General features: G+C 41.4%; 3 protein-coding genes and 3 non-coding genes across 7 annotated transcripts; all 6 read left to right on the forward strand.

The window, feature by feature from the left end:
• The first annotated feature begins 13,502 nt into the window (after positions 1-13,502).
• LOC131217247 (protein OXIDATIVE STRESS 3 LIKE 4-like) lies at positions 13,503-14,882 on the forward strand. Its single transcript, XM_058212103.1, has 2 exons — positions 13,503-14,166; positions 14,481-14,882. Exons 1-2 carry the CDS (start codon positions 13,820-13,822, stop codon positions 14,827-14,829), a joined length of 696 nt encoding a protein of 231 aa, XP_058068086.1. The 5' UTR covers positions 13,503-13,819; the 3' UTR covers positions 14,830-14,882.
• An 11,600-nt stretch (positions 14,883-26,482) lies between these two features.
• Positions 26,483-26,563, forward strand: TRNAL-AAG (transfer RNA leucine (anticodon AAG)). Its single transcript has one exon. It is a non-coding gene; the product is annotated as a tRNA-Leu (tRNA).
• A 128-nt stretch (positions 26,564-26,691) lies between these two features.
• Positions 26,692-26,772, forward strand: TRNAL-AAG (transfer RNA leucine (anticodon AAG)). The gene has a single exon. It is a non-coding gene; the product is annotated as a tRNA-Leu (tRNA).
• A 119-nt stretch (positions 26,773-26,891) lies between these two features.
• On the forward strand, positions 26,892-26,972 carry TRNAL-AAG (transfer RNA leucine (anticodon AAG)). Its single transcript has one exon. It is a non-coding gene; the product is annotated as a tRNA-Leu (tRNA).
• Positions 26,973-34,104: 7,132 nt separating this feature from the next.
• LOC131217248 (prefoldin subunit 1) lies at positions 34,105-54,176 on the forward strand. Of its 2 annotated transcripts, none has more exons than XM_058212104.1 (6): positions 34,105-34,247; positions 43,010-43,063; positions 47,019-47,124; positions 49,978-49,984; positions 50,127-50,211; positions 52,680-52,984. In XM_058212104.1, the coding sequence occupies exons 1-6, from the start codon at positions 34,224-34,226 to the stop codon at positions 52,791-52,793; spliced, it is 390 nt and encodes a 129-aa protein (XP_058068087.1). In that variant the 5' UTR covers positions 34,105-34,223; the 3' UTR covers positions 52,794-52,984. The 2 variants fall into 2 exon arrangements, 1 of the variants encoding a protein (XP_058068087.1); XR_009157238.1 differs by adding an exon at positions 53,623-54,176 and having other exon boundaries at positions 34,106-34,247; positions 49,978-50,211; positions 52,680-52,780.
• A 4,936-nt stretch (positions 54,177-59,112) lies between these two features.
• On the forward strand, positions 59,113-66,878 carry LOC131217249 (auxin efflux carrier component 2). Its single transcript, XM_058212105.1, has 6 exons — positions 59,113-60,583; positions 61,321-61,627; positions 64,482-64,567; positions 64,829-64,986; positions 65,787-65,863; positions 66,584-66,878. The coding sequence occupies exons 1-6, from the start codon at positions 59,362-59,364 to the stop codon at positions 66,648-66,650; spliced, it is 1,917 nt and encodes a 638-aa protein (XP_058068088.1). The 5' UTR covers positions 59,113-59,361; the 3' UTR covers positions 66,651-66,878.
• The last annotated feature ends 5,211 nt before the right edge of the window (positions 66,879-72,089 follow it).

Genomic DNA, 72,089 nt, shown 5'->3' on the forward strand with positions numbered 1-72,089 from the left:
CTAATCTTTGATAGGTTGCGCCGGCATTCTTCAGACCAAATGGCATCTTTGTCGGTGACAAAGGTAGTTTTTGATTTATCTGTCTTATGCATTACAATTTGATTATATCCTGAATAAGCATCCATGAAGCTAAGGAGCTCATGTCCGGCGGTGCTATCTACTAGCTGGTCTATCCTTGGAAGCGGAAAGCTATCCTTTGGGCAGGCTTTATTTAAGTCAGTATAGTCAATACAGACCCGCCACTTCCCGTTGGATTTCTTTACGAGCACGACATTCGCGACCCACTCTGGATAGTATACTTCTTCTATGAAATTAGCCTGGAGGAGTTTGTTGACTTCTTCTTCAATGATAGCGTATCGTTCAGGGCCGAGCGGTCGCCGCTTCTGTCGGATCGGTCGATACGACGGATCGATGTTGAGTCGGTGAGTCACCACAGAGGGGTCGATCCCGGGCATATCTTCATGACTCCAGGCAAAGACGTCGGCGTACCTACGGAGCAGGGCTATCAGCTTTTCTTTCAAAGGGGACTGCAGAGACGAGCCAATTCGTACCGTCTTGGATCCATCTGTCTCGACCAAGGGGACCGAGACAAGTTCCTCGACCGGCTGTCCTCATTCATAATTCTCGCCCCAAGGGTCCAATGATTCGATCGTTAATATGTTGGTCGGGCTTTTGTCGGCGGCTCCTTTTACGGCTATCATGTAACATCGCCTCGCATCCTGCTGGTCTCCTTTGACAATTCCGACTCCCGACTCGGTCGGGAATTTCATTGAAAGATGGTATGTGGATACCACGGCCTGGAGGAGACTCAATGAAGGTCGGCCGAGTATTGCGTTGTATACTGAGGGTTGATTGACGACCAAGAAGTCAACCATCATCGTCGTCTGACATGGGGCACTACCAGCAGTGAGTGGTAACGAGACAATCCCTTCAGGCAGTACCTGTCCTCCGGAAAAACTGATCAACGGGGTCCGAACTGGGCGTAGTGTGGACCGTTCGATCCCCATTTTGTCGAACGCCTGGGTAAATAACACGTCTGCAGATGACCCCGTATCGACGAGTATCCGAAACACTTTTCGGTTAGCGATAGCCAGGGTGACAATCAATGCGTCATCGTGGGGGTGATAGATGCCTTGGGCATCTTCCTCTGTGAACGAGATGCAATATCTTTCTCTTTTCTTCTCCTTTGGTGGCCGATCTATGATCATGAGCTCGGACTGAGGCTGACTAAGTTTTCTTGCATGATTCCTTCGTGCATTGTTTGAGTCGCCCCCACCTTGTGGACCGCCGATAATCGTCCGAATCTCTTCCATAGGCTGGCTCTCGGTCGGGCGTGCCTCAGCTGCCCCAGCTTTAACCATGTGTTCTCTGAGTCGGCCCTCTTTTATGAGTCGTTCGATCTCTTCTTTTAGGTGACGGCAATCACTTGTGTTATGCCCGTGATAATGGCAGTATTTATCCTTGTCCTGCCGATTAGGATTACTCTTGAGCTTACTGGGCCAGTTAACAAAGCCTTCATTTTTTATTTCCATCAATACCTCTTCCCGAGTCTTGTTCAGGGGAGTATATGTAGAAAATCTTCGATCCGGCCGTTTGCCTGACCTTCGCTCATCACGCGCTTGATCATCCTTGCGCTTCCTTCCTCCGGCCGAGTCGGCTTCCTTTTTGGCCGACTCTTTGGTCAAAGTTTTAGTTTCACGCAGGATTCGCGCTTCCTCGGCATTCGCATACTTATCCGACCGTGCCATAAATTCTGCCAGAGTATCGGGCAGAGTTTTGTCTAGAGATGCCAGGAATGGCATATCTCTAACTCCTTGCATGAGCGCATTGAGGGCCGTTTCTTCTGAATGTTTTCGAACCTGAAGGGATTCGAAATTAAAACGCTTGATATAATCTTTCAGTAGCTCTCCCTGCTTTTGAACTACGTTGTTCAGATGTGCAGGGGGCTTCAATTTCTTCTTTCCGCCGATGAAGTTGGTGAGGAAGGCGTCGCTCAGCTCAGCGAATGAACTAACGGACTTTGGTTTCAACTGTTTGAACCACAGTCGAGCTACATCGGTCAATGTAAGAGAAAAGGCCCGGCACATTACCGCATCCGAGGCATCGTGGAGCTCCATATAGGTTCTGAAGCATTCAATATACTCGGTCGGGTCGGTCTTGCCGGTGAAAGGAGTGATTTGAGGTAATCGAAACCTCTCGGGCAACCGAGCCTTCAGTACCGAGTCCACAAAGGGGGATGCCTTCGCTTCGGACCAGGTCGGATATACATTCCGGCCGTGCTTTATGTCCGCCATCTCTTTCACCATTTCTTCCCGCACTTCTCTTTTAAAATTTTGAATATCGGCTTTCCAAGGTTCACTGCTCTCTGCCGTGCCTTCCATGGATGGGAGATTGCGCCTTCTTCGCTCTATCTCGTGCCGAAGATCAGTCGGGGGGAGGGAAGCGTTGGCTGACTGCGCTGGAGATGGTTCTGATCCGCCTTGGGGTTGGCTCGGCCGAAAAGACTGCGGCGCGGAAGGTTGAGGATCAACCGCGCAGTCGGTCGTGCGCCGTCTCCCCTTGAGGATGCGGGAGTGGCTGCATTTGCTTCTGATACAGTTCCAATATCTGCTTCATCATATTCATATCGGAGCGGATTTCTTGAACCTCCTTGTCCAACGCCCATCGTCGCGACCCCGCTGGTTGTTGCTTGTTCTGGTCGCCCCTCGTTGGCGGTTGTTAGGTGGGTTCGGGTGCGGGAACCGCGATTGGACCCGGCCCTGTAATCGCATTCTCATTCAAATCTTCTTAGGACCGTCCTTCTAGTCATCACCATTGAAATCAGTATAGAGATACGAGATGGCTTTTTGTACGTTCCCACAGACGGCGCCAAGCTGTTGATGCAAATGTCCGGTTCCTCCTCTTGGACCTTCGTGTACCTGCACAAAAAGGGGACAAAGGAGACCCTGGCTTGAGCAGGGGACCCTCCGATGCCAAAGTCAGGCCTGGATTCTGGGTCTAAGAGTATTGAGGAGCTTTTTAGAGAGAATTTGTTTCGTACCTCTCAAGGTGACAGGGGTCCTTCTTTTATAGCTGCTGGGACATTTGTCGCACAAGGATTCTCTTCCCGATATTGAGCGCGGGATCTTCTCCTGGTATCACGGAAATAGGATCCCGCCCATCTTGAGCCTTCATCCGATTCCGTGAGCTTCGGGGTCGGAGATCTTATCCCAAGATATCCGGGATGAGGCCCGACCTAGCGATGGTCGGTCTGGCAAGGTGGTCCGCCCGACGCATGCCCGGAACGCTGATGAGTCGTCCGAACCGACTCAACCTTTGTCTCGGTTTAGCGAATCATGCCTCGGACTTGACACATCCTTTTGTGACCCGAGGCATTAAGTCTGAGTGTGCGGACTTGTATTTTTTATCCCCAACAGAATGTACTACTCTTACCTAAGCTTTTCTATCAACCTATACCCTATTTCAAGGACATCTGTGTTAGGTAGGCCCAAGGATCACTGATTAATCAAATGAGCCCCTCCCTTCGGCCTATCAACCAATACCCTATTTCAAGGACATCTGTGTTAGGTAGGCCCAAGCATCACTGATTAATCAAATGAGCCCCTCCCTTCGGCCTAAAGGGGCCCTTTGAAAAGTGCAACGGCTGAAAAGCCCCTATTACATAAGGTGTGCATTGGGCTCTTTTTAAACTTATAGGCAGTTGGAGCCGGTCAACCAACACCCGACGATAAGCCCCTTCGAGGGGGTGGGGTAGGATTTTATTTATTTATTTTTATTTTTATTTTTTGAGGAGGGGATTACTTCTGACCAAACTCTCTTGGATCACAAGAAATGATCCTATCTCGGATGGAAGTTCCTCCGCATTTGCCCCTCACACAGATCTGCCCACTCCTTAATACGTTTGGGTAGGGTCGAAGGCAATCCACTTCTGCCTTCAGGAAGCATTAAATGCAAGAATCATATGTGGTGTGGTCTACTTGAACGTTGGATCTACCTCATTTTGGTACTCATACCTTAAAATGACATAAGAAAATGGATGGATAACATGGATAAGCAGATACATCATGACCATTGCTACAAACCTGATATTCTCAAATTACATATTTATCATTTTAGTAAATAAAAAATAAAATAAAAAACTAAAAATATTAATGACATGTTGAAGCATGTGTGGTAATGTTATCTTTAAAGCGTCATTTGCCCCTTCTCAAAGAAATCGATGTTGCTGATATATTGCATGCAAATAGCTTATAGGATACGATGAGCTTATATGTAGTTTTGCATTCAGCGAGCACAAAGAAATTACTAATGGATCTCTGTGTACAAAGCTTGCTGGCATATTAAAAACTTAAGAAAAATCTCATATCATAGAGAAAGTCAAAAAATAAGTAATTGGCTTAGACCACTACACTAGTCTATTTGTTGAGGACTTATTAGCTAAGGTTCGTATTGAACCTTGTTGACTTGATCAAAGAGCACTTGAGCTTTTCTAATTGGTTCGTATGAGAGAGTGATTCGAGTGGTTGGTGATGGTCCAATGAATCACTTAAGCTTTGTTTATATGGGTTAGGGTTGCTGGACATTTTGGCCTGGGTCATAACTCCATATGATTGTTTTTGGTTGTTGGTGAGAAACTAGCCGTTATTTGGCAATTTCTGACCAATTTGCATGTGGAAAAATCAACTATATGCTAGCCATTTAGACTCAGTGGCTAGTCATTTATGATTGTTCGGCTAGCCATATGTAGCAGTTTCTATATAGTTTGGTTTAATATTGATGTAGAGCGGGATGCGGACAGTTTCATGGCCAAGATGGATCAGAAAATGCCCGGTCGACGACAGAAGTGATCCGGACCGTCGGACCTTAGATCGAGCGTATCTCGTAATCCGGAATGAGTTATCTGACGTAAAATATATGATTTTGGGGTAGAATGAGCTACTTTAGCCAACCAACCCCGCTATGCCGGGTTACGCAGCCCGGAATTGCGAAAAATCCCTGGATCGACAGTCGTTTCCCTGTTTTAATTTCGTTTTTACTATAAATAGTAAGTTTTAGTTTGATTATAACTCTTCATCTGTCGAGCTTTAGGAGTTGCGCCCAACGTGAAAAGAGCTTAGAATAATTAGGAGAACGGTTTGGTGAAGCCAAATAGGACACTTACTATTTTTGACCGAAAACCTTGCGCAATAGTAGACATCACGACCGTCTATAAATAGAAAGTTTACTATTTATAGTAAGTTGCTAATTCTAGGAGTTTGAGTTGTAGTTTGATTCTGATTTCTTTCTCATTGCTTAGTACCCCTATTTAAAGGGTTGTGAACTCATTTTTATTCATCAATTAATCAATTTTGAATTTATTAAAATTTATTTCTATTTTCTGCTTTCTTTCCTTGTGGATTTAAAAAGTTTCTGTGAGGAGTCCAGAGAAGCTCCGTGGATTTGGAGTAGTTATCCTCATCACGTTCATCCTTGCGTCAATTGGTATCAAAGCCAGGTTTTTCCTTGAGCCAATGGCAAACAATGAAAGTATGAATCAAAATCCTATGGATAGTGATCCAGGGATTCGTTATTTTTTCGGAAAAAATGGAAGCTTTCCATCGGGAGAGTCAGTTGACCATGCAAGGACTGCAGGCAACTCTCGACCGTCTTGCGGATGTGCTACTTCCGCCCCGAGCCCTAAGCGGTGCTCCCACCTTTGGTTGCTCCCCCACCCATGGTTGTTGTACGACGCAACTCTGATTTTTGTAGAGCACTACCAGTGACAAACCGTAGGGCTACACCAGATGATTCAAGTTCTAGCGACAAGGACCTTAATGAGGGTTTTGCCCGACAGCCAATCCATGGAGGTGATCATCTAGATCGTGCTGAAAGAGACTATCGAGGTAAGGCTGAACTTCCTAGTTTTAACGGTTTATTACGTATAGAAGATTTTCTCGATTGGCTAGCCGAAGTAGAAAGATATTTTGATTACATGGACCTGTCAGATCATAAAAGGGTAAAATTGGTAGCGTTTAAATTAAAATCTGGTGCTTCTGCATGGTGGGAACAATTACAACCCTCACGAGCCCGCCAGAACAAAGCGTCCATCTCATTATGGCCACGGATTAGACGTCTTCTTCGTTCACGATTTCTCCCCAGTGATTATGAGCAGATATTATTCCAGCAATATCAAAATTATATACAAGGAAATTGAACCGTCACAGATTACACTAAAGAATTCCAACGGTTGGCTATACAAAATGATCTGTCAGAATCTGAGTCACAGAAGGTGGCACGATTTATATGTGGGTTGTGACCGACAATTCAGGACCGAGTTCAGATATACCCAGTCGGGACTATGGATGAAACAGTTCAATTGGCGGGTAGGGTAGAAACACAACTTGCAAGAGCTCCTGCTTGTCCATATCCTTCAACTCGACCCCCCATGACGGGTCCCACGCAGGATCTAGTGCTGCCACGAGGAAAAAATCCAGTACCTCAACTTCCTACAACCGCAAACCGTGATACGGGGAGCGACTCATCCAAACCTCAACGTACAGCACCCACAACAACGGGTCTGAGTAGGATTCCAAATCCTTATGTTCGGTCAAGGTCGAACAATTGTTACTGCTGTAGCCAACCAGGCCACTTTTCAAACACTTGTCCTCAACGTCCCGCAGCACACTTGACTATAAACGAAAGGGCACTGAAGATGAGGTCGCAGAAGAAGATTATCGCTTTGATGAATATGAACAAACCACTGAAGAAATAGCAGGTGGCGATGAAATGACGGGCAAGGATCGTGGCGAATTTCTAGTTGTGAGGCGATTACTGTATGCCTCACAAAAGGAATTATACCCACAGCGACACAATATATTTCGTACTCGGTGCACCATCAACGAAAAGGTCTGTGATATGATCATAAACAGTGATAGTAACGAAAACATCGTCTCGAGAGTGATGGTGGACAAGTTGCGGCTACCAACGATAAAACATCCTTCCCCGTACTCAATTAGCTGGATAAAAAAGGTGAATGAGACCAAGGTAACTGAACAATGCACTATCTCATTTTCAATTAGCAAAAATTATAAAGATCAAATACTTTGTAACGTGGTCGATATGGAAGCTTGTCATATGTTACTTGGTCGACCCTGGCAGTCGGACCGTGATGCGACCCATAGGGGACGAGATAATGTCTACGTATTCGTCAAGGATAGTCGAAAAATAATCATTACCCCTATAGTACCAGAGAACCACCCTGAAGCTTCTAAAGTGGAGGAGAGTTCCCTCTTGACTATTCGGGATTTCATGGAGGAATCCAAGGAAACCGGCGAGGTATACGCCGTAGTGGTGAAGGGTGAGGAAGAGGAACCCTCTAACATCCCTCTAATTTTAAGACTGTTGCTAAACGAATTCAAAGAAGTCTAGCCTGAGGATTTACCTGATGGATTGCCCCCCATGAGGGACATCCAACATCACATAAACCTCGTCCCTAGGGCTAACCTGCCCAACCGCCCTCATTATCGGATGAGTCCGAAGGAGTGTGAGATACTTCAGGGGCAAGTGGAGGAATTGATCCGTAAGGGTTTCTTGAGAGAAAGCATTAGCCCATGTATCATACCAGTATTATTAATGCCAAAAAAAAGATAGAAATTGGCGCATGTGTGTCAACAGCCGGGCAATCAACAAAATTACCATCAAATATCGGTTCCCAATACCACGGTTAGACAACATGCTCAATATGTTAGAAGGGACCAAGGTATTTTTTAAACTATATCTAAGGAGCGGGTACCATCAGATTCGTATTCGACCCGGTGATGAGTGGAAAACGACATTCAAGACCAAGGAAGGGTTGTATGAGTGGCTGGTCATGCCCTTCGGCCTATCGAATGCACCAAGTACTTTTATGCGTTTGATTAATCAAGTTCTAAAACCGTTCACTGGCTGATTTGTAGTAGTATATTTTGATGACATATTAATATATAGCTAGGATGAGGCGGAGCACAGGAAACATCTCAGGCAGGTGCTGCAGGTCTTATAAATTAATAAGTTGTACCTCAACTTGAAGAAGTTTAGTTTTTTAACTGACAGCCTGTTGTTTTTAGGATTTGTTGTAACATCCATAGGCATTCATGTGGATGATGAAAAGGTGCGATCTATTAGGGAATGGCCGATCCTAACAAACATTCATGAGGTAAGGAGTTTTCACAGTTTGGTGAATTTCTATCATCGATTTGTGCTAGATTTTAGCACCATAGTCGCGCCTATAACAGATTGCATAAAAAAAGAACCGTTCCAGTTGACCGATAAAGCTGATAAGAGCTTTCATGAGATCAAGCATCGTTTGTCTACAACATCTGTCTTGGTACTTCCTAATTTCGACAAATTGTTTGAGATTGAGTGTGACGCTTCATACGTCGGAATTGGAGGAGTATTATCACAGGAAGGCAGGCCGGTAGCCTTCTACAGTGAGAAGCTCAACGAAGCCAGAAAGAAGTGGTCGACTTATGAGCTTGAGTTGTACGCAGTTGTTCAGGCGCTACAACATTGGTGGCATTATCTGATTCAAAGAAAGTTTGTTTTATACACTAACCATCAAGCATTAAAGTTTATTAATAGTCAGACTAACGTGAATCGTGTGCATGCTAGATGGGTTGCGTTTTTATAGGAATTCACGTTCGTTCTGAAGCACAAGTCAGGGCAACAAAACAAGGTGGCTGATGCACTTAGTCGTCGTGCGTCACTACTTGTTACGATGAGCAACGAGGTGGTCGGCTTTGATTATCTCAAGGAGCTGTATGCCGAGGATGAAGACTTCAAAGATTCTTAGATGAAGTGCCAAGAAGGTCACCCCAGTGACCTTCATATACATGACGATTTTCTCTTCAAAGGGAATCGATTGTGCATCCCCCAAAGTTCTCTGAGGGAGCAGATTATTCGGGAGCTACATGGAAGTGGCCTTGGTAGACACCTGAGGCGAGATAAGACACGAGCTCTTTTGGAAGAGCGGTATTACTGGCCACAATTAGTACGCGATGTGGGAAAAGCTGTACAACATTGTCATGTTTGTCAGACCTCCAAGGGGCAATCTCAGAATACGGGCATCTACACCCCGTTACCTGTGTCTGACGGTGCTTGGGAGGATTTATCAATGAACTTCGTGTTTGGTCTCCCACGAACATAACGCGGCATAAATTCGGTGTTCGTGGTGGTAGATCATTTCTCCAAGATGGCACACTTTATCCCATGCAAGAAGAACATTGATGCAACACGTGGTAAATCTATTTTTCAGGGAGGTCGTACAGCTACACGGGGTCCCCAAGACCATTACTTTCGATCATGACACGAAGTTCATTAGCCACTTTTGGCGGACTTTATGGAATCGATTCGATACACAACTTCAATTCAGCAGTGCTTACCACCCACAGACTGATGGGCAGACTGAAGTTGTGAATCGCACGTTGGGAAACTTCCTTCGCTGTATTTCAGGAGAAAAATCGAAGCAGTGGGATTTGGCCTTGTCTCAAGCAGAGTTTGCATTCAACAACATGGTGAACCGCTCGACAGGGAGATCACCGTTTCAGATTATCTACAAACGAGTGCCTCGCCACACACTTGACTTGGTCCCTCTACCCAAGCACCCAATCACGAGCATTGCAGCAGAATATATGACAGACAAGATCATGGGCATCCATGCAGAAGTACAGACCAAGCTATATGCCTCGAACGAGAAGTACAAGGAACAAGCGGACAAGCATCGGCGACAAAAAGTGTTCGAGGTGGGTGACCGCGTTATGGTCCATCTGCGCAAAGAGAGATTTCCAACCGGGACTTATAAGAAGTTGAAAGATAAGAAGATTGGACCCGTCCCAATCATTTGAAAGATCAATGGCAATGCTTATGTTGTTGATCTTCCAAATGACATGGCGATCTCACGGACTTTCAACATCGCGGACCTGACTGAGTATTATGAACCAGAGCAGGATAAGAACTCGAGGACAAGTTCTTTTGAAGTGGAGAGGACTGATGTAGAGCGGGTCGTGGACAGTTTCATGGCTAAGATGGATCTAAAAAGGCTTGATCGACGACAGAAGTGATCCGAACCGTTGGACCTTAGATCGGGCGTATCTCGCAATTCAGAATGAGTTATCTGACGTAAAATATATGATTTTGGGGTAGAACGAGCTACTTTAGCCAACCAACCCCGCTATGTCCGGTTGCACAGCCCGAAATTGTGAAAAATCCCTGGATCGATGGTCGTTTCCTTGTTTTAATTTCGTTTTTACTATAAATAGTAAGTTTTAGTTTGATTATAACTCTTCATCCGTCGGGCTTTAGGAGTTGCGCCCAACGTGAAAAGAGCTTAGAATAATTAGGAGAACGGTTTGGTGAAGCCAAATAGGACACTTACTATTTTTGGCCGAAAACCTTGCGCACTAGTAGACATCACGACCGTCTATAAATAGTAAGTCGCGGATTCTAGGAGTTTGAGTTGTAGTTTGATTCTAATTTCTTTCTCATTGCTTGGTACCCCTATTTAAAGGGTTGTGAACTCATTTTTATTCATCAATTAATCAATTTTGAATTTATTAGAATTTATTTCTACTTTTTGCTTTCTTTCCTCGTGGATTCAAGAAGTCTCTATGAGAAGTCCAGAGAAGCTCCGTGGATTCGGAGTAGTTATCCTCATCACGTTCATCCTTGCGTCAAATATTGTAAGAGCAGTTATATCACCTCGTAAACAGCTAGTTCTAGGTCCTATATAAGACGAACATGTCTCTTTTAGATCTATTACCCACAGTACTTCAGCCACCTGACCCATAACCATTGTCGTATCGCGACTCGCACCAATTCGGGTAAGGTCATGAGGGAGCGACCCATCTGCGACACGATGCGCACCTGCGAAGTGCACCACTAGCGCTTCTACAAACACACTGCCTCACATGCCCTCGCACCAAGCTTATGCCCGTACACGCGCGTGCATGTGTTCCAGTGCGAACACGCAAGTCTCGATACTTCGTGAATTCACAAAGTAAATAGTAAGATACTCAACATCCTACTTACAAACCCAAGATTTTCTTCTCATTTATGATACGAGACTATTCCCAAAACACTGAAAACCTAGGTTTTTAACGAACGTTCTATATATACTTATATATATGATATTTTTTAACCAAACATTTTCCACAAAAGCCGCATATTTACCCTTTTGTGGCTAGAGACATGCAAAGTAGATCGCAATCCCATGTCCCTTATCCCTGCTGACCATCTCTTTTCTCATATCATTTTAAGGTATCAGTATAAAAATAGGCACATCCAGTGCTCAAGTGGACCACACCAAATAATAAAATTGGTAACATTAAATACACCAGGAATTAAATGCAAGAGTCATCTATGGTGTCATCCACTTGAGTTGCATATCTCCTTCATTTTGATACTCATATAAGCAAATTGCATCTTATGGGTGGGCTCACCGGGATGTATCTACTTATCTATATCGTTTGTCCATTTCCTCATATCATAATTACAAAAATGAGGTAGATCCAACGGTAAAGTGTACTACATATGTTAAAAATTAATTGCATTAAATGCATGAGTCATATATGGTGCGGTCCGTTTGATCGTTGGATCTGCCTCATTTTGGTACTCGTTTTTTTTTAAATGACATGGGAAAAGGGATGGACGGCATGGATATACATATACATCACAGTGGGCCCACCCACAAAACTACTCGTGCGTGGCTAGAGACGAGCCGGGGTAGGATGCAATAGGGGTGCACACGGTTCGGTTTAGTCTTGTTCTGGGGTGAAACTGGAACTAAACCGTTCCTTGCGATTCTAGTATTTTCGGAACCGGACCGTTAGCACCCTAGAACCGGACCATGAAAACCGGTTCGGTTCTGGATCGGTTCCACGGTTCTGGGCTTTTTATAATCCAGCTCAATTGCATGTTTTATTTTATAATTTAGCTCATGTCCATTTGCATTGCGATCCATTTGATGAATGATTTAAATATTGTATATGGTGTGAAAAAATACATTTATGAAAGCAATCAAAATGTGCATTGTAAATCATAAATTATGAGTCAAATATACTACTAAAATATATTGTAAACTCACAGTTCTAGGTTCGGCTCCACGGTTCGGTTCCAAGTTCGGTTCCACATGTTGGGTCCACGGTTTAGTTTAATTCTACATACCCCAAATCGAAACCAAATCGAACTAAACAGTTCTTTCATTTTTAGAATCGGAAGTGATGCACTCTAGAACTAGATAAAATCGGACCGTTTGGTCGGTTCCGGTCGGATTCCACAGTTCTATGGCCGGACCGATCCCACGGTATTAGGTGGGATGGGATTTCAAAAAACATCATTATTACCCATGGCAGGGACTGTTCCCTGGTACCATGGGATAAGCTTAATACCCTTTTTAGTTTGTAATACGGTGGTAAATGGAGATACCCACCATCATTTTAAACTATTGACAATAACATGCATGTGTTATATCTAAACCGTTCATTTATTTTGTAACCTCATTTTATGGCATTGGCCTAAAAATGAAGCAGATCCATAAAAATGAAGCAGATCCAAAACTTATGTGGCCCCAAAGAAGTTTTCAACGGTAAGTATTCAATCCCCATTGCTTTCTATGGTGGGGTCCACTTGAGATTTAGATCTACTTGATTTTTTGGCCCATGCTCTAAAATGATCTCAAAAAATGGGTGGACGGTGTGGATATAGCCCACACATCATGGTGGGACCTACACAACTTGCTAACATTGTGTGGTATTAGCACATGACCCGATACAGATTCCATCTAGCCAACTTCCAAGCATTTCTACTCTTCCCAAACATGGAGTGGAATTGGGACAGGACCAGATGCAATTCCATCCCACCCAAGCCCATCTAATCCAGCCGGCCAAACAGGCCCCTAGGATGCACTTCGCGTCCCTCGACGAAGTACTTATCCCGACCGGATTGGATCCGAGCCTTCAAGGGAGAGACAAAACAAGATCCGAATCCGGTTAGCCCGGAATGGGTACCATAGGACCCGACACGTAAAGCCACGTATCATAACCCTCGTGGCCTAATCAAGTCTTTATCCAGAGAATATACGGTAGACATACGTATTCTCGGACGGGGAAGAGATAGAGACGACGATACCCGCTGTTTCTAGAGTCGCTGTCCCTGCCACGTAAGGCTGTCTCGACGTGGAACGTGTCAAACCGTGTCGCCTCTCCCACTCCGGACTGCTCCAATACTTCCCTACCAACAACTGTATCATACATCCCCACCTTACGTTCAGATCTCCAATCATTTTCCAGAAATCCAAACCGTTGATATCTTGATCCTCACCATGGATGGAGGCTATCCAGAAAATCTCTAATATTAGAGCATAGAAATTACTCTTAACCCTGACCGTTGCTTTTGTGGGCCATTTGTCGAAATGATATAATACTTTAGGAAGTCAGCATCCACAACGATTCCTACCACGCAAACGTCTCGATCATAAATAAAGGACCCGTGATCCAACGGATATGGTCGCGACGGATTGGAGAAGGATTCGACGAGTCGTACGGGAGGAAACCTTTTCTCTCTCTTGATATAACCTCAAAGCCGGTCATATCCACCCTCCGAGACGAACTCCCTCTTACCAGGCAAGATGAGAGACAAACAGCCACAATCTCTCTCCCAGCTTCCTCCTTAAAAGCTCCAACCTCTTATACTACACCCCCTCCTCCTTATACTACGCACCCCCTTGATGAGACCTACGCCCACACCACCACCACCACTAGCAAGAAGACGAAAACGACGAAGAAGAGGAGAAGGGTGAGAAAGCAACATGTCTCTCGTGTACGGTACTCGGGAGGTCTCGGTGGGCCCCACGGTCGGGTACCAGGGTGATGCTCCTCCGCAGGCGTACGTTAGCAAGAGCCAGGTGGGCGAGCTTCTGCAGACAGGGGAGGGGAAGAGGGGTGGCGTGGAAGCAGCGGCGGAAAGGAGGAACGGGTTCCGTTTGGACGGTGGGGATTCAACGCCCTCGGGGGAGAGTTCATCGATTGGCTGTGATTCCTCGGTAGAGGACGAGAAACGACGCGGCGGCAGTGACGGAGAGGAGGATGAGGTGCAGAGCAAATTCAATGGAGGGTTGGGTTCCATGGGATTACTTGAAGAATCTCTCCCCATCAAGTGAGCCTTTTTCTCTTCTTGAATTTTTATTTTTAATAAATTGTTTTGTTTTTTAATTATATTTATGGGTTTTATTCCATTTTGATAATGAAAATATGGGCGGCGTGTTTGGTTGCCCCCAATTTCCATTTTTCTCCCAAAATTAAGATATGGTTTGTTCTTTTTCTTTCTTTTTTGTTAAAATATATAAAGATTTTATCGATGTTTTTCGATATTAAGATCTTATGTGAGTAAGTGTAAGTATTTCAAATACCATATTTCTACTTGAGCCTATGTAGTATTGAAATTCAATTCATGTGGGTATGATTTCACAGGCGTGGGCTATCGAATTTCTTCCGCGGGAAATCGAAGTCATTCGCAAGCTTGTCGAACATCACATCGGTGGAAGATATGGCGAAGCCAGAAAATCCCTTCAACAAGCGAAGGAGGACTCTTCTAGCATGTAAGACCGCATGGTCTAAAAGAGCCTTCTACAGTCCTCTCAATACATCACTACCTGCCTTGACCCCTCCAGATAGGACTCTGGAAGGGTCAGAGTCCGAGTCTGAGGAGGAAGAAGAGAAGGAAGAATCCCCAATTCCTCCTTTGCCCATCAAAGGTAGGAAATTCAAGAGTTTTAGATCTCCAAGGTCTTTCTCTCTTACTGATCTAAGGGATGCTTGATTAGCTTAACATAATAGAAATTAATAATATAATCTTTTCCTTTTCTTTTTAAACTGTCCACTTGTTTTTTTTTTTAAATGGGGGTATTTGATACTCTAGCTCGTATGAAGCTTGATACGCTGGTACTTCTAGATGGTAGATGTTGTATGCATTAACCCAAATTAAACTGGAAATCATTTACATTTATTTAGGAAAATCATATTGGCTGAACAATTCTAATCTTGAAATCAGACCATTGGATATTTTTCATTTTGAACCGTCCAATAATTGTTCACTAATCTGATAGTTAGATGATGATATAAACGTATTTTTTGAATTTATGATACATCTAAGTGGGCATGCATAATTTGGACGGTTGAATTTGAATTAATTGTATGACAGCTAAGCAATTTGCTAGTTGTCTATATATGCCGCCTGTGTATCATCTATCGCAATCTGGCGGAGGATGAAGCTTTTACTCTTTTCAAAATGGTATCGGGCTGGTGCTAGACACCTATGTTATGAGTTTAGCACCATTTCGTTTTAAAATGGTGGTGATTTAGATGGTATGGGCTGGGTAGATTCCTATGTTAGTTTAGCACTAAATGGTTTAATTGGATTTATTGATCCGTATGATGTTAGAGATATACTCAATCCACGATGGGACCCACATTGTGGATGGTCTGGATAGTTATAATAATGCCTCATGGGAGGAGGATGGCCCACCACCATTTCCCACATGGTTATAAACTAACACAGGAGTCCAGCTCGTTGGGCTGACCTAACATCCTGCTTTTATTTTTATCTGTCTATATCTAGCACTGGTGGGGTAGATTTTTTGGTAAGGAGATAAGTCTGGTGAGGAGATAAGTCATAGAACCTTATCCTGTCTCTCTCTTCTTCTTTATTCTTTTACTGTTTTGAAGAGCTTTCTGATGCCCATGTACGCGCCATCACTTGCATTTGAGTACAACTCATGTGTGCAAGATCCGTGCCGTCCATCATTAGCTTCCCACTATTTTGATGCGATGATCCAGGAATGAGATTGGTTCGAAATTTAGGTGGGCGACAGTTACTGAGACACAAGTACACGGCTGAAATAGACGTGCATGTTTCTGATACAGTGGGCCACTTGATTAACGGACTAGCAGACCTGCTTTTTATCTACTTTATGGTCTGACCATCTGATGGAAGACCTTATGTGGGCCAGACTCGTGTGAGGGTGGCGAGTCTGTAACGTACGGGTGGCAGTGTTGTGCGGCAACCCAGAGCGTCCAAATCCGCTTTAACAAAACTGTGGATGGAACACAACCATCATTTTTAAGATGTGGTTATTTTATCAATTGGACGGTTAGTAATGCTTGGTTGGTGTGATTTCAGAGGTGGACCGATCTGAAGGGTGAATAGCTTCAGATGGGTGCCACGTGTGAGATGGACGAGTCACTGTCATGGGATTGGAGCACTTTGAAAAAAGGAAGAGGATAAGCATTAGTTAAATAAGTATTAATTAAGATGATCATGCATATGTCCTTTATACGTCAAATCAGCTAAAATTAGTGGTTGGAATTTTCGAGAAACAGAGAACGTAGAGGGAGGGCTACAAATGTCAGCTTCGACTCGTGCGTGAAAGTAAATCCTATCCACTCAGCAGGTAGGCCCCAATGTTAGAAATGGGCGATGAGTGAATAAACTGTGGTGCCATCCATGCCGTCCATCCGTTTTAAGGCATGAGCCCAAAATTGAAGCATATGAATAGCTATAGTGGACCACACCACAGGAAACGGTGTGAATTGAACGCCTATAGTTGAAAGCTTTTTTTGGAGCTACAGGAGTTTTGGATGAGGCTGTATTCGTATTTTCCATTCATGTGGTGTGGTCCACTTGAACTTTGGATATGCTTAAATTTTGGGCTCATGACCTAAAATAAGTTGGTAAAGCGGATGAACGGCATGGATAAAACACGCATCACGGTAGGCCCCACAGAGTTTACTGAGTTACACCACATGCAATCCACTCCGCTTCCCAATGAGTGGGGCTTTTTGGAAATTATGGCCCACCTGAGTTGATCATCGAGTTCCTTTTTTGTAAATTGTGGCCCACCTGACTAGTGGACTGACCTGATTCTATGGCCAGGGCATTTACGGAATGGTATTTGATTGGGCGACCAGGCCACCTGGCCATCAGGGCGTCGAAATAGTGGTTTCTGATCGGGAATGGGAGGAGTTTGTTTGGTAAATTGTGGCCCATCTGATAAGTGGATCAACCTGATCCTTGGGCTAGGGCCATCTAAATAATGGTATCCCTCGGTTGGACGGCTTGGATTTTGTACGTATCTTGGGCCAATATAAATATTGGTATTATGATCATGTACGGGAGGGAGGATTTTGTTTGGTAAATCGTGGCCCACCGGACTCGGTGGATCGACATGATTCTTGGGCTCTGCTATGATTTTGACATTTGAACGCTCTCCTAGTGCTTATCTACGAAAAGCAGGTTTGCCAATTCCACACGCGACCACATGTACGTTTGACGTGTCCGATAGATGTGACTATTATCTATGAGGCTGGTGGGCCACGCTCTTCGCTAGTTGTCTGATGTGGCCTATCAGGGGCCCTCAATTAGGCTGATAGTTAAGTCAAAAGTTGTAAACAGTTGTAACCTACCTGCTTAGACAGCCAAACAAACACATGTGTTCCATGTTGACACGTGCCAAGTATAAAGAGCTTTCGTATGTGTAAATATCGGAAGCGTATTGGTTAATGTACTGAGTAAAATATGTGAGGTCCAGCATGAGCATGATTTATGTATTTTATAGGTCCAGCATGAGCATGATTTATGTATTTTATCCCTCCGTCCGTCGAATTTAACAGATAATTTTAGCGCTTGATGCTTAAAATGAAGAATATACTTATGTTCAAATGGACCACAACACAGGAAACAGTTGAATTGAATGTCTACTGTTGAAAATTTCTTGGGGCCACTGAAGTTTTGGATCAAGCTTATATTTGTTTTTTCCCTTCATCCAATTGTTTATGATTTTATAAACAAGTTGAATGGCAAATAAACAATGCTGTGGAGCCTAGCAAGGTTTCAACTGTGGAAGTCATTATCCCCATTGTTTCCTCTAGCATGATCCACTTGATCTTTGGATATGCTTCAATTTTGAGCTTAACCTATTAAGTTAGATGGAAAATAAATGGATAGCATAGATAGACTACATACATTCAAGGTGGGTCCAACTGAGTTTAGTCAGTACCATCAAAGCTTACAGAGTAACTCTGCGGGCAATCCGATTTCGTAAATGTTTATCTTTTATTTAATTAAGAATAAGTGTAGTTAAATAATTAGAATTTTATGGCATAAAAAACAACTAGAATTCAATATATTTCTTCAATTTTCATGTGTTAGGCATACCTTTGCGTGCTCCCTCCGCCAGCGGAAAGCACGGAAGCCCACCATGATGTCTGTATCACGTCCATTTCGTACATCTATTTTGAAAACTCATGATTCGACATAAGGTCAAAAAATGAATCAATCTAACTTTAAAGTGGGCCAGTCCATGAGAAATAATGAGAATACGACATTGTGAATAGTTTAGATGGCATTTAGATATCATGGTCGAATGGTAGGCATTTCACACGGAAAAACCCCGATAGCTTCTGTGCAGGACTTTCTCATGACAGAGAGGCTGGTGTACCTTTTACTCATCTCTTATCGTCTTTAATAAGGTCTACCTATTATGTCCATTAATGAGAATTATTATTTGAACAATGTAGAAGATTAGCTAATTAAAAACCTGTGGACTTTGCACTACCTGTGGGGTCTACCAACCCCATTTTATATATATAAAATCCAATTTCTTCAATAGTGAAAACTATTATTTGAGTTGTATAAAAGACAAGCTTAAAAATTGGTATGGACCACATTAATGAAAGCCATGTAAAATTACTCTCTAGAAATGATAAAGTTCACACATTGTGGCCCACCAAAATTTGTACGTGGCTTCTTCGTCTTCTTCTTTTTTTGTTTTCTAAAATCTGGTATTTTTACAAATATATGGAGTACACTTTTAATTTCTCACGATATGTAAAACACCAACAACAGTTTAGAAATATTTTATCAAACAGTCGATAGGCAACATCAAAATTGAGATACTAATATTTTATTAAACAGCCGATAGACAACATCAAAATTGAGATACAAGGGTATTTGTTTCATATCCATACCTTCGTCGCCACCGGTCAACACTTCGTTGAGTCATTTCATCAAACACTTGGTGAGCAACATCAATATCAAAATAATTGAGTCACTGAACCAGTTCAATCTGAGTTCGATTCAAGTTGGGGTTCGATCCGAGTCAAGCTCAGGCAAGCTCGAACTCAGCTCAAAATTTTTTCAAACTTAAAAAATTAACTTGACTCAGTTCAAACTTAGTTTCAAACCGAGTTGAATTGAGCTTTTTCGAGTCGAGTTGAGCGAACTAACCAAGCTAACTCGGTTCGTGTATGGCTCTAATCCCTATACTAAAGAGGTTGGTATTGGACCATGTTGGTTGGTGCACTATAAGTCCCACCATAATGCATGTGTTTTATCACACCATCCATCCTAATAGCTCATTTTAGGACATGGGAAAAAAAAAGAAAGAAGAAGAAGAAGATAAATTTGTATCTCCGGTGGACCAAACTACACTTAGTGGTTCTGGATCAAGTTGGTATTTTGTTTTTCCTTTATCCAAGTTGGTGTGACCTAATATAAAAGTTGGATGGCAAATGAATGGTGGGCGTTCAATTGCCACTATTTCTTGTAGTGTGGTCCGCTAGATATATGGATTTACCTTATTTTTGGACTGGACGGTGCGGATAAAACAAATGCATTAGTGCAGGGCTCACAGCCACTGAACAGTACCGACCTAGGTCAAGGACCTAACATGAACATAAGACCTGATGTAGAGTGGAGTTTACGTTTGAAACCTTGTGGGCCTCACCGACCTCAGTATCTTCATGCGGAGGGTATTCTCTTTCTGTTCCCTTCTAGCTCCACGTGAATCTCACGTGCCATGCCCTCCGTTTCCATGAATTCGAACCTTGAAAGGTTTCGTCTGCCCGTGATTCATGCTGTCCAATAGACTGAGGACATTCGTACTATCTCCTATCTAGTGGGGCCCACGTGTTCTTGTTAGGTGGGGAAAATGACTGGAAACAGATAACACGTGTCTGGCCCACCTGATGAGTGGGCCAGCTGGATTCGTTTGGGGCAGGGCACCTTGATTCTTGAAGGTGTGCCCATATGCCGTGGGGCACCATGTCTCCGAAATCTCCTCGCTCGAATGCTCCCGGATAGGAAGTCTACACAACACACCCACGCAACACCTTTTCTTTGTGATGGAAATCCACACCATCATTCATCTGCGCCTCCTCATCCTCACCGTAGATTTAAAAAATAAATAGTATCCACGTCTCAGGTGGGCCATATTATGGAAACCCTGTAAATCGTGGATAAAACTGATTTTGAGTGTCTGTTCATATTTCTCGCTGAGTTCAGCTGATTGACGGAAAACGGATACAGCTTATAGGTGTGGCCCACCTGATGAGTGGGCCAGCTGGATTCTTTTGGGGCTGGGCATCTTCCAGCTGTGCCCATGTGCCACTGGGGCACCGCCTCTCCACCGTCTCCTCCCTCGAGTACGAGAAAATTACCACTGTAAAGACTACCTTTTATCCAGCGTGTTTTATGAAAGTCCAAAACTTACTTTGCTAACATAGACCTTGAACGTACGGACAGAGCATTTCAGGACGAAAATACACGTGCTTTTCACTAACATTGCACGTACGGACAGGAGATTTTCGTCCTCGATTGCTATGTCCGCACGTACAAGGTCTAAGTTAGGAAGGTAAGTTTTGCTTGGCGCATACAAGACGGTGGATAAAAGGTGGCATTACAGTGATCATTTTCTCCTCGAATACTCCCTGGTAGAAGTGTACATCCCCGTGCAATACCCGAGCTCTGTGGGGTCCACCGTTCTGTATGTGGGACATCCACTCCGTCATTCAGATCAGCCTCTCATCTCCAGTGTTGGTTGGAAAATCAACGCAGATCCACGTCTCAGGTGGGCGGTGGGCCAGACATGAGAATGATGTAAATCACGGATAAAGCCTTTTGAATTCATTCGGCGTGGCTCATCTGAGTTTTGGATAAGACTGATTTCCGGGCTGTCCATCCATATTCCTGGTGGGGCTCACCTGATTAACGGGTTGGATGGTATATAAAGAACAGGGTGGGGACGCGGATTGCGTCCTACCCCCGCCCGGACAGTAATCCGTCCGGGAAGGATCCTGTGGGGCCCACCGTGATGTAAGTATTTTATCCACGCCGTTCATCGTTTTCCTCAAATCATTTAAAGGTATGAGACAAAATCTGAGGTAGGTAAATGGCTTAGGTGGACTACAAAGTGGGGATTGAAATTTCACCATTAAAAACTTCTTGGGAGCTGGAGAAGTTTCCGATCAAGGTGATATTTGTTTTTTCACTTCCTCCACGTCTACATGACGTTATGAATTGGTTGGATGGTAAAAAAACATCACGGTGGCCCTTAGAAAGGTTGCAACGGTGGGTGTCACTATCACTACGGCATCCTTTGGTGTGGTCCACTGGAGCTGTGGACCTGCTTCATTTTTAGGATCATACCTTAGAATGAATTGAGAAAAGCGATGAACAGCGTAGTTAAGACACTTACGTCATGGTGGGCCCCACAGAGCCCTTCCCGGACGGATTACTGTCCGGGCGGGGGTAGGACGCAATCCGCGTCCGGGCCTAGGAAGGTTTCTATGGTGGACATCTCCATCACCACCGGACGCCGATTGCGTACTGAGTAAACTCTGTGGGGTCCACCGTGATTTACATATTTTATCCACTCCGTCCATCCATTTTAACAGTTAATTTAAGGGCTCTAGCTAAAAAAAGAGTATATCCAAATCTCAAGTGAACCTCACCACGGTAAACAATGTGAATTGAAATTCTACCGTCGAAAATTTGTTAAGGGCCACAGAAGTTTTGGATCAATCTGTTATTTCTGTTTTTCCTTAATCCATGTGTGTGATCTTATGAACAGGTTGGATGGCAGATAAACATCACTTTGGGCCCTACCAAGGTTTCAATGGTGGAAGTCATTATTCTCACTATTTCCTGTGGTGTGGTCCAGTTGAGCTTTGTGCATGTTTCAATTTTCGACTCAACAGATAAAATGAGCTGGAAAAACGGATGGACCGCGTTGATAACCAACATACATTCACAGTAGGCCCAACTGAGTATACTCAGTACGATAAAAGCGTACTGAGTAACTCCGTACGCGATCCGATTTCATCACCACCCTTCCTGTCTTAGGATCTGTCCATCCGTAGTCCTATCCAACGTGATGTAAAGATTTTATCCACGACGTCCATCCATATTCACGGATAATTTTAGGATATGAACCCAAAAAAATAAGACAGAACCAATCTTAAGTGGACCACAAAGTAGGGATTGAACGTCCACCGTTAAAAACTTCTTGGGAGCTGGAGAAGTTTCAGAGCAAGCTGATATTTGTGTTTTCACTTCATCCAGATCTACATGACCTTATGAATACGTTGGATGGTAAAAAAACATCACGGTGGCCCTTAGAAAGGTTTCAACGGTGAGTGTCATTATCACTCCAGCTTCCTTTGGTGTGGTCCACTGGAGCTTTGGACCTTACTAGTTTTTATTATCACAACTTAAAATGATATGAGAAAATCAATGAACGGCGTGGATAAAACACTTACATCACGATGGGCCCCACATAGCCCTCCTGGATGGATTACCGTCCGGGCGGGGGTTGGACGCAATCCGCTTCCTAAATAAACAGCGCAATCCACATCTCATGACGGGTAGGTAGGTGGTGGATCCAGACGGTCCATGCAGTGGGGTACACCCCGTAGATGTCCCATATCTGAATCTAACGCCACATGTACAAACTTCGTTTTTTTCTTTTTTCTTCCATGCCCCTTTGATTATTTTCGTTTGAACGGCTATGATGACTATAGTCCTTTGGATAATGAGCCATCCACCGGTTGGGCCCACTATATATATTATTTGGATCACTGCCTATCCTGCCGTGCGTCTAGCGTTACATGCTTAGTCCTGATCTGCCGCAACAGATGGAAACCTGCTTTCATTGGCCCACTGTAATCATAAACGTATAGCTCTAGTCCAACCGTTGGTTATAAATGCAAATTGAGCGGTTGAGATGTCCCAATCTGGATCTAGTGAACTTTTACTTCTCTCTTCATCATGATTAAAAGGAAGAAGCTTGTGCGAGGGCTAGTGGGGTCCATGTTTCACTAATACTAATGTTGGTTGAAAGAGGTAGGCCCTTTTTTTTCCAAAAGAGGTAATCTGCCGAAAGGGTTTTTCCCTGTTCACAGAATCTCTGACTGGACATGAGCACATGGGTTTTTCGGGATCCGTCTTTTCAGTGCCTATTTGCTATTTTGACTACTGGATAACAATCAGATGGGCCTTTTAAGTGCCTATTAGCTATTTCGAGGAGCAGATAATGGATAGATTTTGCAAAAGGCATCCAAACACATGGTTTGGCTTAAAACTTCAATTAAGAATCTTTTTTTAAAAAGCAAGTGCATAATGGCTTTAAATGGAGTTTTCAAAAGTAAATTTGGATTCGTTTTTCACAGGTAGTTTTGAGTACTTACCCCTGTTTTGAGTGTAAGATTAAGTAAGAATGGATGAAAACAATGTGAAGAATTGAATTAATCAAGTGTCTTATCATTTATTTCTTGAAACAATGTTGTTGTACTTATTTATTTTTTTTTACCATTCTTTAAAGAGTTATATAAGAAAGGACATGTATTATTGTAAGAGAAGTATATATCACTAATAAGGTCTATGAAGATATTTAGAACATGTGTTATATATTGACACTGGTTGTATAATAAACATCATTTAAAGACGAAGACAAAATGTGATCGAGGGAAAAGCAGTACTGATGTTCTTATTAGACAAGTGTCAAAGAAGACTATGAAAGGTCAAAGTGGTACTGAAGTGATTGCAATAACTGGTTGAACGTGGGAAGAATCATTCATATTATTATCTTAAGGAGATCTATAAATAGCTAATGAATTTAATAATGGAGCAAAGTCTCTCATACTAACCCAATCAAAGAAATCAAATATATCAAGTATCTTTTATGTTTCTTAGCATAATTTATTTTTTAACATTTCTTAAGTAGCGGTAATCTATTAGCTGTAATTCAAGTGTACACTCATACGCTGAATGATTTCCATTATAATAAAAACAGTTCTTCTTAGAAAATGTGCTTTACAATTATTCCTTATGGTCGACTGTAAGTTTTTTTTTTTTGCTTACTTTTATATATGAAAGTTCTTTCGTGCGGAAGGTAATGTCCAATCCATTTTCAAAAGATGAATACTATCTTATGATAATTACCTTATCATCTTAAGAGCCTACTAGTGGTTAAATATGTGACTGATCTTTTCAAATCTCGATCATATACTGTCGAGTTTGACGTATCTGTCTATTTTAACACTTGGGGTCAAAGTTGTTTAGTTAGAATAGAGCTGTACAGTCGGTTCTAACACAATCATACATATCACGCGTAACCATATTTTCAAACCGAGACGCAACATATGTGGTAGTAAATTTCAAAATCTACCACATTTGTGCGCTCCGCATTAATCCATATATTTTTTCCACGTGATCCATCCATAGACACTCTTTATACGTGATAATCAAGTTGCATATCCATGTATGTTACTGACATCCGTTATGAACTTTGGTCTGTTGATCACAGTTATATAATCCACCATATGCAAGTTTAACTTAATATAGTGTTTTTACCAAAGGAAGAGTTTGATCTCAAATGTCAGACGGGTCAGTTGGTATTTCTAAACATATAATTATTGTGTAATAATGATGTCAGCTCCAACTAGTATTATTCAATACCATTTATCCCCGCATTGCAAACAGACCCGTTCAAACAAGATGGCAATTAACTAGTATTTGTGAAAAACACACATGAAAATGGGTTTATCTTAAAATAGCGTGTTAAGTGTCATCCACTCCTTTCAAGTGTGTTTACAAAACAGGCCCTCATGTGGGGCCCATCATTTCCCAACATTCCAGTGATGTGAAAATCAAAACTTAATTTGTAGTTATGTTATTGGAGGTTAAGACATTCCTATTCAAGTATCATAACTGTCGATTCATTTGTAACATTTGGTATAATCAATGGTGGAAAAAATATATGAAGTAGAAATTCATAACATTCAATTGATAGCATGGAAAATGGATGATCACATACTCCAGTTGAGAAATAAAGTTAAGTGTAATCATCATCTTGAAATATTTATTTAATGGTCCCACCATGGATTGCTTATAATTCCAAAGGAGCATTTTGATTCAATGATGATAACCATTCAATGTGTGACCAGGACTCGATTGGTCACTTGATCCGAGTCAACTCAGGACTCAACGAGTTGACCAGACGGGTGCAAAAATATTTTCTATTTTAATAAAATATTAAATGCTTGAGTCATTTTTATAAACACTTGATTGGAAGATTTTTTTTAAAAAAAACTTATTGAAGGTTTATTTATTTATTTTTTTTACTCGAAAGAGACAGGCTCAGGAAACTGGGCCCACGTGCCATTTCCCTAACCAGTGCAAACCTGGTTTTCCTGACCTAGTGATCAGGTGTTTGACTGGGATGGGATAACTCAGCTGAGTCTCGAGTTCACCCACCTGGTTTGCAAACCATGGCTACTAACAACACGGCCCACATTCAAAGGGACAGGACCATACAACCATGAAAATTGCAGGGTTCAGATGAGACCAGCCATCATTCCATTTCAATCACACGTTTCCAAATTCTACAAACTTGTGGGGCCCATGCAAGTGTAGTCAAGATCGACCGAACATGGGTCCCACTAGCACATGCAGGTCACACCTTCACGAGGTGATGCTAGCGAAAATTCTCCTGGGGATTCTACATATTAGCATGATTGAAAGACTCTGGCAACTCAGGCCGTCTTTCACCATACACATAAATCAGGGCGATCCTCTATTAGGCGAGCAAGGGTGCCCTGGGAGCACATCAGGTGAGACCCCAGCCTCACCCAAGATGACGCGGCCCTTACCGTGGGGCCCATCTGGATGTATATATTCTGTATCCACACCGTCTGTTCTTTTTTTTGAGATTATTTTAGGACATGATCCAAAAAAAATGAAGTATATCCAATTATCAAGTGGACCATACGGTAGGAAAAAGTGGTGATTGACTATTAATGGGCCACAAAAGTTTTGGATCAAGCTGATATTTGGTTTTTTTTTTTTTCCCTTCATCAAAGCTTATGCTACCTTATCACTATGGAAAGAAGTTTTTAGTGGTAGGGCATTCAATCACCACTGTTTTTCTAGAGTATGGACCACCTGACATTTGAATCTTCTTCATTTTTGGGATAATGTCCGAAAATGATCTAGAAAAATGGATGGACGGCATGGATGCAGAATAGATATATCAAGCTGTGCCCCACATTACGTCCACACCATGATGGGTGAGGTACCCGTGCCACGTGCACACTGAACATTAGAATATAAAATAACTCGTAAAATTACTTTCACAAAAGGTGAGATGGCCGAGTTGGTCTAAGGCGCCAGATTAAGGTTCTGGTCCGAAAGGGCGTGGGTTCAAATCCCACTCTCGCCATAAAATATTTTTAATTTATTTGATTTTTTTGACAATTTTTTATCATAAAATTTATGATATCACTCTATCAATCTTTTTTTAAATTATTATTATTATTTATAGTCATACTAAGAAATCATTTTATTAAAGGTGAGAAGGCCGAGTTGGTCTAAGGCGCCAGATTAAGGTTCTGGTCCGAAAGGGCGTGGGTTCAAATCCCACTCTCGCCATAAAATATTTTTAATTTTACAATTTTTTTATTATAAAATTTATAATCTCACTATATCAAGCTGTTTTTAAAAAATTATTATTATTATTTATTGTCACATTAAGAAATCATTTTATTAAAGGTGAGATGGTCGAGTTGGTCTAAGGCGCCAGATTAAGGTTCTGGTCCGAAAGGGCGTGGGTTCAAATCCCACACTCGCCATAAATGTTTTTAATTTATTATTTTTAAAATTATAAACTTTATATCCCACTCTATCAATCTTTTTTTTGTTGTTATTTATGGTCCCATTCTATGGGTCTTTCAACTAAGTGGGCCACACCTCATAAAGGGTCTGTTTTCTTTTTGGAAGTATCCTTTACTTTTGGCCCAGTAGATCAATCACTCAACCAGGCTGGCAACAACTTAGAAAAGAAAAGAAAAATTAGGCCCACTAGATCAATCTATCAGATGTTTTCTATCTTTTCCAGCTCGCTGAATCAATCACTCTGGCAACCCTGTCTTTTGTTATTATTATTATGATTTTTTAGCCTGCTAGATCAATCTCACAGACGAGGTGTTATAAACCTGCCGGTGGTGTGGGCCCGGCCCTGACCTGAGGCCGGAAGGGCTTGGCTCTGTGACATAAAAATTGATTGGGCCTACTCAATCCAGCCCGAAATTAATCAGATCTATTTCCCATGCCAATGTTCTTATACATCTGTTGATCAGGTGGGCCACACATGCAAAAGGAAAATAACATTTAGAAAAAAAAAAGATGCATGTGTTATCTAACTAATGATTATAAGATAGACAACATGTTCTCTGGAAGTCGCCGGTCTGGGCTGGGCTAAAACGACTCAAGCCCAAGCTCGGTCAGAAAGGGCCACACATGCTAGACCCAGGCCTTGTCTATAGGCTGGGCTAATAGGTCCAAGACCTGGTCCAAAAGTGGAAGAGTGCAAAGATAAGAAACCTCAATCTGCCAAAGTATCACATTACTCCTCTCCTTTTATATCACCGTAATGGTGGACAACACTTGTGGGGCCCATCATATTATATATGTAAAGTCCCATCCGTCCATCAGGTTTCGCAAGACTGATAAATTCATACTTTTGTGTCCCGCATAAGTTTTGTATCTTTTCTTCGTCTTATGAGTTAGTTACACCTGATTGAGAGGTTTGATGAAATATGCAGGCCCCACACAAAAACTATGGTTGGCATTGCATGCCTGTCGTTGCTCCATTTGGTGCGGCCCATCTAAAAAATTATGGATCTTGATCATTTTTGACCTTAGAGACTAATATCAAGGATTGAACCATACGTACAGTTTAAATTTTAAAAAACAACATGGTGGCCCCTTCAGAATTCCATATGGCAGGATTTAATTGGTTTATGTGGCACCAATGAATCCATGCAAGGCATGTTTGAAAGTTGTTTGGTTGATAAATTCATTAGGTCCATTCATTTTACTGGCTTATATTAAGACATAAGAAAAAAAAAATGAAATTGATACAAAGCATGTATGAAAGTTGTTTGGTTGATAAATTCAATAAACCTATTCATTTTAATCACTCATGTTAGGACATGAGAAAAATATATATATTTATATGAAATTGATACAAAACTTAAGTAGGAACGGTGGGGAATGAAATGACTACGGATGAAATCTTCTTGAGCACACCTTAATGTTTAGGCGCCATCTAAACTGTTCATAAGATATTCCGGTTGGGATGAACAGAAAACGTAGAAATATTAACATGGTACAAAACTTTCATGCGCACCGTACTGAATATTTCATCAGTGTGCATTTAATCCCTATAATTTCCTGTTGTGTGGCCCGCTAGAGTTTTGGATCAACCTCATTTTTAGTCTCATGTCCTAATATAAGCCGCCAAAAGGTCATACACACGTCCTAATATAAGTTGGCAAAAGGTCATACACACGTAGATGATGGAAAACACAAAATATTAGCATGATGTAAAATCTTTGTAGCCAGGTTTTCAGTGGTATATGTTTGATTTTCAATGTTCCATGTGGTGTGGCTCACTTGAGCTTTGGATCTGCTTCAATTTTGGGCACGGATTGAGTATTACCACCACCAGTATCTATCTAGAGTAGGATGGTCCTGTTAGGAGCTTGTGTCGCCTATCATTATATATGTGTTTTTTCTAAGCCGTACATATTTTGATAGGTCATTTTAGGGTATGATCACAAGGAGGTAGGTGGAAAGCTTGAGTGGACCATATCATAGAAAGTAGGGGTGACAATGATGCTTATCATTGAAACATTCCTAGGCTCACATGATGTTTATTTGCCATATAACCAATTCAAAAGGTCACATAAATATGGATGAGGGGAAAACATAAATATAACTACTAAGAGGTTTTCTACATGAATTCAATCCCATTGTTTCCTACAGTGTGGTTTTAAGTTTAGATTAACTTTAAACACATGCATCGCTCTAGCCTAAATAGTTTACTCACCACAAGGAGCAGGTTGTGTAGGGGTGTACGTTGAGTCGAACTGAGTTGAGCTGGCCTCAACTTGAACTCGACTTGGCTCGGTCCTCGAGCCTAACTGGTGAGCTCGGCTAGGTTCGGTCAGCAGCTAGGGTTGTTGGAGCCGAGTTTCAGCCAAGATTGAGTCGAGTTCGCCTGTGAAGCATTTTCACAAACACATGGACCGCACCTTCAAAATTCCACTTTATGTAAAACAGTTGCAATGGTTTTATAGGTATTTTATCAAACACCTTATAAGCAACATAAAAATCAAGAAAAAAAAGGATATTTGTTTCATATACATACCTTCCTTGCCACCAGCCACACTACATTGAATCATTTCATCAAACACTTGGTGAGCAACATCAATATCAAAGTAACCAAGTCATTGAATTGGTTCAATCCAAGTTCGATTCGAGTTGGGTTCTATCCAAGTCGAGTCAAGCTGGGGCTAGCTCGAACTTGGCTCGAACTCATTTTCGACCCCAAAAAATCAGCTCAACTCGGCTCGAACTCAACTTCGAACCGAGTTGAATCGAGCTTTTTCGAGTCGAGTCAAGCGAGCTAACTGCTTGTTTGTGTACACCGCTAAGGCTGTACACTGAGTAAGTGTATTAAGTGAACTATGTGGATTGTAACACCTCAAAATTTCATTATTTTGGATTGCCAAAATTATTTTTTTAAAAAATAAAAAATTATAACTAGCCACGTCGTCACTTACTGACCCTTGACGCTCAAGGTGAGCTTATACACGGCTCGTACCGATACAGAATCGTACAAATAAGATTAATCGACTGTGGAAAACCAATAAATCCAACCGATCACTTAAAACACTCAGATTTATAGCTCAATTGGCAGACTGAGTGGAGATACCTCGTTTCAACACTTGAGGTCTTGGTATCGATCCCTAGCGGGGGTGGCCAACATGGAGTATGTGTACTAACATGGGTGTGTACTAACAAACTAACCCAAAAAAAAAAAATTGATCACTTAAACATCAAGTTTAACCTCATGATTTGTTCACATAGGGCCCAAATCTAACCGACCTACCACTAACTACTCAAACAACCGTAACTAAATTAAAGATCTACCCAAATCCGAGTCAGCTATGGCTCAGACCTTAATTAATAAACCAAATCAACCCAGTTATTCTTTGTCTAAAACCGACTGTTTAGAGTGATCATGACCGAATCACCATTTTCGCTAAATTTGAATAGGTTACACTGTAGACTTAGTTAATCCAGACCTTAACAATTACGCCCAAGAAATTTTCCTACCCAAATTATTCCAAAAATGTCTCGATTACCCAAACAAGCTCTAAATTGCTCATTAGTGGACCACTAGCTCCAAAATTATATAGTAATGTCCATCTCACTGGGCTTGTGGTCCATCGCGAACAATGAACTCAAACAACGCCTTGAAATGGACAGTTTGCACTGTCAAGCTGGCACTTGTCAGGCGCAACTCTCCAAGTCAATGGCTTAAAAATCTGAAATTTAAAACAATTAGCCTTGCTACTTACGACAATAAATTAGGATATTTCAGCCGTTGGATTTCATCCAAATTTGCACCAAATTTTGAAGATATTTCTCTGCACTCATCCGCTAAATTTGACCCTTGATAAAAAAACAGTGACCGTTGATCGTAAATCGAACCCTTACAATAAAACTCCACGTCCGTTTGCTGTCAAACTTTGCACAGCCCTTCATCGAGTCATGGGGCACCTATCCCATAAATTAGATGGGCCAAGGGACCACTAAGGCAGCCCCGAAAGCCATAAGTGAGCCCCAAAGGGTCACTTGAGGAAGTTATTAGCACCCAAGGCCAATTGGACAAAAGTCCAAGCTATAAAAGCCTTCAAATCTCTCTCTCCCTCACTCACACAACAATTTCTAGTAGCTGAGAGAGAGAGAGGAGAGAGAAGAGAGAGAGAGAAAAAGGGGCTGTGAGAGAGGAGAGCTAGGAACTTGGGAATTCCACTCTTCTACCTCCATCATTCGTTGGGAACTACGATCCTATCGCCATAAAGACGAGGTGTGGCTAATCTAAGGTAACAATCATGACTTCTCCTCCATTTCTCTTACGTTAGGGTTGCATGCATGCGTCTTAACATGCGTTTCCTTGGCGCAAGGCCTAGACACATCGAATTTGCAAACCCGGCGCCGTTAGAGCAACCGTAATGACTTCCGGTCAACAATAGGTACAGATCATGATCTTTATGTGGCCAATTATCAATCCTATGATGAAGTTAATGATTGTGATTGCTGAAATTGTTGTGCATGTGTGATTTGTAGGAATTTCGTTAATGAATTCTTCTTGTAATTTGCCTAAACATGCATGTGGAAATCAATGCTCAATTCCAAATCAAATAGACTAGGTTGAATTGAACATTGCCTTCCTCCCTTAATTTTCCTTCTTTTCATGAATGATTGAAGTTAGATCATCCCTAAATTTGATTGAACTTGGAAATTGTGCTGCATGCATCATATTTTACTCAAGTGTTTGTTGTTTGTTGCATGTATGATTGAATTTCCTGCAAATAAGAGTAACATGTGATCCTTTCTTTATTATTAAAAAATCTAACCCTGTATGCATGCATGTCTAGTTACTGCCATTAGGAGTAGTTTGCATTCCCTTTTTAGTACCTTGCAAGCTATGCCATGATTAAACGCATGCTTCTTATTACTCACCTTCCTATGCATTCAATATTTTTTTACCTCACATGAATTGTTATGTTAGTTGTAATATGTCCTGCATGTTCGTTAAAATGCCCAATAGATTAGAATTTCCTAATTTGTTGCATATATCTGTTCCTATAGATGCATAGTAGATTTATTAGTGTTATCGAATGACCGAAACTATTTAGTTAATTGGGTTGGCCAGTAAAATCAGAAAGATTCGCAAGGATAGTCTCATTGGATCTGCTGCCTTGAGCCAATCCAACCGATCCAGGCTGAAGACGGACAATCGACAATAGTTGGACTATGCGGAATGCTTGCACCCAGTGTCAGTTGTGTTGTACTTCACCCGAGTAAGCCGAATTAGTCCATCAGTTGGCCAACCATGTATGGTCACACCTGCCTGAATCTGAAGCACCTCATACCTTTGAGAGGCCACCATTAACCATTAATAATACGATCCCCAAGACTCATGAGCCAGACATGGTGGAATGGGACACCATGTCCGAGCTGTTGGCCTACGCTGAGGTGACTAGCCTCCTTGTAGTGACCAGTGAGCAACCAAGTCTTATGAGCTGGGCATGGTGGAATGGGATACTGTGTCCGTGTTGTCAGCCTACACTGGGGTGACGAACCTCCCCGTAGTGACCAGCGAGTACGGGGGGTGATAGGTCCTTGTTCGAATGGCCCCCATTAAATTACCTGGCAGATGGTTCCGTGTCAAAGCACCGTTCGAACGACCTAGGCATGAACGAAATTGGGTGATGAGCCCTTTTTCTTATGGTGATTTAGTTATGTGGTAAGCCCACACCTTGAAACTGAGTGATCATACTCGGTGTTTTGGTGACGACCCATACCGAGTTGATCCTCAAACTTTTAGATATCATGCCCCACCTTTGGAATTATTGATTTATGAGACAAATGGATGATACCTAAATTTAAATTAAATATTGCAGGCTCAGAGCTGCTACGGCCGCCCTGGGCTAAGTGATCTAGGTTGATAAAATGGAGGTGTTCTAGATTCTCCAATTTCTGGATGAATGGACTTAATTAAATACTCGTCTAACATGAATATTCACGCATTTCATTAGTTAGGTTGACGACTCGGCAGCTGATGTCGCATTGAGGGAGTGTTTATCATTTGTGATCGTAAGATGGAGTCGCTTGAGAGAATGTTGTTGGTGAGGGCATGCATCATTACATAATACATGCACATGCATTAATAAGAGTAGTTAGGTATTGATGTTTGTATGCTTTTCATTAATCTTGCATTTAGAATTGATATTTTATATAACTCATTACTAAGGGCACCCACTGAGTTGATCACTCACTCCCACTTTGGGACGGTGTTTTAAAACACTAACCAGATCATTCTTTAGATGCAAGTGTCGCGAAGCGACGGGGTGAGCATATATGAGAAAGAGGAGCTTTTCTACTTTCAGCTTTTGGACGGATCCCCATAGACCGCACAAGATTAGAGATGGGCTGTTGGGGCAAGGGGATAGTTTCGGACCATTTTTGGACTTTACATTTTGTATATTTTGTCAGGCGTCGCCTCGTGCGTCCCGTACGATATTTCTTTGTTGGATATGCACTTACTTAGCCGTGTTTTATTTCAATAGCTTAGTTGTGGTTTGTGATTTAAGATCCATTTGATCATTTTATTGCTCATTTCATTTGATTTATATCCAAAATTATTAACTCTTAAAATATAAGTGACACTCAGGAACTTGGGAGTCGAGTATTGCTCGACTCCAAAAAATTCAATACTCCACTCTCGAAAATCCGGGGTGTTATAGAATCCCACCGTGATTTACGTATTTCATCCGCTCCGTCTATCAATTTTATTAGATCATTTTAGGGCTTGATTCCAAAATGAAGCTCAAGTGAACGACGCCATAAGAAAGAGTGTGCATTGAAAGTCTTAAGTTGAAAATTTCTTGGGAGCGACAAAGTGTTGGATCAACCTGGTATTTGTAATTTCCCTTGATTCATGATGGCAAATAAACATCACTGTGGGCCCTGGGAAGGTTCAACGGTGGAAATCATTATTCCCATGGTTTCCTATAGTGTGGTCCACTTGAGCTTTGGAGATGCTTCAATTTTCAGCTCAACCCCTAAGATGAGCTGGATGGACGGCGTGGATCAACCACATACATTCACGGTGGGCCCAAGTAACTCACTGCACAATCCGCTTCCTCCCGCTACACGCCCCCTATATAAGGGTTACTGTCCCCAAGCAGCAGCACCAGCGGCACCACTACCAGCAGAAAAAACAATTTCATCCATTCTCTCAAATGGCTGATGAAGCGAACAAAACGGTACACTCTCTCTCTCTCTCTCTCTCTCTCTCTCTATTTCTAGGTCTGGATGTTTGAATCCGCAAGTGACTGTACGGTAATCTGATACTATCCAATGACTGGGCGGGAATCCCGGCATGCGTTTCAGAATGGGGATTGGCTCCAGTGCCCCGTAGGGTTTTCATGCATTGCTTCACATTTATCATCCATGGATTAGATCTTGTCCGTTCATTTGATAGGTCATGTATTGGATGGGCCATGATCCGAAATTCACGCAATTTGGACGGTTCTGTTCGTTTGATTCATAGCATACTAATTGGACGCTAGACATAAGTTGGTGTTGTATTCATTAAATTGCTAGGATAGTCCAATTGAAGTGATTATTTATCTGTGGCCGGTCGATGATGGGCCCCGGCAGATTTCTGGTTCTTATCATCATAGATGATATAGAGGTGGAGGCTTGTGAGTGCTGTGCCTCCAGAGGCAGTTGATCAGATCCCTGGAGAACAGGACACTCGCCAGAGTTGAAAATTTGAAAACGCATGTCGGGGTTTGTGTGCCCTTCCCTTGGAGAGTGGTGGGCACCATCATTCTAAATAGGGGTTTCGGAGTTAGACTCTCCTGACTAGTTTTTTTTTTTCGTCCATGTTTCTGTATGGTGACTCATGCAGGTTGAACGATTTTTTAAGCCAATATACTTTAATTATCTGTTTTTATGTCAGTGTGGCCTGGTCCAGTGATCCATACTGTTTATATTATGAGACCCACCATGGATGGGCTATACTGCAAGAATCTCCGAGGCTGGACGATCGTGGGCCTTCTTTCAGTTGAATGTGGACCATTTTGTATTCTTCTTGGCCATCTATTTCAGTTTTACAAATTGAGTGGTTAGTGTTGGCCTATGTAGTGTACTTTTCTTCATGGTCTATCAATGGCAAGGTATTCTGTAACGCTAATGGTGGCCGTAATGGCCACCACTATTACCTTTATGAAATGGGCCATAACAGCTGTTACAGTCTCTTTTTTAATTGGAAAAAAAAAAAACTTGAAAAACTTGTACTTGCCCCGTAACGGCCTTTATGGGGTGTAACGGGGGGCCGTAATGGCGGTTGTGGGTAATTTTTTCCCTAACGGCCGTTATGGCCGTTATGACCCCGTAACATGCAATGGTTGCCACTACTACCTTTACGGAACAGCCTTTACACCCTGTAACAGCCGTTACGGCACACCATGATCAGTGGTGGGGCTCAACGGTGGTCATGTTCACTGAAGGATTCCATGCTTATAAACTTAAAAACCTCAAACTAAGGATCATATAATTCCTCGATCTATGATGCCCGGACAGTCAGATACAATATGTGTACAGTCCAAGATATGAGAGGCTACGGAATGACTCCACATTTCCTGAAACCCGTGACACATACGTGTATGGGTATCTCATCTGACAAATGATTCCATGAGGAAACTATTATGAGCTTATACAATTATGAAAGGATTGATGAAGTTTGAAAATATTGACACTGAATTTTTTATTACTGTCTTGGAAGAATATATATTTCACAATTGTTTGAATGGAAATATATAGAATCTATTCTACGAAGGAAAGCTAAAAATAAGCCTAACTATTATAGAAAATTTCTAGCTGTTACACGCAGATGTGCAGCCTAATAATCAGGATAAGATTGATCTTATGCATGATTTGAGGAGTCCGCCATTCTAACAGATGTTCAGCCTAATAATCAGGCTAAGATTGATCTTGTGCTTGATTTGAGGAGTTCTCCGTTATATGCCCCCGCAAGATGGAGCTGCCATCGCCTAAGCCAATCTTGTTTTTGAGAGAATCTGTGTGGTGTTGTGACAATGGTTTTGTTAGTAAATCCGCGAGCTGATCTTGAGTGTTGACGTGATGAACATTGAGAATGCCACGTTGAACCAAATCACGAATAAAATGTAGATCAATCTGAATATGCTTCATCTGAGAATGCTGCATTGGATTAAAACTGAGGTGAGTTGCACCCAAATTATCGCATAACAGTTTCGGTGAATCTTTCATTGGTAACCCGAGTTTTGTGAATAGTGATAGCAGCCACACAGTTTCTGAAGCTGCATTTGCAAGGGATCTATATTCAGTTTCGGTCGATGATCTTGCTACAGCTTGTTGTTTTTTTGAACTCCAAGATATGGGCTTTGATCCAAGAAAGCATACGTATGCGGATGTGGATGCACGATCATCAAAATTGCCCGCCCAATCAGCATCAGAGTATGTTGTGAGAGGAAAACTGGAAATTTTTTTGATGTGGATGCCATGAAAGATTGTTTGCTTCAAGTAGCGGAGGAGTCTCTTTGCAGCTGCCCAATGAGTTACTGTGGGGCTGTGCATAAACTGTGAGAAACAAATGTCCGGACGGGTGAGAGACAAATATTGAAGACCGCCAATGACACTTCGAAACTCGGTACTATCAAAAGATGTTGTACCATCAACCAACTTTAGAGTTGTGCTTGTGGACAGCGGAGTAGAAACTTCCTTAGCACCTATCATGTTGGTTTTAGAGAGGAGGTCCCGAATATATTTGTGTTGTGAGAGGAAGAGACTAGATGTAGTAGAAATGACTTCCATACCCAAGAAAAAGTGAAGGTGGCCCATGTCCTTTAAAGAGAATCGAACTCCAAGTTGGTCAATGATCTGAGACACAAATTGCGTGTCATTGCCAGTGATAACTAGATCATCCACATATACCAATAAATAGCACAAAACAGAATTGTGGCGATATATAAACAAAGAGGAGTTAGCTTTCGAATTTTGAAAACCAAGATTCATGATTGCCAATCTTAGCGCCTAGTACCAGGCTCGAGGAGCCTGTTCGAGGCCATAGATGGCCTTATTTAACCTGCAAACATGGTTAGGTTTCGAGGCATCTTTGAATCGCGGGGGCTGGACCATATATACAGTTTCAGTCAACTCTCCATGCAGAAATGCATTGTTGACATCAAGTTGTCTTAAAAGCCATCCTTGCATAACAACAACTATCAAAACAGTGCGAAATGTAGTGGGCTTCACAACAAGGCTAAATGTTTCCTTGTAGTCAAATCTAGGACATTGATGATACCCTTTAGCGACAGGCCTTGCTTTAAAGCGATCAATAGACCCATCAGCTTTGCGTTTTACACGGAAGACCCATTTGCAACCCACTGGTTTACAGTTATTTGGTGGGGGAACCAGTTCCCATGTACCATGGCGCATGAGCGCAGTGAGTTCTTCTGACATTGCTGTTCTCCAGTGTGTTTCACGGAGTGCTTGGCCCACACAACTTGGTTCAATGGTATTTGGAATGAGATGTTTGGTTGTTGAATGCAATTGTTTGGGTTTATAGATGTTGTTCATCGACCGAGTGGTCATGGAGCGGGTGTGGGTAATTTGTGGTGCAGGTAAGTCGCAGGGAACATATGTTGAATCAATGTGCAAAGTAGTGTCATGGGGGAAAGGAAGCACATGTGAATTTGATGCAGAAGTAGAAGAAGAGGAAACATAGGCGATACCTAGAGGTGATGCAGAAGTATTATCCCCTGCCGAAGTCACTGGTGGAGGTTGTGGTGGAGACGAGGCGTTGATGAGTGGAGCAGCTGCCTAGGACGACGAAGACTCTGCGTTGTATGCGTGCAAATCCCTCACTCGTGCAATGCAGCTTAAAGAGGAACTCACCTTGATAAAGAAGGGCAATCAGACGGTTCAAGAATACCTGCACACCGTCAAATCTCCTGCAGATGAAATTTTCCTTATTGATCATCCTCTCTTTGAAGATGATCTCACGCTCTACATCCTAAATGGACTGGGAATTGACTTCCGCGAAATCGCAGCCCCCATTTGCGCGTGGGAACGCCCACTCACATTCGAGGAATTACATGACATTCTTGTAGGTCACGATGCCTACTTGCGACGTCTTGAAGCCACATCTCAGCAGTTGGTCGCCTCTGCCAATTACTCCAATCGACGACCTGGTGCCACCTCTTCCTCTGGTGGTTACAACTCTAAGGGCTTCTCAAAACAAAATGGGTTTGGCCATAACAATAGATCTCAACAACAAAACTCTCCTTCCGCCCAGTATTGAAACAATGGTGGCCCACGAGACAATAGGAAAAACAAGCCCACTGGACAGCGCTGTTACACCCCAAAATGCAACCTTTGTGATCAATTGGGTCACATTGCAAAATACTGTCCCCGTGTGCAGTTCTCTGCAGCAACGGCAAACTGTGCCTCAACATCACCAGCCCATGACACAAAATGGCTTATTGACTTGGCAGCATCCCACAATATCACTGGTGATTTGGCTAATTTATCAGTTCATTCTGAATATGATGGTACTGAAGAGGTTGTAATCGGTGATGGTTCAGGTTTGCATGTCTCACACATTGGTTCATTGGTTCTTCACTCACCCACCCGCACCTTTCATTTAAATGACACCCTTTGTGTTCCTCATATACGAAAAAATCTTATTTCCGTCCATCATTTTACATCTCAAAACCATGTTTTTATTGAATTTCATCCTTCTTTTTTTCTTGTTAAGGATCAGACCACGAAGGCGGTTCTACTCAAAGGTGCATGTGAAAATGGAGTTTACACCCTACCGGAGTCAATGGTGAAATCTTCTCCAAAAATGGTTGCAAACGTGCATGAACGGACATCCGTTGATGGGTGGCACAAACGTCTTGGACACCCGTCTCATAAAATTGTTCATCAACTTGTCAACTCTTTTTCTCTTCCAATAATAAAAGAAAAAGTTTCTCAACTATGTACTTCTTGTTCAGTCAATAAAGCACACAAACAACCATTTCGGCCCACTAGTCTTCAAAGTCATGCACCACTTGACTTAATTTATACTGATGTTTGGGGCCCCTCCAATTCTGTTGGCATTGACGGATCCCGCTATTATTTGATTTTGGTTGATCATTTCACAAAATATATTTGGTTCTATCCTATGGAAACAAAATCTGGTGTTAGCACAATATTTCCTCAATTTAAACATCTCGTTGAAACCAGATTTCAATAAAAAATCAAAAGCATTTATTCGGATAATGGTAGTGAATTTGTGGCCTTGAAAAAATATTTTTCTATCCATGGAATAAGCCATTACACCACTGCCTCCCATACACGACAACAAATGGTGTTTCCGAGCGTCGTCACTGCCACTCAGTGGAAACAGGCCTCACACTGTTACATGATGCTTCACTATCCCTGATATATTGGCCCCATGCTTTTTCCACTGCTGCATACCTTATAAATCGCCAACAGAGAACTCCTCAAATCAAGCACAAGATTAATCTTAGCCTGATTATTAGGCTGAACATCTGTTATAAACGGAGGACTCCTCAAATCATGTATAAGATCAATCTTATCCTGATTATTAGGCTGCACATCTACGTGTAACAGCTAGAAATTTTCTGTAACAGAATTTTTAGCTTTCCTTCCTAGAATAGATTCTATATATTTCCATTCAAACAATTGTGAAATATATATTCTTCCAAGACAGCAATAAAAAATTCAGTGTCAATATTTTCAATGTTTGGGATCGAGTTCTCGCAGGAGGAAGGCTCGTTAGATACTATGATGAAGTTTGAAAATATTGACACTGAATTTTTTAATGATGTCTTGGAAGAATATATATTTTGACAATTGTTTGAATGGAAATATATAGAATCTATTCTAAGAAGGAAAGCTAAAAATTCTGTTACAGAAAATTTCTAGCTGTTACACGCAGATGTGCAGCCTAATAATCAGGATAAGATTGATCTTATGCATGATTTGAGGAGTCCTCCGTTTATAACAGATGTTCAGCCTAATAATCAGGCTAAGATTGATCTTGTGCTTGATTTGAGGAGTTCTCCGTTGACGATTTATAAGGTATGCAGCAGTGGAAAAAGCATGGGGCCAATATATCAAGGATAGTGAAGCATCATGTAATAGTGTGAGGCTTGTTTCCACTAAGTGACGGTGACGACGCTCGGAAACACCATTTTGCTGTGGTGTATGGGGGGCAGTGGTGTAATGGCTTATTCCATGGATAGAAAAATATTTTTTGAAGGCCACAAATTCACCACCATTATCCGAATAAACGCTTTTGATTTTTTATTGAAATCTGGTTTCAACGAGATGTTTAAATTGAGGAAATATTGTGCTAACACCAGATTTTGTTTTCATAGGATAGAACCAAATATATTTTGTGAAATGATCAACCAAAATCAAATAATAGCGGGATCTGTCAATGCCAACAGAATTGGAGGGGCCCCAAACATCAGTGTAAATTAAGTCTAAGTGGTGCATGACTTTGAAGACTAGTGGGCCGAAATGGTTGTTTGTGTGCTTTATTGACTGAACAAGAAGTACATAGTTGAGAAACCTTTTCTTTTATTATTGGAAGAGAAAAGGAGTTGACAAGTTGATGAACAATTTTATGAGACGGGTGTCCAAGACGTTTGTGCCACCCATCAACGGATGTCCATTCATGCATGTTTGCAACCATTTTTGGAGAAGGTTTCACCATTGACTCTGGTAGGGTGTAAACTCCATTTTCACATGCACCTTTGCGTAGAACCGCCCCTGTGGTCTGATCCTTAACAAGTAAAAAAGAAGGATGAAATTCAATAAAAACATGGTTTTCAGATGTAAAATGATGGACGGATATAAGATTTTTTCGTATATGAGGAACACAAAGGGTTTCATTTAAATGAAAGGTGCAGGTGGGAGAGTGAAGAACCAATGAACCAATGTGTGAGACATGCAAACCCGAACCATCACCGATTACAACCTCGTCAGTGCCATCATATTCAGAATGAACTGATAAATTAGCCAAATCACCAATGATATTGTGGGATGCTACCGAGTCAATAAGCCATTTTGTGTCATGGGCTGGTGATGTTGAGGCACAGTTTGCCGTTGCTGCAGAGAACTGCACACGGGGACAATATTTTGCAATGTGACCCAATTGATCACAAAGTTGGCATTTTGGGGTGTAACGGCACTGTCCAGTGGGCTTGTTTTTCCTATTGTCTCGTGGGCCACCATTGTTTCGATACTGGGCGGAAGGAGAGTTTTGTTGTTGAAATCCATTGTTACGGCCAAACCCGTTTTGTTTTGAGAAGCCCTTAGAGTTGTGACTGCCAGAGGAAGAGGTGGCACCAGGTTGTCGATTGGAGTAATTGGCAAAGGCGACCAACTGCTGAGATGTGGCTTCAAGACGTCGCAGGTAGGCATCGTGACCTACGAGAAGGTCATGTAATTCCTCGAATGTGAGTGGGCGTTCCCGTGCGCGAATGGGGGCTGCGATTTCGCGGAAGTTAGTTCCTAGTCCATTTAGGATGTAGAGCGTGAGATCATCTTCAGAGATAGGATGATCAATGAGGGAAATTTCATCTGCAAGAGATTTGACGGTGTGCAGGTATTCTTGAACCGTCTGATTGCCCTTCTTTATCAAGGTGAGTTCCTCTTTAAGCTGCATTGCACGAGTGCGGGATTTGCTCGCATACATGGTGTGTAATTTTTGCCATGCTTCTTGGGAGGTTTTGGCAATGGAAATGAATGGTGTTATGGTGGTGGTCGTTGAAGCCAAAATAGCACTGAGGATAAGCTTATCTTGTCTTATCTAATGGGTTCTTTGAAGGATGGAAATAGAGGGATCATTGGGATTGGGACAGGGTTTATCACCAATAACATAATCAAGTAGATTATACCCAATGAGGAGGGCTTCGAACTGGGCACGCCATTGAGGGAAGGTTGAGGGTGTGAGTTTTTCGTTTATCCGGGCAGTAATATTGAGAGCAATAAGAGGGATATCTGTTGGAGATGGTGGGGTTGTGATCGGGGTATAGGTATTTTCAGTGTTTGGGATCGACTTCTCGTGGGAGGAAGGCTCGTTTGATACCATGATGAAGTTTGAAAATATTGACACTGAATTTTTTATTGCTGTCTTGGAAGAATATATATTTCACAATTGTTTGAATGGAAATATATAGAATCTATTCTAGGAAGGAAAGCTAAAAATAAGCCTAACTGTTACAAAAAATTTCTAGCTGTTACACGTAGATGTGCAGCCTAATAATCAAGATAAGATTGATCTTATGCATGATTTGAGGAGTCCTCCATTATAACAGATGTTCAGCCTAATAATCAGGCTAAGATTGATCTTGTGCTTGATTTGAGTTCTCCGTTATAAGGATGTGGTCAAGGGTATGTTTGGATGTCATCCAGATAAGCAGTGCAGGTGGATCCTTTTCTACGGAATAAATAACTATTTCATATCAGGTAGGACTTTGTGCAATCGATATTGATTTTGTGATGAAAACCATATTCCACATAATGTGGTTCGAGTTTTTTATGGCACCCGTAATGCTCAATGGAACTGACAACTGTCAATTCCGATGAAGATCCTTTCCAATTGCTATTGCAGGTACATCGAAATGCACCCCAAACCATATCCTACAAGTACCTATATCAATAGATTATCAGGTTGATACTCCTGCACCAAGTATGTACCAGTCTCTAGTGTCCCAGATGGAGATTGGTTGGGATCATTTACAAGTTTGTTGCTATAGAATGTCTCTTTCTTTCCGTTCTTGCATTTTTCTCATCCAATTTCTTGACTATGTAATATGTTTCAGCAGCTTGAAAAGTCTTTATATGTATACTCCATAAAAACTTTTAAAACTTAATATGATTGCTGCACTCTATTTTCTTCATCAGATTGGCCTTTTTAGAGTTTCCTGCTGCTTACAGCGTTTGTCTAAAAATGCAGGCATTTCTAGAGCTACAGGGCCGCATGATAGAGACCACAGGAAAATTGAAGCAGGTTTGGGCCTGGTTGATTACACAATATGAGGGTATTTTGTGGTGGTTCTGTTGTTTGAAATATGTTCTGAACCTTAGGCTGTGTTGAGGATTGATAAATGAAATGTATATCGAACAACACTAAGTTCAATTGGGAGGAAATGAAAGAAATTAATGATGTTTCCAAATTTTTGTAATGAGGAAGTAGCCTTCAAATTGCAATTATGTTCTTCACAGGTCCAACTTGGAACTTGGAAGTAATGTGACTGCAATTTGAAGCCTTGATGCACTGTCTGAATTGTAAAGAATGAAACAACAACATAGTTATTTCCACGGACTAACAATTGTGATTGAGTCTGTTAGTGCATCCAAACACACCCCTTCTTATATGAATTGCAATCTTTTTCTTTGAAGAAATTGATTATATGTTCTATATGGTTTTGGATAATCCCTTCCATCCTATTTTGTATCTACTTTGCCCATTAGGTAGGACCATTTTAAGCATAATGAGGATTTAAAGTTAGGACAGTTCCAACATTCCTTCTCAAGCTCTGGTCTGTTGAGGATGTACTGCTATCTTATAAACTCTAATCGTGAAGTTCTCTGCTTAAGACTTGTAGCCCCCTCCCACTATCTCTGCTGACACCCAAAATTGGTTTTATGCTTGTAAAGTGGCGGAGAGATAGCTGCCTTATATTTTTGAAAACCTTCAAATGAGCTATGTGTCATCTAAGCTCATCTCCAAGCCTGAAGTCATGCATCCAGGACACTGATGTATATCGCTTATGTCATGACAGAGACTAGCATCTCAGTGCTTTGTGATGCTTTAGGTGATTTTTTTGATAACCTGAGACCAATGTTGAAATGCAGGCTGTCTCCCATTTAGGTGTTGTTGATTTTGTAGAAGTAGAGCTTATGAATGGTTTCGAAATACTGTCCTCTTGGTCCATTTTCATTAGGAGTCAGAGTAGCAAATGGAGAGTCTTCTTTATCATGGCTGGTCATATCATTTTGCTTTTGTGGCGCATTCCATGGATTGGAGTGTTTTGAACACCCAATCATTTGCGTTATGAAAGATGGCCCCAAACAGCTCCACTTTTGTAAAATGAGCAGGCTTCATTCTCATCCTGTTCTGCACTCAGACAGGCACTGAACTAGATGTCCCTTGTCCATTTTATCATGTCTAATGGAATCATTTCTTGTTCAGATTCAGCAGCTACTAAAGTTTTGCCCAAAATTTCTTCCATTCTAAAATTTAGATAACCTCTTATTTTCCCAAACACTCCAACATAGGTATCATACCCATTTCCGGGACTTCAATTTTATGTCTAGAAGATGTATCCATGTAGTACTAGTACCCATGCCATATAGGCCTTTTGTAACATGGATGGTATCAAAGAAGGGTTACATTATGGCTGTGTCGGCTGTTATGAAAAGTAGGGTGAATCAATCCATTATGGAAATTTTTTTTTATACGGGCTGATAAACTCCGTATCGTTACTGTTACGGGGCTGACATGGCCATAGAGGGCCCATTATGAAAGTTTTTATTTTCAATTTTTCTATGCTTTTCCACTTCTTTTTTCATCTCAACGTGTGCGTGCATGCGTGCGTGTGTGCGTGTGTGTGTGGGGCCCTTCACAGCATCGGATACATGTCCAAAACCCACAAAGAATAACAAATTTGGGGCCATATCGTTAGTCAGCAAACTTGCCAATACGCTGGCTGATACTGTGTGTGTGTGGGGCCCTTCACAGCATCGGATACATGTCCAAAACCCACAAAGAATAACAAATTTGGGGCCATATCGTTAGTCAGCAAACTTGCCAATACGCTGGCTGATACTGTTACCTAATACCTAGGTACATGGAAACAAATTGGAGATACCTTGGCTTCTTATAGCTTCCTAAAATCTGGTTGCTTGGGTGGTCATGTGTTGTGGGTCCTAGCTTCAAGTATGGCTTCTTATAGCTTCCTAAAATCTACTGCTATCTTATAAACTCTAATCATGAAGTTCTCTGCTTAAGACTTGTAGCCCCCTCCCACTATCTCTGCTGACACCCAAAATTGGTTTTATGCTTGTAAAGTGGTGGAGAGATAGCTGCCTTATATTTTTGAAAACCTTCAAATGAGCTATGTGTCATCTAAGCTCATCTCCAAGCCTGAAGTCATGCATCCAGGACACTGATGTATATCGCTTATGTCATGACAGAGACTAGCATCTCAGTGCTTTGTGATGCTTTAGGTGATTTTTTTGATAACCTGAGACCAATGTTGAAATGCAGGCTGTCTCCCATTTAGGTGTTGTTGATTTTGTAGAAGTAGAGCTTATGAATGGTTTCGAAATACTGTCCTCTTGGTCCATTTTCATTAGGAGTCAGAGTAGCAAATGGAGAGTCTTCTTTATCATGGCTGGTCATATCATTTTGCTTTTGTGGCGCATTCCATGGATTGGAGTGTTTTGAACACCCAATCATTTGCGTTATGAAAGATGGCCCCAAACAGCTCCACTTTTGTAAAATGAGCAGGCTTCATTCTCATCCTGTTCTGCACTCAGACAGGCACTGAACTAGATGTCCCTTGTCCATTTTATCATGTCTAATGGAATCATTTCTTGTTCAGATTCAGCAGCTACTAAAGTTTTGCCCAAAATTTCTTCCATTCTAAAATTTAGATAACCTCTTATTTTCCCAAACACTCCAACATAGGTATCATACCCATTTCCGGGACTTCAATTTTATGTCTAGAAGATGTATCCATGTAGTACTAGTACCCATGCCATATAGGCCTTTTGTAACATGGATGGTATCAAAGAAGGGTTACATTATGGCTGTGTCGGCTGTTATGAAAAGTAGGGTGAATCAATCCATTATGGAAATTTTTTTTTATACGGGCTGATAAACTCCGTATCGTTACTGTTACGGGGCTGACATGGCCATAGAGGGCCCATTATGAAAGTTTTTATTTTCAATTTTTCTATGCTTTTCCACTTCTTTTTTCATCTCAACGTGTGCGTGCATGCGTGCGTGTGTGCGTGTGTGTGTGGGGCCCTTCACAGCATCGGATACATGTCCAAAACCCACAAAGAATAACAAATTTGGGGCCATATCGTTAGTCAGCAAACTTGCCAATACGCTGGCTGATACTGTGTGTGTGTGGGGCCCTTCACAGCATCGGATACATGTCCAAAACCCACAAAGAATAACAAATTTGGGGCCATATCGTTAGTCAGCAAACTTGCCAATACGCTGGCTGATACTGTTACCTAATACCTAGGTACATGGAAACAAATTGGAGATACCTTGGCTTCTTATAGCTTCCTAAAATCTGGTTGCTTGGGTGGTCATGTGTTGTGGGTCCTAGCTTCAAGTATGGTTCATGATAAGATCAGGCATTCTTGTGGGCCATGGCAAGGCGCACATTCTATGAGCATTATTATGTTTGAAGGCAGTATTTTGTTGAAATCTTAGTTGTAGGAACCTTCTATCCATTCTTGTTTCAGGCTCTTGGTCCTACTATTTGACCTGCAGTTGATCCATAAGATCTTTTGACTCACAAATTCCTTAGATGGTGTACCATATTGACATTTAGTTGAACCCTAATGGGCAGATGCATTCTGCCAAATCTCAACCGGGAAAGAAAAAGTTCCCAAATCTCAACTGGGACAAAAAAAAAAAAAAGGAAGAAGAAGAAGAAAGAAAGGTGCCCAAATATCAGCTTGTATAATAGTGTTGAGGTGGGAATCGTTCTGTTCTTATCACAATTGAGATTTGGGGCAGAAAATAGCAGTGAAATGGAATCCCTGGTTAATCCAATTTCCAATTTCCAATTTCCATGTCACTCCAAATGCAAGGCTGGTGTTTCCTGTCAGCACTGATTTGGTGGTACTTCGAAATGAGACCTTAGCAGATTTAATGTGGTTTCAGTTTCTTGTTTCTTGCACTTTTGGTCGTTCTTAATCCATTGCTTGCTTCTCAGGTGCAAAATCAGATGCGCAATAAAGAAGGAGAAAAGAAACGTGCCTTCCTAACATTAGAGGAATTGCGGCAGTTAGCAGACGACACAAATACATACAAATCTATTGGTAATGAAACGATATTTAATGAAAATATATTTCTTGCTAATTCTGAACTAGAACGGCTACTTATTTTGAAAGAACCCCTACTTTTTTTGTGGGATAGCATCTTAGAAAGAATGGAAAGGAAAATGGTGTCCTGGAAGTGTAATGTCTTGTCTCTGGGGGCGGGATTAACTTGATTAAGGCTTCACTCTCTTGTATGCCAATTTTCTTCCTGTCCTTATTTCTTTGTTCTAAATCTGTTATTTCTAAAATCGACAGGATGCGGAGAAAATTTTGTGGCAAGGGAATGCTGAATCATTCAAGTTCCCTTTGCTCCAATGGAAGGAAGTTTGTATTTCATGTAGTGAAGCAGGGGTGGGTATAAAAATTTGGAATTAATGAATAAGGCCCTGCTAGCTAAGTGGATTTGGATGGGATCGAATCTAACAGCCTTTGGAGACAAGTGGTTGCTGCCAAATATGGTACCTCTGCTTCTGGATGGTGGATGAAAGAGTCCTCTATGTACAAAACCTTGCTAAGTTGACCCCGTGCATTCAAGAGAATGTTTCTTTCTCTTTTGGTGATGGGAATAGAATTAGATTTTGGCTGGATTGATGGTGTGGCACAACTACTTTGGCTGAGGCTTTTCCTTCTTTGTTCTCTATTTGCTCCAACCCTTTTATTCCCGTCAAAGATTGTTTCTTTGATAATGGTAAAGGTGGAATCTGGATCCCTCCTTTCAGAAGAAATTTCTCTGATGAAGAGATTCAGTAGTCTATTGGGCTTCTCTCCCTTTTGCGGGAGATCCATCCCAATCCCAGGTCTGATGATTCCATGGCTTGGAAGCTGTCCAAATCAAGAGTATTCTCTATCAAATCCCTCTACAACTCTCTATCTTCAGACAGGAATTCCTCCTGCTGCCACACTGGTGCGGTTTGGGCCTACAGTCTTCCTCCAAAGGTGGCAGCTTTTGGTTTCTCGCAAGTAGGAACAGAATTCTAACAATCAATAATCTCAAAATGTGAGGGATGATTCTGCCGAATGTGTCCCCTGTGTCTTAAAGATGAAGAACCTGTAGACCATTTACTTATTCACTGTTCCTTCACCTCTGATATTTGATGGAGCGTCCTTCGTCTAGTGGATATTTCATGGGTTATGCCTCCCTTTCTTGATCAACTATTCTGTGCATGGCATTCGGATCGGGGTGGGATGCTTGGAAAGAGAAAGTGGCGCTCTATCCTTTCGGCTGTTCTATGGGTGGTGTGGGCTGAGAGGAATAATCAAATGTTTTGAAATCTTTCTGCTTCTTCGGTTCCTATCTTCGCTAAAGTCCTGATCCTATTTCACAATTGGGCGCCATAGAGTTGTTGGGTGGGTTTTTTATTTTCTTTCTTTCTTTCTTTCTTTTTTCTAGGTCTGTATAGTTTGTCGGGTGGTTTTTGCCGCCCTCTTTCAATAAAATTCTTATCTTTCAAAAAAAAATAAAAAAGAAGCTTTCCACGCATTCCGTTTTAGTTCAACAAATTTTAAAACCTTTAGATTCTAAAGTCTCTCTCCACAGTTCTAGCTTGTTTTTACCCCCTCCCCTGTCTCGTCAATCAAAATTATGTCATCTGCAAACCACACACACCTCGTGACCTCTTCTTGCAACAGCCCTGTTAACTCATCTGTAGCCTATGCAAAAAGATACAGGCTCAATGATGACCACTGGTGTAAGCCTATAGTAATCAGAACTCACTTGCCCTTCACTTGTGGTCCTCACATTTGTTTCCAGCGTCCCTCATACATATCCTTAATCATTTGTCCTCTGCGGACTCTTTTCTTTCCCAACACTCACTAGATTAACTCTTTACAAACCCTATTATATTCTTTCTCTGAGTGAACACAGACCATGGGAAGATCCTTAATCTCCCTATATTTCTCCATCAGCTGTCCAAGTAGGAAAATAACCTCAACGGTTCACCTTCCTAGCATAAATCTAAACTGATTTCTGATACATTCATCTCATGCCTTAACCTTTGCTTGATCACTCTCTCCCAAAGTTGTACGTTCTTTTTCAGGGTACATTTAATTCTTTCCTCTTTCCTTTTCTTGATCACTCTCTCCCACGTAGTATTTTCTTTTTCATGGTGCATTTTATTCTATTCTCTTTCCTTTATCTTGTTCTACATGCATAAGGTGCGCATTGAAGCCATTGTGCCTTCCATTGTGGTAGTGATTCACACTTGGCGTTCGTAGTGTGAGCGTGAACATGAACTGTTGCTCAAGAAACTCAATATTGGCAACCCCAGTGGGATCTGCATTTCCTTTGTGTAACCATATCAGTAGGTCTACAATAAGAAATTCATGGAAGCATGGAAATAACTTGGAAAGGTATAAACTATGTAATGAATGAGAACAAATGAGAAAAGGAATCTTGGGTTGGATCAGCATCATTGTCCAAGCATCCCTACAAAGCAATTTATATAAATGTCAAAAAAGAAAAGCTGAAATTCTGTTACATAGGTCACAACTTAATCACAATCACAAGAATGTTTTCACCACATCACTGCATATCTTACCTCAGGACACCAATATAATCACATTCACGACTATCAGTGAACTGATATATGGATTATGTGGCACTGTTTGGATTTTGTAGTTGCTCTTTTTAATAATGATTTGTATTAGTGGGAACATGATCTGGTCAGGCATATGGCTAAAATCCAACATGATAAACTCCTATTTATGGAACATGACACGTGAACACAAATGCTTGTTTGATTATTGTAATTGATTTAATTAAATGATCTTAGTACATTAATTTATTTAATGTGGCTGTGCTTTATGGAAAGATCTTAAAATCACATCTAATATCAATGTTTCCGCTGCTTACAGGGAAAGCGTGAGTCCCAGATCTCCCTCTCTGCGATTGGAGCAACCCCACTGAAAGAGATTCAATCTATTTTTATTTTTTAAAAAAATCAATTTAAATGGGACAATTATTCATAATTTGATTAGAATTTATTTCTTTTCTTCATGGCTAGGTTTGTTTTGGAGCCAAAATCGGTCCTTGTGAATGAGCAGGAGCAGAAGCTGAAGGATAGTGAGGCTGCTATAGCTTCATTGCTGGTATCTTTCTTTCTTGGGTTTTGGATCCCATGCAGGTTGATTACTGTTAGTAAATGGTATCCAATCTACAAACAATTGGTTGTAGATTGGATACCAGTTAGAAGCCACCTCTGAGATGGCCTTCAGCCCAAAAATTCATGGTGATTAGAAGTTTAGAACTTTGCTAAGTCCACAGGCATGTACAAGGTAGCCCATCTACACACCTCCATGCATGTCATCGTGGCATATAGTACAAGATCCAAGCCATCCATTATGTGGGTACCACTGTCAAGATGTCTTGCCCAAAAGTCAGGCCAGTCCCCCTGTCCGTTCACTTGCATTCACAGAAGTGAATGACTGAGAAAAACTGGCAAAGTTTTGCTAGGCTATTTGCTTGTTTCTAACTTTTTGGCCCACCTGAAAAGCCAACCACCTTGATTTTTGGGTCAGATCATTTTCACGTTCAGATCCATCTCTGATGGGAGGCTTGGGTCTTGCTCTCGTATGTCGAACTTCCACACGTAGTGGTGTTTAGATCAGCTGCGCTGGACACACATGCTGACTTGGCAAACCTCAATAGTTCATAATCCATACAATCCATCGCCTATTTTAAATGGTCAAGAAAAGTAGTCTATAGTTTGAAAGGTTGGATTTTGGAAACATTCAATGGTTGCATTATTCTAGCATAATCATTGTTGGCCTGTTTGAGTAGGCTGATATCTTTTATTTCATCATAAATATGTAGAAGGCTGTGTTTGGCTGCGTTGAATATAATGAAATATCATGATATTTTGCACCATTTTCAAAATATTGGCGATATTATTGGTATTACCACCCTAGCTTTACAGATAGTACTGGAAAACTGGAAAATTTCTAGTATCACCAATATTATCGTGTGTATTGCTGATATATTGATATGGCATTATATTGCCATGACTCCATTATAAAAAGTCCCTAATGTCCGTGATATTGGTGATATTGTCACCAACAAGGATATCTTCTGGAAGAAAAAGAAAAAAAACTGTAAATCCTGGAAAATCGAGAAAAATCCCAATCGCCCTCACCCCCCCAAAAAAAGTGGGGAAAATGGGTTCCTTTTGAGAGTTTTTTTGAGGAATTGGGTTTAGGGTGGGTTTCGACCAGTCCTCTTCAGTTTGCTTTTCAAAAATCGGATTTCGGAGAGATTTAGCACTCAAAAGTGGAAGTGAGCTGGAAGTTCCATGGTGAGAAAATTTGCCTAGTTGTGGATGTATTGCTAATATTTTATTACTTGCATTGTATGACATTTGAATAATATGAACTCATTTTGATTAATATTGCACTGGTTTTTTTATGACAACATGTTTTTTTTTTTTTTGAAACAGACAACAACACATGCTTTAGGTCCGTATTAAATGGAGACTTATCATGTATGGTTGTTTTTTGCAATATTTTGATTTTTAAATATGTAGATGTGTCTTTGAGGGCCCGTTTGGATACAAGCAAATAAGTTACCTTTTCTACTTACAGCAGTAGATAAGATAAGTCACTTATTTCAGTTTAGTTTGGTTTATGATTAGTTATTAGTAACTTTTTTACTTAAAATTACTAAATCACTTCAGTTAATGTTTTTAGCTTTTCTACTTTTCACAAGTTGCTGAGGAGAGGTATTAGGAGAGATGAAAGGAAGGAGAAGCGGATAAGTATGTTGTTTACCAAACATACTTACCTACTTAATAAGTGGAAACCAAGATAAGCTACTTGAGGCATAAGTAGCTTATCTTAAGTAACTTACAATACAAATGCCCCCTTAACATCTCTTAAAGTTCTTCTGAAATTTTTTACCTTTTTTCTCCATGTATCTCCAATGTTTCCCTTGGTGATTTTTTTTTCCTTCTTCTGGGTATTGGCCATAATGGTACATGTTTATGTACCCCTGCTCACCAATGCATGTAACAATACCGATACCTCGACACTGTTTTGCACCAAAGTAGGGTGTGTTTGGTTGCCCCACATTTCATGACATATCATGAAAATTTGCACCAAATTAGACTGATTAATCAAGAAATATCATGCAACCAAACCACCCTTTGATTAATCATGAAATATCATGAGACTGATTAATCATGAAAGATCATGATATTTGTTGGAGCAATGAACCACAACCTGAGAGAACATTCTTCTTCTTTTGATAGGGATTCAAAATACAACTAACAATCTTTCGGAAAAAAAAAAAAAACATCAAACAATCTTTATGAAATATGATCTCTATTATGTAAATGTTGTTAACTAAAATGAGATGAACTCATTTTTAGTGGCACCCAAACATGCCCTAAGGGTTGCAGATGGTCTGTTCTGGGTCTGGCCTGCATCCAACGCGCTTTGGTTTGTGTTAAAGCTGAGCCTAGAGGCTTGCGGCTTAAGAGTACCAGATGGACATATGCCCGAACCATCTTCTTCTCATCCCACTTGACTGACCATCCAATTTTTTGATTGTGCTCCCATGGCAGACATCGAAAGAGTATTTGGAGAAGCAAATGACAGAGGTAGAGAACAATCTTAGAGAGTTACTACAGCAAGATCCAGGAATCGCCCATCAGATAATGTCCATGTCTGTTGTGTAAATTTTTCTTTCCAAAGGATTGCTGTCTTTCTTTATTTAATATTTTGGGAATTTCCCTAATCCTTATGTTAGTAGGAAGATTTTCCATACAATTCAGGACAAAATCATCCATGCTTTTGGTATATTATCTTAGTGGGTTAATTGCATTTGCCTCCCCTAAGTTGTATTGCAATTACACATGCCCTCCCTCTATTTTGCATTCTTGTAGATACTTTACCTCTTTTTCACAGATTCATTACAGATTCTCCCATACCAGTGACTGCCGTCTATTAGCAACACTGTAGTTGAGCAGATGACCGTTTTACCCCTATCTCATACTGCCAGTTAGTTTAGATGTGTGTGGGGCCCACCGTGGTGTGTGCCATATGACCTGTACAACTCGGTCACCCCACTTGAAAATGGGACACCACAAAAAGCATGGTGGTTCTACCCATGTGAATTTGGAGGTTTTGGGTGTTTGTTCATTGATTTTTATGATGTGGCCCACCCAATGCCTGGCTTTCTCAATGTGGAATTTTCATGGTGGTGCGCCCTGTGGAATGGATTGGGTTGGATGCCACTCATACACCACAGAGGGCCCTGCACTAGTCAATGCCTTTGGACCTGTTGGTGGGCATTTTCATCATTTGGTGCGGATTTCTCCAACTCCTAGAGGAGTTAATGGAGGGGGTATCTGTAATTACAAAAAACAGTGGGGATGTATGTGTTAATTAATCATATAATTGTCATATAAATGGAGGAAGTAGCTACAGTTATATTTACGTATAGCTTATTAGTTGTTCTGTTTCCTTCTTCTTCTTTTTTCCCCAATTCTCTCAAAATTCGGACAGATCGGATAACATTTCTGCTGGCACGTGACACGTGTATGGTGGCGAGGACAGACCATCTTGCAGGCATCAGATACATACAAACCAAAAGAAACGTTGCACTGAGGACTGATTGCTTGAGTTATATGAACGAATGATCTCCTACAACCATAGCATTCTAAGTTTGCCATGCTACTGTATTTTCCGCCCTTGATCACATGTAAGAAAAAACTGAGTCGTGCAATCGGGGGGCCGCATCATGATGAACACCTGGTGTGGAGACCAGGCCAATCTACTCATCAGGTCAGCCACCCCTCTGATTTGGGTCAGTGCGTCAACCTGAATGAGTAGATCACCCGGATTTTCACACCAAGTGAACTTCATGATGGAGGCCCCCCTTTTGCATGACTGAGAAGTCTTACACGTGACATGTTTGGCAGGCAAACCATGTAGCGTGGTAAGCTTAGAAGCTTAGCGTGCTATAACTATGTGATATGGAAAACCATCAACGTCCTATAGAAATGTAGAAATGGACAGCTCTTAATTCGAAAATAATTTTGCTGTTTGTTTGGATTTTATATATATATATATATTTCATTTTATAAAACCTTGTAGAAGGATTTCAAAGGAGATAAATTGGGATCTTTGACTCTCTCTCTTTTTCTTTTTGTCTTTTTTCTACTACATCAAAATTCGTTTAAACACCATTCCTGGACAGAAATTGAAAATGCATATGCTGTATTTACTTTTGGAAATGAAGTTGGATTACTTGGAAATCATTTTCATTTCTTAATAAGTAGAGATGGGCCGCAGCATCTGTTGTATACTTGGGCCTCTAGGTTCACTCATCCTCATCCAGACCTTTCTCTGGCCGTTCTGAAAATTTGCTCAGATCGGAATATCCTAGCTTTTCAATCTATGGTGGCTTTTCTATTGAATATGGACTCGACCGTTCATTTTCTGGCTGCCCAGAAAAGATTAATGGGGGTAATTTTTGGGAATGATCCATTGTTCGGTGGGCCACGTTAGATTAATGATCCCTAATCACTGAAAAGTAATGTAATTGTACAAACCTAGTCCAAGCTGACTTAAATGTGTAAATGTGTTATCTGTTCCAATCATTAATTAGGCTGCTGTCAATGGGCCGGGCCTGGGTTTGGTCTTGGCCCGGATTTTGAACTGTTTCGGGACAGGCCGTGGGGTCGGCCCTATTCAGAGTTCTGATTGTGCTGCCCCGTAGTCGGCCCATTGACACTCTTAATTAGGCCACACATGGACCTTGATTTGCAGTTTTTTGGAATATTTATTTCTTTTTGCATGTGCGGTCCACCTGATCAACAAACGGATTGGGAGCATTCAACTTCAGAAATAGGGATTTGATCAAATTTTGGGATGGGATGTGTTGGGCCGGGCCTGCTGTGATATGTTCGGTCCCGGAAAATTCTCTCCGTTTCACGCTCAGGTGGGCCGATAAGTGGACCCTTTTAGCACAAGCAACGTAAATCTGTGGGCCCATGACGATATTTTTTTTGAAATCTGATACGTCCGTCACTTGAGCCAGCTCATGTTAAAGGAATAGCCCGAAAATCATGTCGATCCAAAACTCAAGTGGGCCACACAAAGGAAAAAGTGGGAATGGAGACATCCACCGTTGAAATCTTCTCGGGTCCCATTATGATATCTACACGACATCGAACCCGTTCATTAGGTGGGTGCATCCAGTATAAAGGTAATAGCTAAATATGTGCATTGTCCAAAACTTGTGGGTCTCAGGAAGTTTCAAAGTCGTGCACCATAGTTCATCGTGTAGGGCCTGACTTTTGGGATCAATGCCCTAACAAGATACGTGGCAAATGATGAACGGAGCGGATGTCATGCCCACATCACGGTGCTGTGTGAAGCCCAGTGAAATGTATTTGATAAATCCATTCCGTCCATCCGTTTTTCGAGCTCACTTTAGGACGTTGGACCAAAAATTAGGTGGATAAAAAACTCAAGTGGGTCACACGAGAGGGAAAATTGGGAAAAGAAATTTCTACCGTTGAAACCTTTCTGGGCTCCACCTTGATGTTTATATGCTATCCAAACCGTTTATAAGGTCATTCCCAATAGGATGAAGTGAAAACACTAAAAATATAGCCTGATATAAAACTTTTATGGCCATAAAAATACTTCAACTGTGCTCACTGAATTCCCACTGTTTCATCTCGTCTAGCTCATTTGAGTGTGGGATACACCTAATTTTTAGTCTCAAGACGGATGGACGGGGTGGATTTCTCACAAAGATGCGGTAGGCCCCATTCAGCATCCTTGCGCACTTTCGCAGGAAATCCACTCCCACGGTGGGGCCCACAGAGATTTATGTTGCGCCCATTTGTCTCCGTTCAATTAAATGCCGAGATTCTGGGACGCGGATTAGCTACTGACAGGTTGAGTAGCGAGACTCGCTACTGAAGTGACGTCACCTAGTTCTGTGGGTCCCACCATGATTTATGTGTTGTATCCACACCGTCCATCCATTTCGGGAGATCATTTTAGTATATGATCCAAAGAATTAGGTAGATAGAAATCTGGAATGGACCCCACCACAGAAAATAGTGGGGAGAGTAACGCCCACCATTGAAACCTTCCTAAGATCCACCGTGATGTTTATTTGAGATCCAACCTGTTCATAAGTTAATAAAGACATTAAAGAAGGGAAAACACAAATATCAGCTTGATCGAAAACTTTTCTGGCCCTTAAAAGTTTTTAATGGTGGACGTCACTCTCTCCACTGTTTTCTGTGGTGGGATCCGCTCGAGCTTCGCATCTAATTCATTCTTTGTTTCGTGCCTTAAAATGAAATCTCCAAATGGATGGACTGTGTGGATACAAAACACACATCATGGTGGGACCCACGGAACCAGGTGACGTCACTTCAGTAGCGAGTCTCGCTACTCAACCTGTCAGTAGCCAATCCGCGTCCGAGATTCTGAGGACACGTGTCATGTAATAGGCGGGCGAATCCACACCAAAGAATCGCTGTGTCATTACTCCACGTTTTATAGATAAAACTCGACTTCATAAATAAGCAAAAGATACATAGGGACTGGAGTGGTGCAATCTTCCACAACACACACCCAAGAAATGTGGGCTACCATATTTTATATATAAATCCATTCCGTCCATTAGGTGAAAAGAAATATTTGAACTGTATACATAAAATATTATACTGATGAAGGTCTCTGATGGGAAGGGTGTAAAACTACCCATAAAATCTCTAAGTTGACACTATATGGCCCGTATGATATGTGGATTAGGCTGATTTTTATATTTTCAGTTCATCCTGGTGAGTTACACCTGATTAAAAGGTTTGATGAAAGATATACACCTTGATGGTCCCACACGAAAACATATGGTTGGTATCCCATCCCCACTGTTCCTTTTGTGTGGCCAACCTGAGTTGTGAAATCTATTTGATTTTTCTCTCAATATTTAGAATAGAGAGTAGAACTTTCGATCAATGGATTTGATTTTACCTATACAATATGTGGGCCCGACAAGCTTGGGCGTTTTACGCGCTGCGGAGAGCAGTTGTTGAACAAGATTCCCGTCGTTGCTCCGCGCGCCCACGTGTAATTTCCCCCGTCGTGAGATTCGGTCTGTGATATTCGCCACGCGGAACTACGATGTTCGTTGACCACCATTATGAGAACGGTGGTTACACTTCTACCGTACACGTGGCATCCATTGACATCTATCTACACTCTCCGAATCGTGGAATGATGGGGATCATCAACCAGGATCATATCAACGATCCAGTCGTGGCTATCAAATTGGTGGATTTAAAAAAGATCAGCTGTCCAAATCAGCAAGTAAAATCAGACGGTCAAGATCCTCACTTGATCTGATTTGCAAGCGTTTTGGATGGCCTTGATTTCAGTACATATACTACATGTAGGTGGACCAGTCACCAACTTTTAAAGTTGAGAGGTTGGCCTGAGCCAAACTTGTGTTGAGATCCGAGCTGTCCGTCAGGTGGACCAAACTATCTTTAGATCATGTCGGCAGAAAATCTATGACAGTATTTTTTTCCACTAGTTGGGTTGGGGTTTTGATAGAATGCTGAGCGACCATCGCATCTAACATGGTGGGCCTCTTTACCACCGTTGGATGGCCCTCATGTCAGAGATCTGGACCATTCATCAGGTAGCACGTACTCTAAAAATACCATTCACGAAAAATCTAGATCATTAATGCATTAAATGGACAACACATATATGCTGATCTTGGACAGTTGGACCTTTACGCTAGCCGTTCATTTTATTCTCAATCAAGTGCTGTCTGTTTGATCAGCGGACCAATGTTACTATTTAGTGAATGGCATGTTTACAGTGTACAGTGCCTGATGAATGGTCCAGATAGCTGACATGCATTGCATCCAACGGTGGGGCGAGTCCCGCATGGTATCTGCGATGTTCTATCAAAATTCAGAACCTGTTCGTTTGTGCACTAGTGTGAATGCGACGTGTTGTAAGGCACCCGTACAATAAAAAACTGTGTGTGGCCATCCATGAATTTCTGTGTGAAATCCACACCGTTCATCAGTTGAGCCATCTCATTTTGGCTCGTGACCCCGAAAATCATAAAGATCCAAAAATGAAGTATGCCACACCACGGTAAAAAGTGAAGATGGGATGCCCTACACTAAAACCTTTTTGGAGGCCACACCGTGATATTTATACGCCATCCAAACCGTTCATAAAGTGATTCACAGGATTAGATAGCAATAAAAATGTGGCCACCAAGAAAGTTTCAATCGTGGCCATCCATATGCCCACCTTTTCAGGTGTGGCCCAATAAATCTTGAATCTGACTGATATTTTGTGCTCAATTCCATCCGTACAACTTATGGACGGAATTAGATGCCAAACAGACATCACGGAGGGGCCCACATACTTTCAAATCATTTGAGGGTTTGAGCCCAAAATTGAAGTATATCAAAAGCTCAAGAAACAGTGGAAGTGTTGATTTCCAACGTTGAAACCTTTCGAATACCCCTAGTGATGTTTATTTGTCATCCAACCCTCCCGAGAACTTTTCAACGGTAGACTTCAATTCACACTCTTTCCTGTGGTGTGGTCCACTTGAGCTTTGGATATGCTTAATCTTTAGTTTAAAGCGGTACATTTATATGATAAAACGTATGGACGGAGTTGATACAATGCATGAATGACGGTGGGCCCCACAGTGTTCACTCAGTAGGCTTACTCAATACACAATCCGCTTCCCTTCTTAGCACTGAAATGGCCTGATTTTCAGGCCAGAAGATCTATACAGTGTATCCAGGGACTCCAACATGATCGAAACATTTCCAATGTTAGCACGTGTGCTTGCTTGTAGATAGTCAAAGCTCTTTACACGTGTGGACTTAACCAGCTTCTTTAGAATGTAGATGGACTCTCGGGACTAGCCTCACTCTCTCTCTCTCTCTTACGCATACACATAAGACTACAAGTAGTTGTGTCCTCCACCACACACGTGTGCAAGTATCCACACGTGTGTACACACCCAACTTCTTACACATGCACAACAACACAAGAACGCGTCTTCTTTCATCTGCCAACCTCATTCTTATACTCTCCCCTTTCTAAACTTCTCTCTTCCTCTCTCCATCTCCTCCATTTCTCATCTCCATTTCCTCTCAAATCTCACAAAAACAAAACCCAATTCATCTAAACCGTCCATCCCATTTCACAACATACCACTCCCACTACTAGACCATGATCACAGGCAAAGACATCTATGAAGTCCTCGCAGCAATCGTCCCCCTCTACGTAGCCATGATCCTCGCCTACGGCTCCGTCCGTTGGTGGAAGATCTTCACCCCCGACCAATGCTCCGGCATAAACCGTTTCGTCGCCGTCTTCGCAGTCCCACTCCTCTCTTTCCATTTCATCTCATCCAACAATCCATACACCATGAATTTCCGATTCATCGCCGCAGACTCTCTCCAAAAGATCGTAATCCTAGCCGCTCTTTTCATCTGGCAGATCTTCTCCAAACACAGCACCCTAGATTGGATGATCACACTCTTCTCATTATCCACACTCCCAAACACCCTCGTAATGGGTATTCCACTCCTCAAAGCCATGTACGGCGATTTCTCCGCACCTCTTATGGTGCAGATCGTCGTCCTTCAAAGCATCATCTGGTATACCCTCATGCTCTTCTTGTTCGAATACCGTGGGGCCCGCGCACTAATCACCGAGCAATTTCCAGACACTGCTGGCTCGATCACGTCCTTCCGTGTCGAATCTGATGTCGTGTCTCTCAACGGACGAGATCCACTTCAGGCAGAGGCGGAGGTTGGTGAGGATGGGAAACTTCATGTGGTGGTGAGAAAGTCCACGTCCACGAGATCTGTCCTTTCTTCCTACAACAAATCTCATGGATTGAATTCAATTACGTCGATGACGCCGCGAGCCTCGAACCTCACTGGAGTCGAGATCTACTCACTTCAGTCTTCAAGAGAGCCGACGCCGCGAGCCTCGAGCTTCAATCAGACGGATTTTTATGCTATGTTTGCGAGTAAAATGCCAAGTGATCCTAAACATGGGTATTCTGGTAATTATCAGAATGATGTGTACTCGCTTCAGTCATCGAAGGGAGTGACGCCACGTACGTCGAATTTCGATGAGGAGATGATGGTGATGAAGGGTGGTGGGAAGAATAGAGGTGGGAGGAGTATGAGTAATGAGTTCTTGAATGGTGGGCCTTACCCAGGACCGAATCCGACGGTTGTGGTAGGGTCTGGTAGTGGTGGGAAGAAGAAGGAAAGTGGTGGCGGGAATAGCGAACTTCATATGTTTGTATGGAGTTCAAGTGCTTCTCCTGTGTCTGAAGGTAATCTGAGGCATGTGGTGAATAGAGCTGCTTCTACTGAGTTTGGATCTTTGGATGCTTCTAAGGCTTTTGGCCCACATGAGATTGGTGCTTCTAAAGGTACGGAGGTTCTGAAATCTGAGCCGTTGGTGGTTTTCCACTCTCTTTAATTTTTTCCTGAAATTCACAGAAACTATAACAAGTAATCCTTTACTAACAGTTTTTTTTTTTTTTTTTGGAAAACTTCAACTATGGTGTGTATGGCATTCAGGTCTATATTTCTTGGTTTCAATAAAACTCGTTTGAGTGTTGTTTTTATCTACTATTAATTAAAAATAATCAAGTTATTCAGTAATCGGGTTTATATTTATTGGTTTTATTAAAACTTCTTACTACCTTTGTTTCTAGCTAATTATTTTTGAATTCTTTTTCATGGATTTCAGTACCTACAGTTTTTCTCATATGCAAGATTTTCTTTTACACTTCTATCATGCAACATGGAAAATGCATGTCCATGTGAAATGATTTTTAGAACCTATCTTTGAGAGAACCATTCTTTTATTGGTCATTTTCTGCTTTTGACATAAAAAAGACAACCAATATGAGAAAAAGACAGTTAAATGCTTAAAAGGGTGCATACATTCAAAAAAAAAAAATGGGTGTAAAGTTTAGTTTCACTTGTCTTATTCATCTTGTTGTTTTCACCACCCTAGCTTGATTGTATATGAAGAATTTTTTATTTTCGAATAAAATTTGAAATATATTTTCCTCTATTTAGTTCATTTTTATAAATTTTTTTTTTTCCCAAAATGGTTTTCTTTTTTTTATTTTCCATTGTTTGGATTGTTGGTACGTAGGTTTGCATCAATCCAGTGAAAATGCAAGTCCAATAAACAAAAGAGGAGATAGAGAGGCTGAGATTGAAGATGGTTGCCGTAGCCCAAGGAAGTTTCCTCCCATGCGCTCTCCTTTCCTGGGACAGAAGAAGGCTGACGTGGCACAAGGAGTGGTTGGGAGTGAGAAGATGCTTGGTGGGGCCCACCAAATGCCCCCTACCAGTGTAATGACCCGGCTCATACTCATCATGGTGTGGAGGAAGCTCATCAGAAATCCCAACACCTATTCCAGCCTCATTGGTCTTATATGGTCCCTCGTATCAAACAGGTTGGCAACATCATGACCGTAGAATCTGGCATCCGTACATACATAATCCTTGCACCCTGGTCTTCCCTTGCGTTGTGCATTTGGTGTGAGATCCGGTCCGTTCATCAGATGGGTGCCCGAAAATCAGGCTGGTTAGGTCATCAGCTGGGCCGCATGCAAACGTTTAATGCCAGCCGTTGGTTGATATTCCGTAACGTTCCTTTTGTTTCACACAAGTGTGGCCCACCTGCTGATCAGACCGTACTATTTTATCTACATGGTGGGGCCCTCCAGTTGAACAACTAGATATCATGCGTGCACCGAGTACGATTCGGAAGCGGATTGCGTAGTGAGTAACTAACTACGCTTAGCGTAATTACTAAACTCTGTGAGGTCCACCATGATTTATGTATTTTATCTAATCCGTCCATCCATTTTCCCAGATAATTTTAGGGCTTCTTCCGAAAAATGAAGCATATGCAATGTTCAAATGGACCACACCACAGGAAACAGTTATCTTGAATTTCCACAGTTGAAAGTTTCTTGGGGTCCACAGAAGTTTTGGATCAAGCTTATATTTGTGTTTTCCGTTCATCAATGTCTGTATGATCTTATTAACAGGTTGGATGACAAATAAAAACTACTGTGAAGCCTAGAAAGGTTTCAACCGCGGAAAACATTATCCCCACTTTTTCCTGTGGTACGAACAAATTGATCTTTGGATATGCTTCAATTTTGAGCTCAACCCCATTAAATTAGATATAAAACCGGATTAGATAGAAAAGAGGATGGACGATGTTGATAGATCACATACATTCAAGGTGAGCCCAACTGAGTTTACTAAGTACATTAAGACCTACTGCGCAATCCCATTTCGTAGGATTGATCCTACGGCGCGGATTGGATACTGACAGTGTCAGTAGCTAAATCCCTAGAAGTGACGTCCACCAAGGACCCCACCAAGATGCATGTGTTTTATCCATACCGTCTAACCATTTGTAGAGATAGTTCCGTGCCATTACAAAGAGAATGAGATTGTTCTAAATTTCAAGGGGACCCACCGAAGAAAACCGTGCAGCAGTCGCACCCACGTTGAAACATTTATAGGGCCCACCGTGACGTATTTTGAGATCCGACCTATTCATAAGTTAACATAGACCAAGTGAAAACAAAAATACTAACTTGATCCAAAACTACTTTGGCCCCTGAGAAGTTTTGAACGGTGGATGTCACTGTCCCTACTATTTTCTATAGTGGGGTTCACTTGAACTTTAGATCTATCTCATTCTCTTTGTAATGTCATGAAACGATCTCTACAACTGGTTGGACGGCATGGATACAATACATGCATCATGGTGGTGGGGTCCACAGCTTGGTCACGTCACTTCGGTAGCGATCTGGCTACTGACCCTGCCAGTATCCAATCCGAGCCCCGTCGATCCGAATTGGACGCGGATTGCGCCCCAATCGGGCAGTTTAGTAGCCGGAGCCCAACGTGATGTATCCGTTTATCCAAGCCGTTCATCCTTTTTTTATATAATTTTAAGGCACAAACACAAAAATTATGTAGATCCAACGCTCAAATGGGCTACACCGCAGAAAACTCTTGCATTTAGTGTAAATGGAATTTAATGCTTCACGCATTTAATGCGACCAAGCTAATTATTTGGTGTGGTCCATCTGAGCCTTGGATCTAAGTCATTTTTTTATTCATACCTTAAAATGATATGAGAAAAAGAATGTACGGCTTGGATAAACAAATACATCACGGTGGGCCACCCACAGAACTGCCTGCTCGGGGCTAGAGACGGCGGGGGTGGGACGCAATCCACGTCCATTAGATCTAATTCACACTACCGCACTTGAATGCCATGCACTGAATTTGTCCAGCGTACGTTCTCTTTTTTCGGACGTTGGGTGGCACTAAGGGCGTGTTTGGGCGGTGGGATTAGAAGGGATTAGGTGGGGTGGGATTCAAAAAAACATAACTATTACCTACCATAGAAAGCAACAACGATTGAATACTTACCGTTGAAAACTTCCTTAGGGTTTCATAAGTTTTGGATCTACCTAATTTTTAGGCCCATGCCATAAAATGAGGTTATAAAACAAATGAAAATTAGATATAATACATATGTATTATTCTCATTAATTTCAAATGACGGTGGGTGGGATTAATCTTATCCAGCAGGGGACAAGCTCTGCCATTGATAATAATTATGTTTTTAATCCCATCCAACCTAATCCCTTCCGATCCCACCTCCAAACATGCCTAAAGTTGTTGGGATTCACGGCTGCATGCAGACGGTTGGAAGTAGGCATGCAATCCTAGCAATCGAGTCAAGGCATGGAATGCATGGCTTGTGACCATCCAGAGGTCCACATGCTGTCAGAATCAGATAATCAGAACCATCCATCGACTTATCTAATAAACTGTTGGGTAATGCCACGGCAATTCGCTGTCTTACGCCGCAGCCACGTCCTCTGCTCTCAACGTATGGAAGCAGGTGCAACATAAAAACCTATGGGTCCATGGTAATGTTTTCCTGAAATCCAATTCGTTCATCATTTGCGCTAGATCATTTTAAGTCTTGAACCTACAAAACAGGCCCATACAAAACCGAAGTGAGCCACACCACAAGTGGTAGTGAGATGGGACACACATCATCCAAGACCCACCAGAAGTCTTGGGCAAAACTGATATTTGGGTTTTCCCTTCATACTCCATGCGCTCACTTTATCATAAATCCTTCATGATTATTTATTGGGCCCCTAAGACGTAGTTTTATAAATCCAGCCCATCCATTGTATGTGTCCTACTTGAAACTGTGCTTTTATTTACCATCTAATACATCTCATCTTAATTAAATTACAGGTTTCACATCCAGATGCCTTCCATAATAAAAGGATCGATATCGATATTGTCCGATACAGGCTTGGGAATGGCAATGTTCAGTCTAGGTAATTTATATAAGTGCTTGATTTTAACCACCCAATCTGTGAACCTCACTTCAGATTTTAGTTTGACATCATAATTCTGATTAATGAGTAATTGTTTATTAAATTGGAATTGTTTTTTTTTTTTTTTTTTTCATTTTAACTCTCCAAAAGATGTCCACGAATTCATCTGTGGGCCCCATGTTTTGAAGGGTGTGGGTTGAATGTTGTGATCATCTATCAAATCTTAATTTAGTTAAGCTTGTTTTTTTAATTTATGGACAGGTCTGTTCATGGCCCTGCAACCGAAGATCATTGCCTGTGGAAAATCCGTAGCGGCATTTTCGATGGCTGTTAGATTTCTAACGGGCCCAGCGGTGATCGCAGCCACTTCAATCGCCGTAGGCCTTCGTGGGGTACTATTGCACGTTGCCATTATTCAGGTACATCATAATTCAAGTCTCTTTGAAAGCCTAATCTTCTGATACACAAGATTAACAAACACTAAAACCAAATCATTTTACTTCTCTATGGATTGCATCATAGCTTCCACTTCCATTGGTGAGAGAGATGTATGCATAGCATAATTCTATGACAATCCAGGCCATTCAAATCTCTGACCGAATTATGGATGGAACATAACCCAGAAGTAACAGTAAGCAGATATTGGAACCATCTGATTTTTTCTGTTGGAACTTGGCCACTCACTGTTTTATTCTTAACCATACATTTGATAAGTACCACTAATTGGATGGTTAGGATTGCTTGATCAGTATGGTATTTGAGATATGCTCCAACCATAATGTACCCCCACAATTTGGATGGTCTGGATGGTCTGGGTAGTACATGGGTGCCACATTTGAGGATGATGAGTAACCTCCATTCTCAAAGTGGTGGTGAACTATCATATGGGTGTAGCCGTAGGAAATATACAAGCTTCATTGATAATTTGCTTAACCCAATAAAATGTACAAGCGGGGTCGTGATCCAAATTGTTCATTTGGTGGGCCACAATGTCGATGGCAGTAAAGAATGAATCGCACCCATTTCATGATCCTAACCGTCCATTGCACATCCATTAAATGAGGACCATCGGTCCAATTGTTCATTGTAATCAGATGGCTGGATCATCTGATATGGGGGAGGTATAAGTGCACTGCTCATCCATTGATGGTCCCACAAAGATCAACATCTTAGATTCATAGAAGTTAGGCCTTTAAACGTTCTATGTTGTTGCATGCAGGCAGCTCTTCCTCAAGGGATCGTCCCCTTTGTATTTGCAAAGGAATACAACGTCCATGCAGACATACTCAGCACGGCGTAAGTTTAAATTCCAACTCAATCAAATTCTCGTACGTTGATTAAAAAGAAAAAAGAGGCAGAAAAGCTGTGTAACAGCTTAACCTACAATGCCATGTGTGGGGGCCACTGTGTTTTGTGATTGAGATAATCCGTCCATCATTTGCACCCACTTATGATCTCCTTGTTTTCTCAAAAATCAGGCCAATCCAAAACTCAGGTGGACCACACCACAGGGAATAGTCAGGATGGGATGCCAGCCATTGAAAAACTTTCAAATTGTGTGTGGGCCTTAATGTTTGCTGCATATCCAATCTAATCCATTCATACAACTCGCCCCACCATCGAATCTCTCATAACAATTCAATGATTTCATCATCAATCAATATTATTAAAAAATCTCCTCAAATACTCTTGTGCTGTGGGTAGCCATTGAAACATTTCATAATAATTTATTGACCAAAGAAGAGTTCTTTTGTATCCAAATACAAATAATATTCAATACTTCATGTGATTCTCTTGGGCACTCATGTGGGCCACCACGTGATTTTCAACATCTTAGCCATTATTTCAAATGGTGTGTCTCATCCAACGTTTGGATTGGCCTGGTTTTTGGGAGACAAATAGAACATGAGCAATCACACATGATATAAGGAACAGATGTCATTCGGTCATCATGGTGGGCCCCACACAACCTAAAAAAAAAAAAAACCATTACTTGATATTTTGCATGTTTTGCAGGGTCATTTTCGGAATGCTAATTGCACTACCCATAACCATAGTCTACTATGTACTACTTGGGCTCTAGAGGTTTTGAAAGAAGAGAAGAGAAGAGGAGAAGAGAAGAAAGCTTTATAGAATATTGAAGAAAAAGCCAATGTGAATGACAAAGTAACATGGCCTAAAATTTACCAAAATGCCATTGGATACAGTGTACAACGTAGGACGTATCTGCAGTTGCATGTGATCCTTGGGATATGAAAAAAAAAAAGTCATTTCTGCTATTATTTTTTAATATATTATTATTATTATTATTTACTTGAAGCAATATGCATGTGATTGCCTGTGTATTAAGCTGAAATGGGTTCTTCTTCAAAGTAAAAAATTCAAAGGTACCAAACAAGGAAAAAAGATTGAATTTGTCTTCATGTCATTCTAATATCATGAACACATGCACACGTGTTGTTCAACCTGCATGTGGAGCTAGCCTTGCACATCCATACCCAGCCACAAGTGCAAATATGAGACAAGTCCGAGATTTGAGCTTTACATATCTAAGGTGTAGATCTAATGCCTAAGATCAAACCAACAGTTTCAGTCTTCAGGTGGGCCACAATGTTAAAGTTGTTTTTGTAGCCATTCATTTGTTTTGATATGCTGTGGCCCACCTGAGGAGTGAAAATGGTTTGATTTTAGGCTAGAAAGTGTAACACGCCCGTTAGATTTTGAGTCGCCAAACGTGTGACTTTTTTAAGCATTCATTTGATGGCGACTAATAAGATGGTTAGAATAATCTGATATTTGTAAACTTTGGGCTGTGCCCAATCCACATTTGGGGCCACTATTTGAACAGTCAAGATTAACCCAAATGTATGACAGACATTAAGGGGAAGTGGGCATGAGTATGATGAACAAGCTTCTTCCAGAGTATCAAATAATCCTCCAATAGAACAAATGCCGTTAAAACTACAAACCTGTGTTTTTTAATTGGTTTTTGCATGTGAAGTTGGGTAAAAGAAGATTATCTTTCCTAGTTGGAATCATGGTGGAAAATGGTGTTGATTCACTGCACTTTTCTTCTTTTGGACCATTCCCACTCGGGAAATGCATTACTTTGTAAGTTTGTTTCCCCTCTGTCGCGACTCATCATCGACAGCATGTGACATGCTCCAGTGGGGCCCACTTGCTGAGATATTCCAATGATTTGAACCGTCCATGTTCTTGGTGATACCATAACGTACTGGAATCCTCCACAGCACTTAATGTAGGAATGACGTGGAACACCCGATGTCTGTGGGCCTAACTTTGATGTGTGTACGTCTGACATCCACGTTACGTTTAAGAAAAGAAAAAAAAAAAAAAACAGCTCAATCCAAAACTCAGGTGGGCCACACCACGGAAACAATATAAAACCATGTTGAAAACCTCTAAATTTACTTGGTTTGGCCCAAATGAGTTCTAAGGATGTCTCTTCATCCTTAACTTAGTGTGGCACAACATGAGTTTTGGATCTGGCTGATTCTTGGGATGTCTCAGTCCTGGTGGGGCCACCTGATTAATGGTTTGGATGGCATATAGAAAAACACGATGGCCCAGAAAAGTTTATGTGATTTGCGTTCCCATCCACTATTCCATTAGGAGTGGCCCATCTGAGTTTTGAACGGTCTAATTATTTGGCTCATGTCCTAAAATAAGGTTGTACAGCTGATGGATGGGGGTGGAAGTCACACGCAAATCATGGTATACCCCACGGAGCTTGGTTGTTAGGCTCTTCATGTAACAATCCCGTCACGTACAATAATGATGGACAAAAAATGTAGATGTTGGATTTATGGTTTCTGTCAAGTGGTAAATGTGAGCGTGTTAGAATTGAATGTGCAGCTTAATTCAAACCGAAAAACTATAACCCCAAGCATTAAGATAAGTAGATACATAGTATGTGATCGAGATCGAAAAAGATTGGTCGCCTATTCAGCCACTCACACGATATGTTAAGTAGGTTTCGTCTTTTGATAATAAGTTACACATTTGTCATGACTTTTTAATACAGATAAAAGGAAAACAAGAAATAAAATCTTATTATCGAATACACAGAAAAAAACTATAAAAGACTTTCCTAGATAGAGAACTCTGATTGATGTTCGAATTAAATCTAATGTATGAGCGTAGATATAAATTAAAATTAAAATTAACAACTACTTGATTAACGTTATAGATTATATTAAGGAATGTGAATATCAAGCAAAAGTAAATAATTACACTACGAAATGTAATTGACTGATAGAAAAATAAATGACTTGAAAGGGTAATTGAAATATAAATTTAATTTGATTGGGTTGGTGTGAAACAATTTGTTTTACTGAAATCTTTTGCTATTTTAGCAGTGTCTTTACTTCTAAACTTGTTATCCTTCCTGTAATTGCTTCAGCACAGTCACTCTCCACCTAACCACTTGGTGGATGACGTAGCCTTGTTTAAATTGCTCTAGTTGTATTATCATAGAATCATATTCGTATACCCCTAAAGATCTCCAAATACACTACTTAAATCCATCCAGATCGCACACAATCCAATGTAATTGTCTTTCGCATGAATATGCGAAAATATGGATGAACATAAACATCGTTATCTTGTTTCTTACGGTGACCCATCTGACATAGCACCCAAAACATGGACGGTTTTGATCATTAAACAATCTACGCATGTGGGCTCTAATGGGGGCGACACATGCTGGTGACGTCGGTCACGACAGAGGGAAAATTATCACTGGTCGGTTTCAGTACTAACGGCTCACTCTTGGATTATTTTTATTGGGTGCACATGTGACTGTTTGGATAACAAAGGATTGCTTTTTACAAGTAAATCCAACCTTCTTTCTGCCCTTTTGTTGCTTGCATATAAGCCTTTTTTTTTTCAATGGCTGATACAAGTGGGCCATCATTCGGTGATCCAAACCGTTGATACGATGAAACTCAACCATGGATGGTCCATGCACCAAAGTCCCTCGTATTGGAAATACCCTTTATATGGAGTAAATTTTCATTTTGGTCTGATGAATGCGATTACTTGTTGGGTTTTATTTTTCAACCGTCTAGTGTTGGGCCACCTATTGAATCATTAAGAATTTTCCCATCCGGGAGATTTTTGGTGCATGGATCATCCACAACTGAGTTCATCTTGTCAATGACTTGGATCACTGAACCATGGGCCCCACTTTTAGAAAATTAGACCGCGAAGGTACTGTACAAACATTCCACCCGAGCATTGTATGTATGACTCTTAACTTAGAGTGTTGGTAAAGGACACATGCTACGCACGTGATAGAGACGGTGGATTGCAATCTAGGATCTGAACAATAGCACCAAATGCCATAAGTGGGGTTGCAAAATTTGCAATAGGTGAATGCAAGCACACATCACATATGGGGACTCTCCCATCATAGTTAGGACACTTGTGATCGATCCGGACCATTAATTATTTTTTGTACATTGTGACCATGCCATATACCAAAAATCAAGGCACGATATTTATCGAGTGAGCCACACATGTGCATTGGATTTGGACAGTTGGATTTTTTTTCTCATGCAAATGTAATCTGCATGATGGAACAATATTTTTTTTTGGGCCCAGTGAATTTTCATAATTTATGTTACGTAAGGAATGGTCTAGATCTCACATACGTGCAATCTAACCTTGGGAACCAGGCCCCACACGGTAGCTGTATTGCCGGCTCAACGTTGTATCAAAAGGTAGAAATGTAAGAGGCGGGTCCCTTTACAATTCCTTGTGCAATAATTGCTTTCATTCCTGGGACCCGAGTCCTACAACACTCGGGCTCGGTGGGTTCCACTGTGATGTGAGCATCGCATCCATTCCATCTATCAGGTGTGCCTTTCTCATTTTCACCTTGGAGCCAATATACTTAGGTGGACCTCACCCCGCAGAACAATGTAAAATCAAGCCTAAAACCTCTAAGTTCATGCAACGTGGGCCCCGCCTGAGTTTTGGATCAGGCTGATATTTGAATTTTTCGTTCATATTGGTGATATGCATCTGATGAACGGGTTGGATTGAATATTAATATCATGGTGGGACCCACACAGCTACCTATGGTTGGCACAACATGAGTTGTGGATCAAGCTATTTTTGGCCCAATCACTTACCATCCCTGGTCGGACCTGATGAACGGAGTGGATGTCATACACACAACACGGCGGGCTTGAGAACGGTCAGATTTCAACTTTTAATTGGGAATGATGTTTTGTTTGTTTTATTCTTTTTTCGGTATTATGATGAGAGAAAAACTTTAACTAATAGTCTGGCGGGGCGATGGATGATACGCAGTCACTAAGAAATTAGTTAAAAACTGTACATGTATCATACTGGTAAGTGATCAAATTAACCATCCAAATCATGTATACCAGTTTAGATGTCCCACGACCCAAAACCGACGGTTATTTAATTACCTGATTATCAGATTGGTGGATATTTATCTAACGGTAACGATGAAAAATATCCAATGGCCTGATTTCAACAAACGAATGTCAGTGAATCAGAGGTTAGGATTGTTTGAAAAATCTGGGTTTTTATTTTTTATTTTACTGTAACTTAACATCAGTGCTTTACATAATTTAGTCGGTTTAATTGGAGATCATCATATGTACCGTTTCTAAGTGCATGTGTATCAAGTGTCATTGGCACCAGAGTAACAAATAACTCCTTAAGTATCATTAAAACATAAATAAATTAAGGGCACTGCTTACAAACAACTTCATCTATTTAATATTTATATAACAGGAAGAGTAATGATATCATACAACAGGTTGTACGCTAGCTTAAGCTACATACCCCCACGGGTGCCACGTGTCAAGTTTTCAGGACACATAAGTAGTTCAAAAGCTGGGACCCAAAATGAAGGTCATCATGTGCAAAAAATCAGGGTGGTCCAATCATCAAGTGGGCCACTCCGTACAAAAACAATGGATGGTCTAGATTAGACTTGCCAGTTCTCCAATCCAATCTACACAGATAATCACCTGAAGATTGGGCCAACCTGTGCTTATATTCTTGGTGGGTCCCACACCTAATATTTTGGCATGTGAGCAGATGGTAGCTTAAGCTAACCTACAACCACATGTATTGGCTACTCCCCCTGACACCCCAGCCCCGTGGCTAGTGGTCGGTGCTCTGTGGGCCCCACCATGATGTGTGTGTTTCATCCTTTCTGTTCATCCATTTTTACAGATCCTTTTATAGCTCTATCCCAAAAACGAGAGGTATATAGATCTCAGGTGGACCACACCACATGAAAACAATAGTGATTGGATACAGATCAATAAAATCCTTCAAATGGCCACTGTACTGTTTATTTGACATCCAATAGGTTGATTAGGTCATACAGTCCCAGATGAAGGTAAAAAACAAAAATCAGCTTGATCCAAAACTTTTATGACCCCCAAAATCATCAAGTGAGCCACTCCGTACAAAAACAATGGATGGTCTAGATTAGACTTGCCAGTTCTCCAAT

Source organism: Magnolia sinica, chromosome 10 (assembly GCF_029962835.1).
Source record: "Magnolia sinica isolate HGM2019 chromosome 10, MsV1, whole genome shotgun sequence".
Lineage (NCBI taxonomy): Eukaryota > Viridiplantae > Streptophyta > Magnoliopsida > Magnoliales > Magnoliaceae > Magnolia > Magnolia sinica.

What these genes read in the sequence shown, in the direction of transcription:
- LOC131217247 (XM_058212103.1), top strand. Translation starts at nt 13,820, where the DNA reads ATGTCTCTCGTGTACGGTACTCGGGAGGTCTCGGTGGGCCCCACGGTC. An exon ending in GAAGAATCTCTCCCCATCAA is followed by an intron (nt 14,167 to 14,480) that starts GTGAGCCTTTTT and finishes ATGATTTCACAG; the next exon opens with GCGTGGGCTATCGAATTTCT.
- LOC131217248 (XM_058212104.1), top strand. Translation starts at nt 34,224, where the DNA reads ATGGCTGATGAAGCGAACAAAACG. An exon ending in CTGATGAAGCGAACAAAACG is followed by an intron (nt 34,248 to 43,009) that starts GTACACTCTCTC and finishes CTAAAAATGCAG; the next exon opens with GCATTTCTAGAGCTACAGGG. An exon ending in CCACAGGAAAATTGAAGCAG is followed by an intron (nt 43,064 to 47,018) that starts GTTTGGGCCTGG and finishes CTTGCTTCTCAG; the next exon opens with GTGCAAAATCAGATGCGCAA.
- LOC131217249 (XM_058212105.1), top strand. Translation starts at nt 59,362, where the DNA reads ATGATCACAGGCAAAGACATCTATGAAGTCCTCGCAGCAATCGTCCCC. An exon ending in AATGGCAATGTTCAGTCTAG is followed by an intron (nt 64,568 to 64,828) that starts GTAATTTATATA and finishes ATTTATGGACAG; the next exon opens with GTCTGTTCATGGCCCTGCAA. An exon ending in GCAGACATACTCAGCACGGC is followed by an intron (nt 65,864 to 66,583) that starts GTAAGTTTAAAT and finishes CATGTTTTGCAG; the next exon opens with GGTCATTTTCGGAATGCTAA.